This window comes from Oreochromis aureus, linkage group 13 (genome assembly GCF_013358895.1).
Source record: "Oreochromis aureus strain Israel breed Guangdong linkage group 13, ZZ_aureus, whole genome shotgun sequence".
NCBI lineage: Eukaryota > Metazoa > Chordata > Actinopteri > Cichliformes > Cichlidae > Oreochromis > Oreochromis aureus.
The window spans coordinates 4986210-5058298 of record NC_052954.1 but is presented as its reverse complement, the minus strand read 5'-3'; the positions used below and the strand labels follow the sequence as shown (position 1 = coordinate 5058298).

Genomic DNA, 72089 nt, shown 5'->3' with positions numbered 1-72089 from the left:
TTACATCTCTGAGCTTTGAAAGACACAGTGTTGGAAAGAGAACAATGATGGCAACGTTTTGAGGGTAAAATGATGGCTATAGAGCAAACACTGTGGACACAGCAGCAGTTGAAAGAGAAGTGTTTAAGATGAATCTTGGCACAGTGAGAGAGAGAGAGCTCATTAGGCAGGCAGGTGTGAGCCTGGTTGCTATAGTGACTGCACCCAATGGCTCCATACACACGCACAGACATGCACCTCACTTTTGCTGCTTAAAATGAACAGAAAAGTCAGGCCCAAACAAATCCTTCCCAAATGAAAAGTACAGGTCCTATTGACGAAATTCTTTCACCGTGAGTGGCAGCAATGTCCAGTCTACCTAATTCTCAGTTTTCATGCCTGTGGAGTTTATTATATGGACGTGGTGACAGTGTAAAGACACCATGCTCTTCTGATTTTCAAACGAACCTTCTGAGACATTTTAACATTAGAGTCTATGGAGGAGTTGGAGGGGGGAGGCCTTGCATTGGTGACATTTATGAAAGAACCATAACACCTAGTACAATAGTAAACACATTGGATGAAAGAGGACAGCGATGGCTACGTTTTGAGGGTAAAATTATACCTGTAGATCAAACACCGTGGACACAGCAGCAGTTTTAAAAAAAATTTTAAGATTAATTTTTTCTCTCCTCTCACTCTAGCAGTTGAGCTGTCTCACTCTAGCCCCAACATTCCGTCCCATACACACCCATTATAAACTCTGAAATGGCTGAAAAAACATCATGAAACTTAAACTGGAACTGAAGAAAAAGTATAACAGATATTGAAAAGATAAATACAAGTTGAATAATTGAATGTCTTGTCTTCGTTTTAAAGTTTGAATGGTGGTTCTATGTTAACGTATGTGGAAGTAGATACAGTTTAAAAATGAGTAAGTTGAATGAGGATTTGAAGGGTCTCCCCATTGAAATACATGGGAAATTTTTGTTGAAAAAAGTTGAATAAAATTAAAAATATAAATGTTATAAATGAGAAAAATAGAAGCAGTCATGTCCTAAAGAAGAGGAATCTAACGGTGTTTGAATGGTTTTTCTAAGTTGAACGGTTTTGAAGGAGTTAGATGCCAAAAAACGTACGGAATATGGAATAATAGATAATAAGAAAGATTACAAGAACAATACTGTGAATGCTTTTACAAGCATTCACACTAATAATAAAGATTCGAAGAACAATACTGTGAATGCTTTTACAAGCATTCACACTAATTAGAAGAACAATACTGTGAATGCTTTTACAAGCATTCACACTAACTAGAAAATGCATTTTCTGAAGAAACTGCAGTGTGAATGCTTGAATCTGAATATATGCACTGAAAAGAATTAATTGCTGAATTTTAAGTTAAAAATGTTGAATGAGCTGGAAAATACAGAGTTTTTAACCTGAAAACAAAAGTGCAGAACTTTTGAAAGCTGATGTTCACACAGAAGAAGTTGGAAAATAGCTGAAAAGTTTTTAAATTAAAATTAGAAAAACCTAAGAAATGAGAAAAGAAAATTTAGAGTCAGAAAACATCTGAATGAATATTAAAAGTTCATATTCTTTGAATCACTGAATGACTAGAATGTGATCCCTCCACTTGGATCCACACACTTTAAAAAGTTTAAATCTCTGAGCTTTGAAAGACACTGTGTTGTAAAGAGAACAACGATGGCTTCGTTTTGAGGGTAAAATGATTGCTGTAGACCAAACACTGTGGACACAGCAGCAGTTGAAATAGAAGTGTTTAAGATGAATCTTGGCAGAGTGAGAGACAGAGCTCATTAGGCAGGCAGGTGTGAGCCTGGTTGCTATAGTGACTGCACCCAATGGCTCCATACACACGCACACAGACATGCACCTCACTTTTGCTGCTTAAAATGAACAGAAAAGTCAGGTCGAAACAAATCGCTCCCAAATGAAAAGTACAGCTCCTATTGACAAAATTCTTTCACCGTGAGCGACAGCAATGTCCAGTCTACCTAATTCTCAGTTTTCATGCTTGTGGAGTTTATTATATGGACGTGGTGACAGTGTAAAGACAGCCTGTACTTCTGGTTTTCAAACGAACCTTCTGAGCCATTTTAACATTAGAGTCTATGGAGGAGTTGGAGGGAGGAGGCTGCGCATTGGTGACATTTATGAAAGAACCATAACACCTAGTACAATAGTAAACACATTGGATGAAAGAGGACAGCGATGGCTACGTTTTGAGGGTAAAATCATACCTGTAGACCAAACACCGTGGACACAGCAGCAGTTTTAAAAATATTTTAAGATTAATTTTTGGCTCCTCTCACTCTAGCAGTTGAGCTGTCTCACTCTAGCCCCAACATTCCGTCCCATACACACCCATTATAAACTCTGAAACGGGTGAAAAAACATCATGAAACTTAAACTGGAACTGAAGAAAAAGTATAATAGATATTGAAAAGATAAATACAAGTTGATTAGTTGAATGTCTTGTCTTCGTTTTAAAGTTTGAATGGTGGCTCTATGTCAATGTATATGGAAGTAGATACAGTTTGAAAATGAGTAAGTTGAAGGAGAATTTGAAGGGTCTCCCCATTGAAATACATGGGAAATTTTTGTTGGAAAAAGTTGAATAATTTTAAAAATATAAATGTTATAAATGAGAAAAATACAAGCAGTCAATTCCAAAAGACGAGGAATCTAATGGTGTTTGAATGGTTTTTCTAAGTTGAACCGTTTTGAAGGAGATAGACGGCGAAAAACGTACGGAATAAACCGGAATAATAACTAGAAAATGCATTTTCTGAAGAAACTGCAGTGTGAATGCTTGAATCTGAATGTATGCACTGAAATGAATTAATTGCTGAATTTTAAGTTAAAAATGTTGAATGAGATGAAAAATACAGAAATTTGTACCTGAAAACAAAAAAGCTGAACTGCTAAAAGCTGACAACCACAGAGAAGAAGTTGGAAAAGAGCTGAAAATGTTTTAAATGTAAATTAGAAAAACATAAGAAATGACAAAAGACTATTTAGAGTCAGAAAACATCTGAATGAATATTAAAAGTTCATATTCTTTGAATCACTGAATGACTAAAATGTGATCCCTCCACTTGGATCCACACAGTTTAAAAACTTTACATATCTGAGCTTTGAAAGACACGCTGTTGGAAAGAGAAGAACGATGGCTTCGTTTTGAGGGTAAAATGATGGCTGTAGAGCAAACACTGTGGACACAGCAGCTGTTGAAAGAGAAGTGTTCAAGATGAATCTTGGCAGAGTGAGAGAGAGCTCGTTAGGCAGGCAGGTGTGAGCCTGGTTGCTATAGTGACTGAGCCAGGGGCTCCATACACACGCACACAGACATGCACCTCACTTTTGCTGCTTAAAATGAACAGAAAAGTCAGGCGAAACAAATCCTTCCCAAATGAAAAGTACATGTCGTATTGACAAAATTCTTTCACCGTGAGCGGCAGCAATGTCTAGTCTACCTAATTCTCAGTTTTCATGCCTGTGGAGTTTATTATATGGATGTGGTGACAGTGTAAAGACAGCCTGCTCTTCTGATTTTCAAAGGAACTTTCTGAGCCACTTTAACATTGGAGTCTATGGAGGAGTTGGAGGGAGGAGGCTGTGCTTTGGTGACATTTATGAAAGAACCATAACACCTAGTACAATAGTAAACACATTGGATGAAAGAGGACAGCGATGGCTACGTTTTGAGGGTAAAATCATACCTGTAGATCAAACGCTGTGGACACAGCAGCAGTTTTAAAAAGATTTTAAGATTAATTTTTTTCGCTCCTCTCACTCTAGCAGTTCAGCTTTCTCACTCTAGCCCCAACATTCCGTCCCATACACACCCATTATAAACTCTGAAACGGCTGAAAAACATCATGAAACTTAAACTGGAACTGAAGAAAAGTATAACAGATATTGAAAAGATAAATACAAGTTGAATAGTTGAATGTCTTGTCTTCGTTTTAAAGTTTGAATGGTGGCTCTATGTCAACGTATGTTGAAGTAGATACAGTTTAAAGAGGAGTGAGTTGAATGAGGATTTGAAGGGTCTCCCCATTGAAATACATGGGAAATTTTGTTGAAAAAAGTTGAATAAAATTAAAAATATAAATGTTATAAATGAGAAAAATAGAAGCAGTCATGTCCTAAAGAAGTGGAATCTAACGGTGTTTGAATGGTTTTTCTAAGTTGAACGGTTTTGAAGGAGATAGACTACAAAACGCGTCTGGAATATATAATAAAATATAATAATAATAATAACTAGAAAATGCATTTTCTGAAGAAACTGCAGTGTGAATGCTTGAATCTGAATGTATGCACTGAAATGAATTAATTGCTGAATTTTAAGTTAAAAATGTTGAATGAGATGAAAAATACAGAAATTTGTACCTGAAAACAAAAAGCTAAACTGCTAAAAGCTGACAACCACAGAGAAGAAGTTGGAAAAGAGCTGAAAATGTTTTAAATGTAAATTAGAAAAACATAAGAAATGACAAAAGACTATTTAGAGTCAGAAAACATCTGAATGAATATTAAAAGTTCATATTCTTTGAATCACTGAATGACTAAAATGTGATCCCTCCACTTGGATCCACACAGTTTAAAAACTTTACATATCTGAGCTTTGAAAGACACGCTGTTGGAAAGAGAAGAACGATGGCTTCGTTTTGAGGGTAAAATGATGGCTGTAGAGCAAACACTGTGGACACAGCAGCTGTTGAAAGAGAAGTGTTCAAGATGAATCTTGGCAGAGTGAGAAAGAGCTCGTTAGGCAGGCAGGTGTGAGCCTGGTTGCTATAGTGACTGAGCCAGGGCTCCATACACACGCACACAGACATGCACCTCACTTTTGCTGCTTAAAATGAACAGAAAAGTCAGGCCGAAACAAATCCTTCCCAAATGAAAAGTACATGTCGTATTGACAAAATTCTTTCACCGTGAGCGGCAGCAATGTCTAGTCTACCTAATTCTCAGTTTTCATGCCTGTGGAGTTTATTATATGGATGTGGTGACAGTGTAAAGACAGCCTGCTCTTCTGATTTTCAAAGGAACTTTCTGAGCCACTTTAACATTGGAGTCTATGGAGGAGTTGGAGGAGGAGGCTGTGCTTTGGTGACATTTATGAAAGAACCATAACACCTAGTACAATAGTAAACACATTGGATGAAAGAGGACAGCGATGGCTACGTTTTGAGGGTAAAATCATACCTGTAGATCAAACGCTGTGGACACAGCAGCAGTTTTAAAAAGATTTTAAGATTAATTTTTTCGCTCCTCTCACTCTAGCAGTTCAGCTTTCTCACTCTAGCCCCAACATTCCGTCCCATACACACCCATTATAAACTCTGAAACGGCTGAAAAAACATCATGAAACTTAAACTGGAACTGAAGAAAAAGTATAACAGATATTGAAAAGATAAATACAAGTTGAATAGTTGAATGTCTTGTCTTCGTTTTAAAGTTTGAATGGTGGCTCTATGTCAACGTATGTTGAAGTAGATACAGTTTAAAGAGGAGTGAGTTGAATGAGGATTTGAAGGGTCTCCCCATTGAAATACATGGGAAATTTTTGTTGAAAAAAGTTGAATAAAATTAAAAATATAAATGTTATAAATGAGAAAAATAGAAGCAGTCATGTCCTAAAGAAGTGGAATCTAACGGTGTTTGAATGGTTTTTCTAAGTTGAACGGTTTTGAAGGAGATAGACTACAAAAAACGTACGGAATATATAATAAAATATAATAATAATAATAACTAGAAAGTGCATTTTCTGAAGAAACTGCAGTGTGAATGCATGAATCTGAATGTATGCACTGAAATGAATTAATTGCTGAATTTTAAGTTAAAAATAAAAATGTTGAATGAGCCTGAAAATACAGAGTTTTTAACCTGAAAACAAAAGTGCAGAACTTTTGAAAGCTGATGTTCACACAGAAGAAGTTGGAAAATAGCTGAAAAGTTTTTAAATTAAAATTTGGAAAACCTAAGAAATGAGAACAGAAAATTTAGAGTCAGAAAACATCTGAATGAATATTAAAAGTTCATATTCTTTGAATCACTGAATGACTAAAGTGTGATCCTCCACGTGGATCCACACAGTTTTAAAGCTTTACATCTCTGAGCTTTGAAAGACACGGTGTTGGAAAGAGAACAACGATGGCGACATTTTGAGGGTAAAATGATGGCTGTAGAGCAAACACTGTGGACACAGCAGCAGTTGAAAGAGAAGTGTTCAAGATGAATCTTGGCAGAGTGAGAGAGAGCTCGTTAGGCAGGCAGGTGTGAGCCTGGTTGCTATAGTGACTGAGCCAGGGGCTCCATACACACGCACACAGACATGCACCTCACTTTTGCTGCTTAAAATGAACAGAAAAGTCAGCCCCAAACAAATCCTTCCCAAATGAAAAGTACATGTCGTATTGACAAAATTCTTTCACCGTGAGCGACAGCAATGTCTAGTCTACCTAATTCTCAGTTTTCATGCCTGTGGAGTTTATTATATGGACGTGGTGACAGTGTAAAGACAGCCTGCTCTTCTGATTTTCAAACGAACTTTCTGAGCCATTTTAACATTGGAGTCTATGGAGGAGTTGGAGGGAGGAGTCTGTGCTTTGGTGACATTTATGAAAGAACCATAACACCTAGCACAATAGTAAACACACTGGATGAAAGAGGACAGCGATGGCTACGTTTTGAGGGTAAAATCATACCTGTAGAGCAAAACGCTGCGGACACAGTAGCAGTTTTAAAAAGATTTTAAGATTAATTTTTTCGCTCCTCTCACTCTAGCAGTTGAGCTGTCTCACTCTAGCCCCAACATTCCGTCCCATACACACCCATTATAAACTCTGAAACGGCTGAAAAATCATCATGAAACTTAAACTGGAACTGAAGAAAAAGTATAACAGATATTGAAAAGATAAATACAAGTTGAATAGTTGAATGTCTTGTCTTCGTTTTAAAGTTTGAATGGTGGCTCTATGTCAACGTATGTTGAAGTAGATACAGTTTGAAAATGAGTACGTTGAATGAGGATTTGAAGGGTCTCCCCATTGAAATACATGGGAAATTTTTGTTGAAAAAAGTTGAATAAAATTAAAAATATAAATGTTAAAAATGAGAAAAATAGAAGCAGTCGTGTCCAAAAGAAGAGGAATCTAATGGTGTTTGAATGGTTTTTCTAAGTTGAACGGTTTTGAAGGAGATACAGTACAAAAAACGTACGGAATATATAATAAAATATAATAATAATAATAATAATAAAGATTAGAAGAACAATACTGTGAATGCTTTTACAAGCATTCACACTAATAATAAAGATTAGAAGAACAATACTGTGAATGCTTTTACAAGCATTCACACTAATAATAAAGATTAGAAGAACAATACTGTGAATGCTTTTACAAGCATTCACACTAATAAAGATGTAGAAGAACAATACTGTGAATGCTTTTACAAGCATTCACACTAATAATAATAAAGATTACAACAACAATACTGTGAATGCTTTTACAAGCATTCACACTAACTAGAAAGTGCATTTTCTGAAGAAACTGCAGTGTGAATGCTTGAATCTGAATGTATGCACTGAAATGAATTAATTGCTGAATTTTAAGTTAAAAATGTTGAATGAGATGAAAAATACAGAAATTTTCACCTGAAAACAAAAATGCAGAACTGCTAAAAGCTGACATCCACACAGAATTTGGAAAATAGCTGAAAATGTTTTAATTGTAAATGAGAAAAACCTAAGTAATGAGAAAAGAAAATTCAGAGTCAGAAAACATCTGAATGAATGTTAAAAGTTCATATTCTTTGAATCACTGAATGACTAAAATGTGATCCCTCCACTTGGATCCACACAGTTGTAAAGATTTCAATCTCTGAGCTTTTAAAGACACGCTGTTGGATAGAGAACAACAATAGCTATGATCTGAGGGTAAAATGATGGCTGTAGAGCAAACACTGTGGACACAGCAGCAGTTGAAAGAGAAGTGTTTAAGATGAATCTTGGCACAGTGAGAGACAGAGCTCGTTAGGCAGGCAGGTGTGAGCCTGGTTGCTATAGTGACTGCACCCAATGGCTCCATACACACGCACACAGACATGCACCTCACTTTTGCTGCTTAAAATGAACAGAAAAGTCAGCCCGAAACAAATCATTCCCAAATGAAAAGTACAAGTCATATCGACATAATTCTTTCACCGTGAGCGGCAGCAATGTCCAGTCTACCAAAGTCTCAGTTTTCATGCCTGTGGAGTTTATTATATGGACGTGGTGACAGTGTAAAGACAGCCTGCTCTTCTGATTTTCAAAGGAACTTTCTGAGCCATTTTAACATTAGAGTCTATGGAGGAGTTGGAGGGAGGAGGCTGCGCATTGGTGACATTTATGACAGAACCATAACACCTAGTACAATAATAAACACGTTGGATGAAAGAGGACAGCGATGGCTACGTTTTGAGGGTAAAATCATACCTGTAGACCAAACGCTGCGGACAGTTTTCAGAAAAGATTGTAAGATTAATTCCCCGTCTCCTCTCACTCTAGCAGTTGAGCTGTCTCACTCTAGCCCCAACATTCCGTCCCATACACACCCATTATAAACTCTGAAACGGGTGAAAAAACATCATGAAACTTAAACTGGAACTGAAGAAAAAGTATAATAGATATTGAAAAGATAAATACAAGTTGAATAGTTGAATGTCTTGTCTTCATTTTAAAGTTTGAATGGTGGTTCTATGTCAACGTATGTGGAAGTAGTAGGAGTTTAAAAATGAGTAAGTTGAATGAGGATTTGAAGGGTCTCCCCATTGAAATACATGGGAAATTTTTGTTGAAAAAAGTTGAATAAAATTAAAAATATAAATGTTAAAAATGAGAAAAATAGAAGCAGTCATGTCCTAAAGAAGAGGAATCTAACGGTCTTTGAATGGTTTTTCTAAGTTGAACGGTCTTGAAGGAGTAGGACTTCAAAAAACGTACGGAAGATGATATAAAAAAAATAATAATAAAGATTACAACAACAATACTGTGAATGCTTTTACAAGCATTCACACTAATAATAATAAAGATTACAACAACAATACTGTGAATGCTTCAAGCATTCACACTAATAAAATAGAAAAATAAAGATTAGAAGAACAATACTGTGAATGCTTTTACAAGCATTCACACTAATTATTTATTATAAGGAAAAGCCTTCATCTTATGCAAAACATGAACTTAAGCTTTCCCGTTCTGTTAAATCTAGAATTGAATATAATATATCCTTCTTTTTGCATACAAAGTCCTGAATGGTCAAGCCCCATAGTATAATTTCACCCCACTAGAGCTCTTCGCACTTAGACTACAGGCTCTCTTGTAGTTTCTAGACATTTTAGAACTGGATGTATTGGGCTCCCGTGGAACAAGCTCCCAGTTTGGGTTTGGGTGACAGTCACTATCTCTACTGCTTGGACTCAGCTTCAAACTTTACTTTTTGATTAAGTTTAGAGGTGGATCAGGTGACCTGGAACTATACTGTTACAGGCTCAGATCACTGCCAGAATCTTCTTCTCTGTGAAACTCTTAAACAAGCCTCTAACTTTCATCTCACCAAGGCTTATGATCCTACCTCCGTATATTCTTTGAAGCCAAGTAGGGTTCTAATCCTTTATTTATTCAGGTAAAAATCTCATTGAGATTTAAAATCTCATTTCCAAGAGAGACCTGGCATCATGGCAACAAAAGTCACATACCACATAGGTATATAACATTTAAAACAAATACAATATCCCATAGAACATGTATAAAATATACAATAACAGATCAAATTAAGAGTACATTAAAAACAATCACACTGAGTAAAAGAGCTGTTCTCTCGTTCCTTTAAGACAGACTTAAACTCTCCCAAGGTAACCAATTCTGATAATTTCAGTTCCTTCTGCAGATTATTCCAGGAAGCAGGGGCAGCGTATTTAAAAGCCTTTTTCCCCAATTCTGTTCTGATTTTAGGGACAATCAATTGTATGGTATTGTGAGAACGAAGGCTGTATTGGTTGTGGTTTCTACACATATAAACACATAAATAAGATGGAACCAGCCCAAGGAGAGATTTATAGATAAAGATCAACCAATGGGAGAGTCTGCGAATATGCAAAGATGGACATTTAGCAGCAGCATACAAAGAACAATGATGTACACGATTTCCATAGCCAGTAATAAAACGTAAAGCACAATGGTACACAGTATCCAACCTCTTTAGGTAGTGGGCAGGTGCATTCATAAAAAGCAGGTCACCATAATCCAATAAAGGTAAAAAAGTTGCATGAATCAAGTGTTTTCTCACTTGGAGGGGGAAACAGGATTGATTTCTAAAAAAGTAACCTAGTTTTAGTTTTAACTTTGACACAAGCCTTTGAATGTGAGTTTTAAATGACAAATTCTGATCTATAATGATCCCTAGATACTTGTAAGATGTGACCATTTCAATTTCAGTTCCTTGAATTGTTTTAATCTTAGGAGAGACGTAGCTAACAACTCTTTGCCATTTGAGAATAACATGAACTTGGATTTCTCTGGATTTAACACCAACTTAAGTTGAGTTAAATGGGACTGAACGACATCAAAGGCAGACTGCAGAAATTGCAGGGATTGTGCTACTGAAGGGGATGAACAATAAATAATTGTATCATCTGCATAAAGATGAAATGCTGCATTTGACAAATTATCGCAAAGGTTGTTTATGTAAAGAGAAAATAGCAATGGCCTAATATGGAGCCCTCGCGGAACTCCTTTGGATACTGGGAGAAAAGAGGAAGAAGACCCAGCAGCATGGACACACTGTTTTCTTGCTGACAAGTAATTTGAAAACCAACTTACAGCATTTACAGATAGACCAATATTGTTTAGTCTATTTAATAAAATAGCGTGGTCAACTGTATCAAAAGCCTTTGACAAGTCAAGAAAAAGAGCAGCACAGTATTTTTGCAGTCCATTGAATCAACGATGTCATTAACCACTTTAATAGCAGCAGTTATTGTGCTGTGTTGTTTTCTGAATCCTGACTGATGTTGGGAAAGAACTGAATTTTTGTCCAAAAAGTCTTTCAGTTGTTCACTAATGAACTTTTCTAGAACTTTTGCTAGAACACACAATTTAGATATGGGCCTGTAGTTATTAACATCTGAAGGATCACCTCCTTTCAGCAAAGGGAGAACATAGGCAGATTTCCATATTACAGGGATCTCACTGTTCGAGAGGCTAAGATTAAAATGTAAGTTATTGGTTCTGCTATAAAATCTGCAGCCAACTTAAGAAAATAGGGATCAAGTTGATCTGGTCCTGCAGATTTATTTAGATCCAACAGATTTAAAGCCCTATGGACCTCAAAAACATTTAGTGGAGAAAAACTGAAGGGTTGGACCACAGATTCAGTTTGAGCGGTTGCAGAGAGAGCCTCTTGTTGATTAAGTTCTTTTAAATCTGGATATAAAGATTCAAATAGAGATCCTGAAGAAACAAAATGCTCATTAAAGCTGTTTAGAATGTCACATTTCTCTGTTAGAGTGCAGGAGTCTTTTACAACAAAAGTTGGCATCTCATTTGTAGTTATGTCCCCATAAGAAGATTTTATTATTTTCCAGAATTTTTTAGGATCGTTCAAATGTTTAGTAGTTTTTGAAAGATAGAATTCTGATTTGGCCTTTTTAATTAAGGAAGTTGAACGGTTTCTGAGCTGTCTAAAAATCAGCCAATCCGCTTCGGATTTAGTTTTTCTGGCCTTAGCCCAGGCAGCATCCCTTTTTTTCAGTAGACTGGAGAGCTGAGGAGAAAACCAAGGGTTGTTTCTGCATTTTACTCTAAATTTGCGCATGGGGGCATGTTTATTTATAATTTTGATAAAAGTGTCATAAAAATAATTCCATGCCAGCTCAAGATCAGTTATCAGGTAGATTCTATTCCAGTTATAGTCCCATAAATCATGAAAGAAAGCTTGCTCACAGAAATGCTTAAAATCTCGTTTAAAAACTATTTGTGGCCTTGATTTTGGGAGCTTCGATTGCCTCACTACAGCTACCACACAGTGATCACTGATATCATTTGCAAAAACCCCAGTATGAGAATATTTATACGGCATATTAGTTAAAAATAAATCAATAAGTGATGATTTTTCTGGGCATTTAAGATTTGGACGAGTTGTACTGTAAATTAGTTGTGTGAGATTATATGAATCACACATGGATTTAAAACTGTCTGAGGCAGAGGACAACCAGTCCCAGTTGAAATCTCCGGCCAGCACAATTTCGTTAAAATCTAAAGTAGATAGTTTTTCACTAAGTGAAACTAAAGCCTTGCTACTAGCCGAGGGGGGTCTATAACAGCCCACAATGGTAATAAAATAGCCCTTGAAAAGTTGGAGCTTGAGTGCAAGAAGTTCAAACTGTTTACAAACAGATACAGATGAATCGACAGTTACATGGAATTTACTTTTTACATAATTGCAACACCGCCACCCTTTCTGGGGCGGTCATAACGAAAGATTATAGCCCGTTATTGCAATGTCTTTGTCAGTAATTGATTTTGTAAGCCAGGTTTCTGATAATATAAGAATATCGGTATCTAACTCTTTCATCCAAATTTTCACAAAATCAAGTTTGGGAAGAAGACTTCTGACATTTAAATGAGTGATACCAAGACCTGTTCGAGTTTTAAAATCACAAGGAGTACTTAAGCATTTGCAATCTGGACCGGGATTAGGTTGCACATTTCCAGATAAAAGAAGTAGAAGAACAATAAAACATTTTCTTTTCACAGATCTTTTTTGTAGGATTACAGACTGATTTCTCTTAGTGCCCAATCTCTTTGGGCTAGGGTTAGGCCTAGTTAGTATTTAGATGGAAGACTGGCTAGTAATACCAGGAGTGGTTAGACATTCTAGGATCTTTACCTTACAACATGAGGGGGACTGTTTTGCTGGGTGCTATATAAATTGAATCTCCTGTAATTTGTGTTCCTTGTTGTTGGTGCTTTTGTTTTTTTCTTTTTTCTGTCTACTTTTCCCCTTTAACTCCCAAAAGGATATAGCAGATTGCAAAGAATTTAAAAGCCCCAAATTACCATCACATTCATGCTCAAATTTCATACAAGGCTGTGAATGGCTTCAACCGATTTGTGATGTCATAAATTTCGATTATGATACACATGAAACTTGAGTAGGTTGCCTCAACAGGAATGCGACTTTTGTAAAGTCCCATTATTTCTACTGGAGTCAGATTACTAGCCCTCCTCCCTCCCCCTTTCACTGTCTAATCATCTGGCCTCATTAGGCCCGGGTTCTCCATTAGGGGCCTGTGGCTTGGCACAAAATGGCCGCCCTCAGGCCCTCCTGCTGCCTGGCAAGGAGCTGCAAAATAGTGAAACTGCTTTGTGATGTCTCCACCGCCCCAGCAGATCTATCCATCACCTCACCGTTTATCACACTCGTCCACTGGCAGGACTATCCATCAGAACCTAAAGTGTCAGGGCCCACTGGAAAACTCAGCAGCTCCGGTGGTAAATAAAGGAGAGACACAGCAGGAGAGCAGAGGAGGAGATGGTAGGAGGGAGGGAGCAAGAGGAAAGACAGAAAAAAAAGGGAAAGGATCGAGAAAGGTGTCAGGGGAAAGAGTGAGGGGGAAACAAGGAAAAAGAGGAGCAGATATGAAGGAAGAGAGAGAGAGCTTGAAATAAGCGAGGGTGGGATCAAGGAAGGTTAAAAATGAAAGGGAAACCTGGAAGAATAGAAAAAGAACTGAGAGAGCAGGAGAGAGGAGAAAGGGGAAAATAAAGGCAAAAATAGAAAAGCAAAGACAGACAAATACTGTCCTGAGTACAAACAATCAAGTATGTCTTTGTTAAAAACGTAGAAAAAGATATAGTGTACAGATAAAAATGCACTTACAGGCTGCAAACTTTTTTTATTTCTGAATATGACTGAACAAAGATGACACGCTGGATTTAAAGCTTCTACACACAAATGCGTGTAAATCACGCATATTTTATTATTATTACCTTTTTTCATTATATAAAGCTTATCACAACACTGTGGTAAGGCTGAATTCTGCATGTAAAGAAAACAATAGTAAAATAGTAAATAGTAAAATGAAAACAATAATAAATCAGAATGTGTAATGTGTGTAAACTTTTAATTTAAATATATTCCAATATTCCTTATCCTGTCTTAAATGATAATATATTTCTGTGACAGGGACTTCTGTCATTGCTGGACGTCAGCACTTACGTTCTAGTTTCTTGTTACTAGAGGAGACCGGAGAACCTGAAATCTGGATTGTTTGTTCCAGTGCAGTGAGTTTGATCGACCATATGCACCTTGAACTGCGCCCATCTTCTTTTTTTTCTTGTAGTCTGTTGTTTATTTCATTTAAACTGTGACAAAGTGGGTGAAAACACCATTTGCGCAGAGTTTAGGCCTGTCATTCTTAGTTAACATTCTTGTTTCTATTTATCTGTTCCTTATCTTTATTCTGTAGTTTGCAAACATTTACGATCCTGAGTGTGTTTATGTTTTTCACTTTTACAGATTACTTAATATAACACCATTTCACCATCATCATTCATTTAAATCAACTTTGACAAGTTTGTTAAGTTAACATTTTATTTATTTTAGCTGTTAGTTGTCCAGTTTACTTTGTTTGAACTCACCCTACTTACCTGTGTTCCACAAGCAAAATTAGGAAGTGCTGCTTCACTGCTTCCTGTTTAGTGCTGACATCACAGGAAGGGAGCAGGTGAAGAGGGGGAAGAAAACTGTTGTAATTTAATAAAGTCAATTTTAGGGTTTTGTTTGCTTGGGAGTTATATGTATTGTTGTAAAATGTAATGGCTGCACCTTAGAAGTGTGTTTTATTGCTGATTTTAAAAAAAACAAACTGTTGTCATTTCAGTATAATTTTAGTGCTCACAGATCCAACAGCGAGTGGTTCCCGTTACTCATCCAGTCTGAGGAAGCACCGATTGAAGTGTTTGTGTATTTATTAATTTCTTTTAAGTAATTGTGCATTTTATGTATATTATGGTTTTATATTGTTACAAATATTTTATATTTGAATTTTATATTTTTTTATTAAAGTTTGTACGTTGTTCTTTGGTTGTTGTTTTTTTAACTATGGACGTAAAGTCTGTCAATAAAGATTGATTGATTGTTCAGTGGAAACAGGTTGGAAAGCCTTTCATGCTTCTTCAGCTGGACTTTCTCCTGCCTTCTTGCCTTAGAGGTGCAGGCTTCTCTCAACTCTGAAAATGTTTGTCTTTACAGTGATGGCAGTATTAAGGTGGTATTCAGACTGTATTCAGATTGCACAGTCATTTGTTTAGAATGATTCTGACTGAATATAAAACACTTGTAAGAACAAAGCAGGCCAATGTGCCCGTTTCTTAAATCCAATGGTAAATTTGCATATGCACTTGATTTTTGTGGAATGTAAGAACATTTCCACATACATCTTATTATAATGATTGTAGTACATATATGCATATACAGTATCTCTCAGCAGAGAACATTGCAAAAACATTGTACAGCAACACATACATATTAAATATTACTTTTTAACATTATTAACATCTATATATTTTTAGAAACATTTATTATAAATTCCAGTCTGTTGATTTTTGTGTTCATCATCTCCCTACAAATGTTAAGTTCTCCATTTGTGTTGGTTTCATCTGTCACATTCCACATATACAACCCATTAAACAAAATAAGTTTTATGAGTGTTTCATGAATGGCTGTGAGACCATATATTGCCTATACGTAACTTAATGGTCACCAAAAACGTATTGGTTGAGTCACATATATCCTTTGTTGCTTCACTTTGTTGAGTCAGATCCAGCACGTTGAAGCTTTTGTTGTCTGTCTGTTCTTCAGCTATGTTGATGTTGTGATCTGCCTGCAACTATTCACTGGGAGCTGAGTGCAGCGCTGAACTTGAGGTTTAGAAAGAGCGGGGATGGTTGAGCGGGGCTAATTTATGGGGCATACACAAAGTTAGAAGGTCTGCACTGGTGACAAAGGAGTGTATGGGCATTAGCTCACTCATTGAGCAGGCAACTGTGCCTTAAGGCTAAATACAAAACCCTGGGTTTGACTATGACCTGGGTTTTTTTTTCCTGTGTGTCTTTCAGTCTCTGTTTCCTCTGACTGCATTGTATAATAAAGATAAATAAGGCCTACAACAGCAGATACTGCTGAAATAACTCAACACATGCACGATGAATTAGCACATTTTGTTCACTGTCCCCAGAAGATAGATACCAATCATTAGCTAATTATAATTTTAGCACTGCCTTAGTGTCTTCCTAATAAAAGTATTAAAAATCATGTGAAAAACCTTTTAGCACTTTTGCTTATGAACAAGTAGGCTTATCTGCAAATAACTTGACTAATTAACGAATCTCAGTCAACTACCAGACTAATCCAGTGTAAATGAATTAATATAAATTAAATTAAAGTTTGAATATTAAATTGTTATCATTTCCTCTAGAGTAACTGGACGTGGACACCTGGTCTGTACTCACTAATGCTAAGGTCACCAGAGCTGTTTCTCCTACAGTGGTCATCATAGCTAGGATTATGCACTTGAATTGGGAGAGGTAAGAAGACTGAATTCGGTTGACTGCAATCTGCCATATCCTGCCATCTAACGACAGTATTTTACCCACTGGAAATGAAAGTGCTTCTAAACAGTGTTTACCAAGTTTTCTTTGAACTATCTTTGGAGTTCACAGAGGAAATGTCTGTTTTTTTTTCTTAAACTTGACACAGTTGCAGTAAAGACACAATTAGAGGCTTCTTCCTTATAATACTTCTCAAGCCAAACAATTTCAGACGTATGATGTAGAATAAAATTGTGACATAACAGTACTTCAAAATGATACTTCATACAGCACTTAAGGACATGTTCTTGATTACATTCAACCACTGTAATTACTTTCCAGTCTCTTTCATCCATTCTGAACCCAACAGTGTCTTTTATCTCTCTCTCTTTTTAAAATTACTGCTGGTTTATGCTGCCACACCAGTAAAGGTGGCCTCTCTCCCAGTGGACTCACTTGGAACTGTTTCCGGAATGGCACAGATGGGCTGTGAGACACTTACTGATCCTGACCCAAATCTAACACCCCTCAAGGTCACTGGGACCACACGTGTGTGTATAAGTGTAAGTGTGTAAGTAAGGCTTGCTCAATACAGATGTTTGGAAAAGGCATTCATTATGCTTTTAATCACCATTTCGACGTACGTAAAGATACAGAGATTCTTCCTTGGGGTCAGAGTTTATGACCTTCTGCTGACAGGACAGCAGCGCTGACCTTTACTAGCGATGGAAGCTGACATCCTTCTGAAATGTCAAGCTTAATGTCAGAGCGTGAACCTGGGCCAGGGGTCAGCATGTCACTCTCCAAGCACTGGACTGTGGCTAAAAAAAGCTGCATTTGACATTCGTCAGCCTGGAAGACACAATCCACCTTTACACAGTCAGTTAGGTACTTATCAGTGACCGCTGCGTTTTTTTACTTGATTGTGTAAGCTGCAGTGTTAGCTCGTCTCAGCCTTCATTGCTTATGATGACATGGTAATAAAACCACAGTAGGTATATGCTAGTATCTTCTTCACCTTGTTGCTGAGTGATAGATTATGTTGGCCAGAAGCAATCAGTTTGCCTTAGTATGAAGACTGGACGCAGGGAGCTGTATCTGCAGGCCAACATTTTCCAAGGGCAAATTAAAAACAGACTACACAGAGAAATTCTATTTTATTTATTGAAAAAAGAAAAAACATTGTCATCAGTGCCTTGATATTGTGCTGTGATATTTATGGTCAACAGAGGGGATGGGCTGCTTGCCAAAGCTTCTTTAAATTCCTTGTTTTCTTCTAACTTTGTGTTGTGTATGATATGGTACAAAATACATTAAGCTACTTTGGAAATTCTTTTAATACAGTAGCTGAAATAATAATGATAATAATAATAATAATAATAATAATAATAATAATAATAATAATAATAATAATAGGATTGAAACTGATAATTAACAATATATATCATTACTACCTGACCCTACTGATTCTCTTCCAGATGCAAGAGAGCTTTTGTATCTATCCACCTGGCAGTGGAGCTGAATCACTCTGTTAGGCTGTTTAAAGGAAAACTCTACCAGAAGCCAACAAATTTCAATTTATTTCACTCTGCAACTTCACCACTAAAATATTTTGAAGCCACCTTGGCCATGTTCAACTTTCTTCCTGTTTGAATGCCAGTTTTCTCTCACCACTGTTTCCAAACGGTTACACAGGGTATTAATGAGGAAGATTTATAAACTAGAGTGTGAATCGCATGTAACCTTGCCTGAAAGTTATTCATCATATCATAAAGTGTCAATTTATACCACGTAACTGTCCGATCAATATTTAATATTTGATGAGACAGTCACTCTAGGCTCGTTGTTTACAAGGGAGGTGATGGAAAAATTTGCTAATACAACATCATCACAATGTTATACATTTTTCTTGAAATGTTTGCCAGATAAATAAATAATCTGTTAAATGTTCTTAAAGTCTGATAGGTAAAAGTAAGAACTTAAAAATAAAATCAAGTATTGATTCAAAAACATTTCATGTGCTTCTGTTTTTCTTTCTTTTTGTCTTCATCTGCTCCCTGTTATTCCTCCCAAGACACAGAACAGCTGCTCAAGGTCATCCTCACAGTCTCCTCCCTTCTTTCTCCTGCCAAAGCGCTCCTCTGAAAAAAGGAGAAGACAGAGAGAAGTAAAGAGAGACGGGAGTAAAAGTCCTGAGTAAGCGTCGCCTGCTGAGAGAAGTTTTTCCCCTCTATCAATCCTCTGTTGGCGCCTGGCTCCCTCACCTTGTTAGCTAATTGAATAAATGAAAGATTGCTCTGTGCTCCTTGGGCACTGCGTGTCCCTTTGATTTTGTGTTTTTTTTTAAACTTCTCAATGTTCCTTTCTGTCTTTTCTGTTCTCCCCCGCCAATTTCTATGTTGAATTCGCATAAAAATAACATTACAGTAATGTCACTAGAAGTAATGTGTGTCCATGCTGATCTGCGTGTGTGTGTGTGTGTGTGTGTTTGTGTGTGTGTTTGTGTTTGTGTGTGTGTGTGTGTGTGTGTGTGTGTGTGTGTGTACTCCTGAAGGAACAGGTTTTTTTAATGACACCTCCAGATGTTCTCATGACGAGTGGGGTCGAGTGGGAATGAGGGAAAGAGGGGCGGAAGAAGAGCGAAAAAAGTATATTTTAGAGAACATTATGAGGAAGAAGGAACCAAGACTGGGCAGGAGAGGTGAGGAGGAGAAAAGAAAAGCAGAAGAACATGAGCACAGAGAAAAGATGGAACGAGACTAAAAATAAATTCCTGTTTTATCCTTATTCAAACTTCTCCGGGGAGCATTGAGACAATCAACAGAACTTCTTTAACTCTTGCTGCAAATGATACACCCCATATGTGTGTTTGTGGTGTGTGTAATGCTTTAACAATAATGAAACAGTATTAAACACTGATGCCGAGAGTCTATTAAAGTGCTCTCACCTCAGTCCTGGACTCCACACTGATTACAACCAGCCACAGTAGTGCAACATAAAGCACTGCCATCCATTAATTTGAATCTTAATGGCGCGTTCACACCAAATGCAAAGGGAATTTTCACATGTTGTTATTTGGGTAAATTCAGTCCACTTGGAAATCCATGACTATTTACTGCTAACAGCCACTGGGACATGAAGAAGTGCTGATAACTGGAAAAGAGTTATAGTGACAGATTTCCACAACTTACCAGCTTTCCAGAACTTTTCTCCAAGCTCCCTCCTTTTTCTTGTCTTTCTCTAAAAGCAAATTTGAACCAAACACCTCCAAATGCCCTCAAATGGCATCAACAAGCTTGTCGTCTGTTTCTGATTATCAGTGGCGCCCAAAGGGAATCCACAGTCTGTGGGAGAATTTCAGCTAGTAGGTTTTTATTTTTATTGTACGATGGACAATACGTGTTAATGATCATCAATATAAAGCAGTAATCAAATATGTAAAGTGTGAAAATGCAATGTTTTACCAAAGCTGCTAATTTTCATCTGCAGTGCCAATCCATGTCACATAAAACTTTATAATAAGCAAATAAACAAATATAAATGACAAATCAGACAGCAATGAGCTAAAGTCCCTCCAGCCATGGTCTTTTCATACTGTGTTTTTAAAATAATCTTTGATTATTATTTTATTTCACATTTCTCCCGTTCCCAGGGAACTGTTGCTCCCATCCCTAGTCTGGTCCACCAATCACATTTCCCCTGACACATACAGCATCTGCATCCTGCGATGTTCAGTTGTGATTTTGGAGGAATGCAGTGGAGTACATTTGCAGTGGGTGAAAACCTCTTTCTGTTCTCTCTCCTAACAGAAGAGTGTATGTAAATATTTGTGGGGCCATAAATTGACAATGTTGCCACCTTCCATGGCAAATAGGAAAGAGGACTATTTATACATATGAAACTCCATTCCTAAACTGAAACACTACAACATCTTACTGTATGTATGAACCACATTTGGATTTTTCTTTTTAATTTGTGGTTCTTAGAAACATGACATGAAAACTCCACAGCTGACATATTAAATGTGCAAGGTTGCAATATGTTCTGATGGTCAGGGCAGGCTGTGCTTTTCTATGTTAAGAATAGTATAAGCTGTAAATAGATTAATCAGTCGTGTGTCAATGACTCAAATTAACACTCTCAGCTCTAATGTCCTTCACTATAATTGGAACATATAGACTACCATCTGCAGTGTTTTATGACAAACTGAATACTCTTATTAAAGACTGTGGTACAAATAATGAGGCCATTTTATTAGGGGACTTCAATTTACATTTGAAAAATAAAGTAAAATGAAAAGCATTAAAAAGGGTAACAAGCAGCCTTTATTTCCAACAGGTTATTGAAGGATCAACTAGAATCTCAGAAACTCTCGTTGGCTTGGCTTTTACAGTCTGGAAAATGCAATCAATGAAATAAACTGTAGTGATTTTTTTTTTGCATAAAAGCCTGGATAATAGCTATAATGCTTTCATGACTGTACTTCAGAGAACTATGCATAGATTTATTTATTTTTTTAGAAAAATGAAAAGTAAAACAGGTTAAATAGACTTTTTACCTTGCTTTAATGGAAATATACTTTCACTTATGAAACCAAAGGACCATGCTCTAAAGGTACCTCTTTAGATAAAGCACAAAATGGCAGGCTTTTATTTATTATACTGAGAAATAAGGTTGTGAAAGAGCTCAGAAAGGCCATGGCAGCATTTTTATTCATGTCAATAGCAAAGCAAAGGGAAATGCTAAAGAAGACTGGCAGAATTAACAGGGGAAACCAATGCAATTTATAAATCCATAGAACTAAATACAGGTTGGAGATATGGGCTAGACTGGTAATCTGGCATACTGGGCACTTTCCCGGTGGGCCGACACATTTTTGGGTCAATGGGCCAGCCTGAAGGGTTGCTGCGCACTGGCCGTGCAAGCGCTGAAAGCAGCACATTCGTTTATTTTCAGAACTGACGCTGCATTGCCCAGTCAGATCTATTAACCCAGTGGTTCCCAAACTTTTTTTGCCAGGCCCCCCTTTTTTACAAGAAAAATGTTCGCTTCATCTCCTGCTTTGCATTTGTGTGGGAGCCACGTCAAAAACCTGTCCACAGTGTCCAAGCGCTCTTTTTTTTTCTTTTTTCTTTTCATACCACGCCCCCCCTGCAATGGCTCTGTGCCCCCCCTAGGGGGCGGGCCCCACACTTTGGGAACCTCTGCATTAACCTGACTGGCCCCTCCATTACCTCATGAAGCTTGTAGAAAAAGTTTGTGCAGAACTAAAATTGTGCAGAAAAGTACTGGAATCAGTACTCATCACCAGGCAGAATACTTGGTTTAATGTGTTTTGCATGTTTATTTTGTTGCTTTTAGTGTCTTAGGTTTTCTGCACAATTATTGTTTTATTTAATTTTTTTTTTTTTTTTTGTTTAAAAATTTGATTGGTGTGTTTACCCTGCTAGATTTAATGATTGAATAATTCGGCTTTCTGAGTATCATGACAAAAGGCTGCAAGAACTAACTTGCAGCTGGGGCAGGTTAGGCCATTTTGGTGGCTGTAATTTGGAGCTTCAGGCCTGAACTACAAGTAACATAAGAAAGACGAGCACAATGGACACCAGAAAGACATCAGAGTGGGATGCCAGAGGAGAAGCTGTGCTGCTATGGCTGCCTTGCTGCCATGCTGCCAACTAGAAAAAGAGGTCCAAAGCTTCAGTCAGATCTTGATTAACCTGTTCTGTCTCCTTGCACTGCAACTAGTGTCAGGACAACAAGAGTTGCAAAGGGCCATTCAAGATAATTGGAATACTTTTAAAATAATTTTTCCTGAGTTAAGTTGGCGTTTAAAAGCATTTAACTGTTTTTGTTGGTTTTTGTCACTTCTTTTTTATTTGAAGGTACTTCTGTTTTAATTGGTTATTCTTTTATTTACTGTGGGGTAAATTGAAATACATTTTTTCCTAAAACATACAGAGAATCAGACTGGACTTACACTAGTCACAGATAGTTAATCTGTGACAATGATTTTGATATGTTTTTATTGGACCTGCAATGCCCCTGTGTTTCATAACCGTGTTGTTTTGTACAGACTGTAGAAACATGGACAACCTAGTAAGAAATATTACTTCACTGCTGAGGTTGAAAAAGATAAAAGCTTACCAGCCTGAAAGTGACATTAATATGATTGGTGTCCACTCATTTTCTCCCTCTGCTGAAGAGATGATCCACATGTCTTTATTAAGGATTTCAGCAATTCTGAAGTCAAATTAATTAGCAATAATCCTGAAGACTGGCTATAGCAATGTCCAATTAGGTGACATAGCCAATGCAAACCGAATTACACAGTCTTCACTTGTATTTTAATCACATGAATATGGATAATTATCTTCCTTTGGGCAGCACTTTTCTAAAGTAAAGTAAAAAAGAAAAAAACTCACTTCACTCAAGAACCCCCCCCCCAACTAACTATAGCAAGCACATTTGAATAAAACTGTGTTTAATAGATGTTTCCATTACCTTTGTGTGTGTTCAAAACATATTTACGTATTAGCAAGATTATGGTATATTATGGGAAACAGAAATAATTTACATGATTTGTACCACTTCAAGTCATCCCGTTAAGTGACATGGCTGCAAAGGAAGCATTAAGGAATTTAAGCAGATGTTATTATGGCGGCCATGCTGGTGTGTCTGGGTCACTTCGTCCAGTTAGGGAGTTAGTAGAGTAGTAGACTACTCAACCATGAGCCTGGTTTTACACTTGTTTAATCCAGCAAAAAGGAGATAACTAATAAAAAATACACAGAAACTAGTTTGACTGCAGTACATACTGTAATGTACTCACATGTTTTCTTACTGACCACTCAAAGTACTAGTTACATTTACCCATACATTCATTCATACTGTGCACTTTAAATCAAATCCACCAGTCTGTACATGTAAATGTGTTGATTTGAGCTGCCCTCAAAAACAGAGTCTTCCTCTCTGGTGCCATTTTCAACCAACTGTTTGAAAAACATGAATGCATTTCCCTTCCATGATAAAGCAATGCCCTCTACAGGAAAAGCAAGAGTACCTCATCCTCTCTTTCTGTGCTTCTACTTACAGTCCACTTAGATTTTACACTCGCACCTCTGATGCAGATGAATAGAGCCATCATTGCAGGAGAAAACTATTTTTTTTATTGCTAATTAGTAGTTTGCTGCCTCAAAAACACTGAGTTACAACAGTGTCCAATACAGTCAATGTTAATCCTGTTCACATCTTTTAAAGATGGCTTCATTTGCCAATTACCAAGTTACTTCAAGTGTTACAAGAGATGCTAGTCCTAGCAAATGAGCCTGCATACATTTAAATCACCATGCGTCGGCTGTTATTTTCATTAGAGTCTACAATAAAACAGCATCCCCATGATGAGTAATCAGAGTCCGTCCATTCCTGCTGTAATACTCCTGCAGTAATTCCAGGCTGACTGCAGCCACAGAGATGACACCTTAACCTGGGAAGTGACTTGGTAATACAGACGAGACATCATTTGCTTCGAGGCTTTTACCTTGAAGGAACAAAAACATATTTTGAAAATAACCCTTCACTCTAGTTTCTGCCTCTAAGTGGTAAATGTAAGACCTTTATACGAGTCTCGAGATGGAAATGATTTGCAAAACACATGCTGTTTCTGCTTTCAAATGATGTACTTGAAGTTACAGAGCACCTTAATGGTTTTCGGAAAATGCCACTTTTGTGTTGGAGTGCTGTGAAATGTGTACGCGCTTCTTGTTTTATGGATAACTTTCTCTCCTCGCCTCCTCTCTCCTGCGCATTAGAGGAAAAATGTGTGTTGCCTATAGCTGTGTCGGCGCATCGGGGGAATGTCGCATGCTTGTGTATGTGAGAGTCTGCTCTGATAGCGTGTCAGACTGAATTAGCCTCCGTTTGGCGTGAGCCTGGCACACACTGCTGCCTGCCCTCTGCCCACCACCCCACATATGTGCCCCAGATTAGAATTAATAACCAGCACTGTCAATCATGCTTTAATCACAATAGCTTTGCATTTAGGGGGCACTGGGAGGTCACAGACATCTGGGCTTTAGGATGGCCAATCTGGAGCAGCTAATAAGGCAAGTTTGCACAAGTGTGTGTGTCTGTGCACCCCTGATGGACTCATTTTGAGTGTTGGTGGTGGCAGCTGCTCAGGTGAGCCCCAGAGACTGACAGGAGGACTACAGGATGTTTTAAAGTGCAGGACAAAACAAAACAAAAAACAAAAACAAAAAAACCACCACACTAGCTGGAAAATACAAAACAGATTAGTGCATAAACTTTATGTTTTTGTCTATCTGAATGGATCAGTATTATGAGTAATATGTGGACCAATGACAGGACATCAGTTACCGCAAAAGACCAGCAATGTTATTAGCAGCCAGCAATATTATGTACATACTGCATTCTCAAGTCCAAATGTCATGGGAGGTATTTCACTTCTGATATTATTTATTTGACCTTTCCTAGATGACGGTCCTTCCAAGGAGGAGGAGAGCATCTGGGAGCAGACAGGTAATCTGTACAGATGGAAGGATTTAGAACACTTAAGGCCCATCAGTGGCCAAGAAGTTTCTTCAAAACAGCTTCTTGAAAAAGCACTACATACCATAGACTGTATGTAAAGATTGTTTTAGCCACTATGACACAACCCTCTATTGGCAGACTGTGCTTCAAAGCCTTAGTGATAGAGTTTTGGCCAGTATTATGGAGTCGTGAAGCCAGTAGATGAGATTTAGATTAGTGGGTGCAGTGCAGGTTATCAGCTAATGCTGATATCAGCAAGCTGAATTCATAAACTGTATGGATAGAGTGTAAGGAAGTAAAAATGAGGCAATTTTATATTACAGCAAAAAATGCTGTAAGTGACGCCACTCAGTGGACAATGGTCGAATTAGACTTGAAAACAAAGTGAATACTGGGGCCAATTTCATGCATTCATGAGCCAAGCTTCTTGTGACAGAACCTTTTGGCCAAGTCTGTGAATATTTTAATTTGGATGTACAGTTGACATTTTCATTTTACTGTATTAAAGTTCTGTTTGATGCTTGAAAAGTTCTGTGGTGGATGGATAACAAAAGATCACTGTTCATCACCCATTTCCACTAAACAGATGGCACAGGTTTGCTCACTTCACTGTTATTTTGTATTAATGACACAGAACATCTCCCAACCTGGTAACACAAATTAACTCTTTACCCGGTAGGTTTAAATGTTTTTTTTTTTTTTTTAATTTGTGAACAGTGCAATAAAAGTGATTGCATGGTTTTGTTAGTCATGAATATACCACCAATGTTTCACCTCAATATACAGATACAGAGCAGTATATGAAGCAATATTTGTGCATCTAAAGCCATTTACAGATTCTTTGTAAGAAAACTGAAAAAAATGTCATGAAGAACTTCAAAAAATCTCCAATGACTGGTTTTCTGAATACTGTAGACCTGCCATCAGCTGTACACTTTTGACAACACTAAGGGACTTCAAGACGTTTCTGTATGAAGGGACGGTGTGTGTGCATAATAAGAGGGCCTCATATAGATTGCTCAGTTTTAGGCTAAACTAATATGGGTCATAACTAATAACTGGTTGTGCCACCATTGCCACCAACTGCAATCAAGTGTTTGTAATAGCTAAGAGCTACAAATGAGGGAGAGGGAATATGAAGAAAATTATGTCATGAATGAATGGAAAATAGTTTGGTCTTCATAGTATTCAAGGTGGTCCCAAAGTTTTCCACTAGAAATTTGATTAGTCTAGCACTGTGAGTGCACAGAACACATGGTCATTTTAATTCGGCTCAAAGAAAAACCTTGCAGAACGGCTTGAGAGCATTTTTGATATTTTCCACACCTCAATACAATTACTGCCAGTGTAAATAAAAGGTAAGGTGTACTTTATTTTAATCAGCCATTATGGTACCAAGTGCTGAGGAAATAAAGTGTTTCAGGCTCTTCTGCACTCCCACAGTGAGAAAATAAAAATGCAGATTAATAGTAGTTAAATATAAGCTAACAGGAAACCATAATTTCTTCACCTGAACCAAGTTTATTTAGGTACATTTACTTTTTTTTTTTTTTTTTTTTTTTTTTTTTTTAAACAAATTTACCCCCCCCCCCCAACTTCAGAAACATACATCAATATTTAAAAAGTGAAATATTAACTCCGAAATACTAACATTAAACAACAATAGCCAAGATTGCATAACACAGATCGACGGATCAAGTCAAAACAGATAAAATGGCAACATTTGTTGCCATGGTAATATTTAGTTCAGGCAGTTGTTAGCACAACAATATGCATCAAAGGACACATCATACTAGCTTTGTGTCAGTCAGGGTAAAATTCCAAAAAATGTTTTTAAGGTGATTTCTTGATCATCTTAAATATTCCGTGGAACACAGCATCAAGCAGCACAATCCACAACATTACTGCTTACATTATTGCTACTGAGCTGTTCGTGTGCCTCTTGGAGTCTTTGTTTCTGGACACTATGATGAACTCCATAACCAAAGTATATGATCAGACCTGAGAAAAGGGGATAGCATGCCATCAATTTACTGTCTTTATTCCTTAATACATCTAAATGCTGTCTACAATGATGCAAACCTGGAAGAATAAAAGCATTTGATAGCAATCCTGGTTACCTGAAATGGCTGAAAATGCATACTCTTACCAATTGCCATCCAAACAGCATAGCTGACCCAGGTTTCTCCTTCCAGTTGAACCATCAAGTAGGTATTAATGAAGACACTTAAAACTGGAATTACAGGTACACAGGGAACCTGTAGAAGGATATGAACCCATGGCTGATTTATACATGTTATTTTGACTTTAGAAGTTACACTTTTTCATTTTATTTCCTAAGAGATAGAAAATTGATATCCATATACATGCTAATAGGCAGCAGCTCAATAGCCATGTCCATTAGTAGCAGTTCAACTGGTTCTGTCCAGAGGGGAAACAATTACTTATACTATAAAGATCACTGACTCAACAAATCTGGTTTATTCAATGTCTGTAAAATGCCAAGTGTTTTTTTTTTTTTTTTTAAAGCAGGGTCAGATGGTACTAGCACTCTCCTTACTATTCCTTTTATTTTGGAGTTTAACAAGAAGAAGAAAAAAAATGTCAGCCAGCATTTGCCCACTGGTTGCCCTCCCTTTAGCAAACATGCCTTATTTATTTGCTATAAACTTTCTGTGCCCTGCAACATACCCTTAGTGAGGCCCAGCAACTGACCCCCCCAAATAAGCTGTATTCAATGAAAATGAATAGAAGCAAATTTTCAAGAAGCATGAAATCCTACATTTGGAACCAAGCGCCCAACACCATCTGCTTTACCATGAAAGAAGCTTTAGTCCTGCTCTGTGGCTGCCGCCAGATGATAACGACGGCAAGGACCAATGTCAGCACGAGGACAGAGACGAGGAGCACGCTCCATAGTTCCCGTCTGCTGAGTGAGTACAAGGCCTCAGACAGGAGCACGGTTAAAACGATCACCAGGAACACTGGGGAGAGGTCGGAGCTGTCAGAAAACATTAATACTAGAATTTTGTTTCATTTCTGTATTCTTAATAGCAAAAATAATTTACTATAAAGAATTTTTAAGGTACAGTGTTAGCAGTGACTATCTGCTCAAGATACAAAGTATCAAAGTGAAGCAGCTGTCAGGAGCCTCAGCAAATCAGGTGGGGTGTGAGGTGTGGGTGGGTGTGGGTGTGGGTGGCAGGGGTGGGGGTAAAGGGTGACTCACAAATAATGATGGTGAGAATGGTGACGTTTTTAGAGGTGCGGTGGGTAGCTTGAAATGGAGGACTGAGCAGGTCCCTTATTGAGAATGGCTCTAGTCTGAGGACAAATCCGGCATCATCTTTGTACCTGAAACAAAACAAACAAAAAAAACCACTCGGGCTTACATCTAATCCGGCACCCTTGTTTGACCAAGTCATTTGCAGTAGAACATACTCATGTCAAATGTTTAAAACAGACATTTTACCTTTTCATGAAAAAAAAAAAAAAAAAAGGCTTATTTTGAATTTGATAGCAGCAACACCTCAAGATTCGGGACAATGCCCTGTTTACAACGGTACACAGTTGTAAACAGAGCATCTGGGAAAACACTTTTAATGTCAAAGTTGACTGTAGGCCGGGCATTTCAGCACACTAATACTATGAATCTGTGTTGTTGCAATAGCTGCAGTTTAGCATCATCTTAATTAAAAATACAACATCTTGCTGAAAAGCATGTGTCCTGCTCAAAAAAAGCTGTACATACACTCATTATGAGTGTATCTTGTTAATCTGGTGATATTAATCATTTACTTTCAAGTGATTAATATCGGATGGAATGATTGTACAACATGCATATATAATCAAATGATTGGGATGAATAAAATACCATAAACCATTAAATATCAGTGTATACATTTTATAGGTTATCTGTGTTGTAATGTGAGTAAAATATAGGTGTATTTACATGGCATCCCAACTTTTTTTGGAATTGAGGTTCTATTCTTCAGTACCATGAAGTTCTGCCTAAAGTTTGTGAGCTCACTTAAATTCAGTTGTATATATGCCATATACTTAGCATTTTGTCCCAATGCCATCTTGCACTAAGTTTAAAGTTTGCATTGTATAAATGCTGTAAATGTTCTTCCAGTGGAGGATACATCATCTATTCACTACTTAAACTCAAGAATATAAGTCAAAACAGTAGTTGCTCCATTCAAAAGATATTCGACAGGATGGGCTTTGGGTGCTCAGAGCATAAAAGCACTATGCATGTACTATTTGATTTGCAATCTTTATTCTACTTGCTAGATTTTTTTTGTTTTTTTTACAAGAATAGATTGCTTTTCAGTGAACAGTAGCATATTTTAATTTGTTAGACTGAGTACTTACCTTAATATAAGAAGGCATACTGCAACAAGTGTGTATGCAAAAATGGTCCCAATAGAGCTCATGTCCACCAGTGCCTTGAGGTCAAATAAAAGGACCATGAAAGCTGCAAAAAGATCAACATACACCCAACTACAGATGACACAAGTGTCTACAATCTAACACTTATTAAAAACATTTAGACACTAATTCTAATAATAATAATAATAATAATAATAATAATAATAATAATAATAATAATAATAATAACTATTACTTTGACATTTAGTCAAGGAGCAAAAGAAAGAGCCTGTGCGGAGAACTAGAGGCATCAGTGACAACTACAACATTAAATAAGATAAAGCCTCAAATGAATAAAGCAGAAGAGGGTGTAAAGCAGCTTTACAAATTCAGAAAAAGTGAGAAGGCTACAGAAACTCTATGTTAGTCCCAAAAGGTTGATTCTGTTCATCTGGACGTAACGTTTTCAGTGGGAGATTTATTTACCTGGACAATTGAGCATGCATCAAGACACTATGTTAGATTTAGTGGTTCTTACTGATTTAGTGGATCTATTGAATGCTCTCATGCTATACATTTTTTTTTTTTTCCTTGGAACAAACAAGCCGATACTCGTCCTGCTGATGAACTAAGGGCCTTCTACAGCCTTGTCCAGCTCTCCTATAGTAACTGCCCATCTCCTGGAATCTCCTCCATGCTGCTGAGACTGTGCTGGGAGACACAGCAAACCATCTGGCATAGGCAAGTATTGATATGCCGTCCTGGATGAGTTAGACTACCTGTGAAACATCTGTAGGGTCTGGTAATCACCCTGGTGTTACTAGTATAGACACTGACCCTAGCCAAATACAAAACTAGTGAAGAAGCAGGGAAAAAAATCAGAAGGGAAAATATGTCAGTAGCCTCCACGTACAAAATAATTCCAGTTTTGGGTGTTGACATATTGTTGCCCCTCTACTGCACCCGTTTTTGATTTTGTGAACACCAAGAAATTTGAAAAAAAAAGAAAAAAAAAAAGAGCTGCCTTACCAGCCACAGCTCCTGAGGACAACGTAGCCAAGACAGGACTTTGTCTGGAACTCATGAAGCTGAGTGGCTTGAAGAGCAGGCCGTCTCTGGCCATGGCATACAGCACCCGTGGCATTGGCAACATCACTCCCAGCAAACTGTGAATGACATATCAATTGTATTTTAAAAGTCAAATTACAGATACAGCAAGTTGCATATCACATACTTCACAGATGAGGCATAACTACAACAAAGAATAAGATGTAGTTTTATATGCTGTCTATTTGGCTTTGGTAGCACAAACACATACAGGATGGACAAGCAAAGCTACTTTTTTTTTTTGGTAAATGAATCTAGCAATTGGAACTGACTCAGTGTTTTACAAGTGTACAGATCATTACCTTGTCGAAAGTGCACAAAGGGATCCTACAGCAACAGCATACTTTGCAGGCTCCCAGCCAATGTACTCAAAGGCCACAGGTAATGGACTGTGAGTGTCAAGCAGATAGTAGGGCATCATAAGTGTCAGGGAAGCCGACACACCAAAAAAAGCCACGAAGCAAATAAGCAGGGATACCACAATCCCAAGAGGTATGGCTTTCTGTGGGTTCCGTACCTCCTCTCCTAGAAAAGCAGATTAGACGTATACTTCCTGATTCAGGTCCAACAAAATCTAATAATGAAATGATCTACACACAGATGAACCAAAACAATTAAATAAACAGACCAACAGATTATTTTGCAACAAAAGCACAAACACTATACTGACAAAAGTACTGAGTCACTTGCACATTACACCTACAGGAAATTTACGGCATCCTATTCTAGATCTACAGGCATTAATATAGAGTTGGTCTCCAAAAACTGTGCCGCAACAGTGAAGGGCCTTTTCCAAACTGTTCCCAAACAGACTTCCCTTCCCTGGAACTAAGAGGCCTGGGTCAACCACAAACAGACAGTCCTATAGCGTTATCAAACCTCCAAAACTTAAGAGTTAGTACAATGGAGCTAACATTCTCCTGGCAGTCACCAAAACCAGATTTGTCCATGAGATTTCCAGATAGAAAAGTGTGTGGAGTGATTTTTATTATAATTTTATTTTATTATTTATTATTCGTGTTGCATGTTGAAGCTCTACTTGGAAGCTTGTTAAGATCCAACCATGTAAAATACGATTTTTTGCTATCTTTCAAGTGGTCTTAAACTTTTGCTAGGTATTTGTATTTATTTATTTTTTTTAATATACATGTGTATACACACGTACACACAGCTGTATATACGATAGCTACGTTTTGATATCTCTATCGTAGTCCTATTTCATCCAGTGCCATTCTAATTGAGACAGGATTTACGATCCTCACACAAATGCCATCAAAGCACAGCCTGCTCCCTGTCTGTCTCCCATAGGAAACCATTTTAAAACAGCTCAAAGGGTAAAAAGGTGTCTTTACACTGTAACCACATTACTATTATAAACTCTACAAACATGCAAATTGAGTATTCTGTAGACTGGAAGTTGCTTCTGCTCACAGTGAAAGAATTTTCCCAACACGACTTAGTTTTCTCTTGGAAAGCATTTATTTCAGAACTTAAAGGCTGTTTGCTTTCCTCTGCTTCAACCACATAGATCCTGATTTTTCTGAAAAGCAGAAGCATAGGCATACTCAAAATTTACTCAGAAATTTTCTGCCACTTTGTAGCTAAGTTAGTGTGGTTGTACTTTGCAATACCACTTACATTTGAATGTGGAATATCTTGGATGGAAGAAATTTCACAAGCTAACCTGAAAAATTAAGAGATGTGACCCAGTACTTTTGTCCACATAATGCGTTACAGACTGGAATATAATAAACGACCTCATAGGGCAAAATGTTTGTGGCCAGATAAAAGGTCAGAAAGTTAAAAAAAAAAAAAAAAAAATCCTACTCAAGAGTACCAGTAGTAGCAATGCAGTCAAATCCAAAGAAAGCATAGAAACAGGTTGCTGCCCCGGCAAAAGTTCCATCAAAACCAAAGGGGAAAAAGCCGCCGACACCAAAGTCGACAGTTTCATTTGGCTCAAGTTTCCTGCACAAAGCAACAGTAGTTTTATGCCATGATATCACAACGGAAATATCCACATTAATGATTTACATACCATCAGACAAACTGGTTTTCTGCTTGTATAAAAGTTATACATATGACTGAGCAATTTGAGAAATCTGAGGTATACCATAAAGAGCACAACGAGGGGAAAAAAAAACAAAGTTGTGAATGAAATAAATCAGATCGTCTATTTAGATCAAGTCTCCTCACCATTTGGGATAAGCATTCTAACATGGCGGCGGGCAACTATGAATATACAGTACTGGGTAAAAGTCTCCATTACCCCATTCAAGCAACTTCTTCTTTCCAAGCTCTTTAGATCTCCACTACCCCTCATTTCTTTATACTTTGCTCCCAAAGTAAGACCGGGCATCTTGTTTTTGTTTAAAGGGTTCTCAAGAAATAGTTTTGTCTTCTTGAAGGTCTTTAAAGTTTTTCTTTGGATACTGGTTGCTTTTTCAATCATTTTTGTCTACTCCTCGTAACTGACTATCTTCAGAGTTTTGTTTTGGTTTGTTGATCACTTAACACCAACCTATGAATCATCCAAGTGTACAAAGGGCATGCAAGTAATGAACCAGAGCCAATGTTAAACTCCAGTATGCAAAAAATAAATAAATCTCCAAAAGTTGATTCTGTTCATCTGGACGTAGCGTTTTGTGGGAGAAACGTTTCATCACTCATCCAAGTGACTTCTTCAGTCTCAGCTGACTGCAGGTTTCCCCAATCTTATAAACTGTACATTTGCATAATGACTGAAACCAGCCCACTGAAGGAACAAGATTGTGGAAACCTGCAGTCAGCTGAGACTGAAGAAGTCACTTGGATGAGTGACGAAACGTTTCTCCCACAAAACGCTACGTCCAGATGAACAGATTCAACTTTTGGAGATTTACTTTCCTGGATGATTGAGAATGCATCAAGACATAAATAAATAAATAAATAGAGGAAACTGGAGAACTAGAGGAACAAGAATTGGCAAGCCTAAACTATCAAACAAATGTAATATTGAACAAAGACAACTAGAATGAATATTTCATTTTAAGGGAAAAATGCTAACCATCTAACTAGCCCTATGAGAAAAGTGTATAGTAATTAGTACAGTCTTGCAAGAGTTCCAAGAGTTTTGGAAAAATATTCTGTGGACTGACAAGATAGAAGTTACAAAATGCGTGGGCTCTTTCAAAACCTAGGCATGACATTAAATCAGGCAGTTCATGCTTGAAAACCTTGTGTGAAGGCTGAATTAAAACAGTTCTGCAAAGGAGAGTTGGCTGAAATTCTTCCACAGATCAAGACAGATCACCAGTTATTGTAAGAACTTGATTGTAGTACTGTTATATTTGTCTAATATCAAAATTTGTTTGATGATCTGAAACACGCTGGTGTGACAAACATGAAACCACGGAGGGGGTAAATACTTTTTCACAGTACTGTGTCCAGCATAGTAAAAATTTCCAAATATAAATTGTAACCTCAAACTGACTTTTGCAGTACACAAAAAATAACTATTAGAATGTGAATAAAAAGAACAATTACTATAAATAAAACTTACATAATTTCCCAAGTTGCATTTAAAACTATCTTTTTACTGATGTGCCAGTTTTTGAGATCTCCTTTTATAAAGCCAGAAGTGATGATAAAAATCAACACAGACACATTTACTGCTGTAAAAACAGTATTCACGATTGCAGACTCCTTCAGACCATATGCAAGCACCCCTGAAAACAGAGGGAAAGATAAAAACAGGTGTACTTTACTTTTAAGAATGTTTTTCCATTTATGATACAAATAATACTTCATGTCAAAATTTCACCAGCAAGCAACATAATCAGCGCAGCAGCAAAGAAGTCTGGGTATTCAGCCAAGCCAGGTGAGTCCATTGGTGTATGTTCCCCTAGATGCTTAGCCATAACATTGTGTATCAGGTCATCGAATGCTCCAGTCCAGGCTTTGGCTATACTAGATGTTTCTAAGGAGAAGTTAAAAAAAAAAAACAAGGCATGAAAGATAACTCCATTAATTGTTATTGTAGGGTCTTTACCTTTACCAATATAAAGGGCCCTGATGTGACTTTTGTTGTGATTTGACACTATACAAATAAAACTGAATAAAATCAGCTTTTACAAAACATCTAAGACTAAGGGTCTTCTTGTGTAAAGAAGTAAATATCAAATATTATAATATTATATATTAAATATGATCAAATTTCCTACAAATAGAATAAAATAAAAATAAATAATCAGTTCGGGCAGTGTCAGCTTTAACATTTGTGTTTTTTCACACTTTCTACCATAAACTGCTGCAAAAACTGGATTTGATGCACAACTACATCACTTGACATGCTGCATTTATGTATTTTGTCAAATACATGGTAAAGCTGTATAGTACCCCCCCGAATTCCACTTACCAATGACATAGGACAGCAGCAGATTCCAGCCAGTCACAAATGCCCACACTTCTCCTAGAGTCACATAGCTGTAAAGGTAGGCCGAGCCCATCTTTGGGACACGAGCACCAAGCTCAGCGTAGCACAACCCTGCAAAGACTGAAGCCACTGCAGCAACCAGGAAAGACATGACGATGCTAGGACCGGCCACTTCCCTCGCCACCTCCCCTGAGAGTACGTAAACCCCTGCTCCAAGCGTGCTGCCAACACCCAGGCCTATCAGGTCCAGGGTGGTCAAGCATCGGCAGAAGTTGGACTGCTCACCTGCTGGCTCCAAAGGCTTCTTACGCGGTCAGGGAACGGATAAACGGCAACATGGGACATATTCTGAAATCAGTAGTACTGTGATTTAACAAAACAACCAACAACAGTGAAGGATTCAAGTATTATGTGGCCTCTCTGTGCCTGACTTTTTCTGGTTTGAAGTTATAACCAAAAGGCCAAAACAAACATTACCTGCTACTCATTTCACAGGTGCTTAGATCTGTTTCTGCTGTGTGGACTAGAAGAGGAGAGGAGGAAAACAAGTCCCTTCTCTTTCCAGCTAACAGCCCTGCAGCAACGGCACACCTGACATCAATTCAGCTAATCAGCATGATGATGTTCAGGCCTCCTGTCTCACTACTTCTACCAATGAATTGTCAAAAGTATCAGGTATATATGCTGCATGTGATGGAAATGCTTTAAGATGCCTTCCTCAGATAGAAATAAGCATTTAATACTGTTTCTATTTCACAGTAGAGTGTAGATACTGCTGTTTCAAGAAACTGGGAATTGTTTGTAGGCGTGAACAGACACTTTAGACAAAGCCCCAAATGTGGCAGCTCCCCAAATACCTCTTGGCCTTCACTTCAATATGTCTCACAGGGTTATATGACATACTGGATGGTTTTTAATTTCCAGCATTGAACTATTCCATCAGAATTTATATCTAAGCTGCTGGCAAAATCACAGTGTCCAAGCTTGAGCGCAGTTGGAGCCATGTTTTCCTGAGCCCATGAAAACAGGTTAGCTACATAAATCCCCAAAAGTTTTTTGCGTCTGGTAATCAATCAGCTCTTTGAAATCATGTTGACATTTCCACTTCTCCAGCTGTGGCCCAGCAGCTTATGGCCAACTTTTTCCAGGATCCAGAAAATTATAAATTTAGACTAAAAACTAAGACTGGATAACTGTACAAGATTCTTTCAGCAGTCCTGCAACGAATTGTGCTGGATCCCTTTCAAGAAGCAAATACTGTTTCATTGTTGTCATTAGGGTTTTGGGGTTTTTTTTGTCTTTTAAATCAGATGATTCATGAATGGTATCATCAACAGCCTTAAATCCACCTTCAGTATATGGCCTAAATCTATAACTAGCTACAGTGTCACAATGTCACTGTGATATGAATCTAGTAAAAACATTTGTTTTCAGACTTAGAGCACTGCTACCACGAGGCCAGTAATTTAAGGTCCACTAAGGGTCAGCATCAAATTGGGGAAAGAAAAACACAAAAACGGTGATTTCTATCATTAATCATATGTTAAGTTCTTCTCACTAATTAATAAGTGGATGCTGTGACATGGTTCAAGCAGAATACATCTTTGTGACCCATCTTTGTTGTCAGTCAGCCGTTTAGCTTAGCTGGTGTCCACATGACAATTTATCAATTTGTTGAACACATGAATTGTGTATTTAGAAGTACAACAATAATTTAGAGCGCTTTGAATGTTCAGGTAGAGTAGAAAAGCACTGTAAAAAAAAATTCTCTGTGTTGATTTCTTTAAGACCACAAACATTACTCACCTTGGAGCACGTTACTTTATTAATGCTGAAAACCCAGAATGGAAACTGACCTTACTGCTTCCTGTAAGCATCTAGAAGCTGCTTGACATCTTTACAGATCTGTCTATATCTTTGAAAACAGCCTATAATATTTCTTTACAAGTTTACATATTGTAATTTTGCTGTTGTTAATTCATCTTTCCATCTGATAGAAGAATCCCTCCCTATTATGATTTCAATTTCATTACTGGATGAAGATACAAACATTTTAATTTAGGCCACCAGCATTCTCTATATCCAAACTATTGACTAACATATATATTAAGCTTGTCAAACGTCTTTCTCATCAGTTCTTTGGCAACAACACAATGACTTCAAGGGTCTTCTAGTCCGTAATACCTGGTAATGTCACAAGATGGCAGCAAAAGTATTCAGAAAAGATCCTAAACTCTAGTTGATGACATAATCCCTTTGTCAATAAAAAGGAGGGAATTCTGTTTGAAAGCCCGGAAGATTGGGAAGATTGGCAGCCTAACACCTTCAGTCTATCAGGTACAGAGTGATGGAATTTGATGGAATATCCTTTACTTGTTCAAATAATGAAGTGTTTAATTTAGAGAATTCAGTTTCTGTATCATAATGATCGCCTTTTAAAACAACTCTTTTCCTTCATGTCTTGCTGTAGGCTGTGTGAGGGATGTCTTTGCTCTGCAGCTTTAATAATGCAGCCTGCAAAGTTAGTATGCACACTGTAACAGTAGAAATACCTCTAAATAAATTCACTCACTCTGCACAGCCCCACCTCCAACATTTGTGTGTGTTAGTAGCTGTAGTGATGGCAGGCAGCCAGCAGTGTTTTTGTGTGTGCGCTTGTATGTGTCAGGACTGCTCTAAAGTTGTTAGTTAGCTCTATTGTAATGGAGCGGTAATTGTTACGAGTGCACTTTCTCAGAGTAGAAATCAATGCTTTTTCTCATTGCTCTCACCACACTGTTCATAATGACACCTTTGTGGTGTGATTGTATATATCTGTGTGCCTAGTGGAAGATCAGAACTACCAGAGGTATTTTCCATCTGACAAATGGGTTGTTGGGAGGCTGGGTCAGGCAGTCAGTGAATATGTCACACTCTGAATAATGAGTGATTTAGGATCTCATTGATGGAAGGTTTGTGAATTCCTTTAACATTTATTAGCAAATCACATGCCAATAAAACAGTGACCAATAAGAGCAGAAAATAACAAAATTAAAGAAAAATTATAAACTTTATAGTAACACAAACAAAATTATTTAGACACCACTATCATACTAACAAGGAAAAACTCCCAAAATGCTTTTCTGGGGAAAGATACATTTCTAAGGAAGATTTCAACAAGAGAGCGCTTCTCCAAAGTTTTTGAGTGTCTTACAAATAAATCAAACAATATGCATTAATACAATGAAAATTATAGAAAAAAATACACAATGATTGGAAGAGAAAACATGGCTATTTAGATACCACTATCAAAATAGCATGTACACACGCCACAACAAATGAGCAGGGCTATAGAACTTTCCCCCTGCATATCAAATCTTAAGATGGGTCACTTCTGGAGCATTTTTAAAGAATGAACTTCAGTAGACAAAGCCCTGAGAATCCTGCCCCAACAGAGAAGCAATGTCATGTCTTTCTTCTATACCAAATAAATATAAACATCACTATTAAATAGAAATATTACCAAAGTGTGTCCAGAAGCCATGAGTTTAAAACAGAATTAATCACAGTAATGATCTAAATTCTTAATCCAACCCACTTCACTCTGCTGCTCTTGAGTAATATGTCTATATAAATCATTCAAAAATCAAAATGTTATGGCAGCAGTGTGCGGTTTGTTGCCTCTCTGGCTTTGTAGATTTCCTCAGTGTACTCTGGCTTCCTCCCTTAGACCAGCGGTCCCCAACCTTTTTTGCATCACGGTCCGGTTTATGTCTGAAAATATTTTCACGGACCAGCCTTTAAGGTGTCGCGGATAAATACAACAAAATAAAACCAGTACCAGTACCAAAAAAAAAAAAGATTTATTCATAACACATAGGAAAAATCCCAGGGAAACCGAGTTAACCATAAAAACAATTTAAAAAATAACGCTAAAAACTGATAAAAACCCTGAAAATGATAAATTTCACACTCGAGCCTCAACTCTCACGGACCGGTACCGATCTGTTGCCCGGGGATTGGGGACCGCTGCCTTAGGCCAAAGACATGCATGTTAGGTTAACTGGTGATTCTAAACTGGCCATGGATGTGAGGCAAATAAAGTGCTCGAAGCACACAGAATGTAGTGCTACTGGTCTTGGGTCAGTAGGAGTACAAAAGTGTTATATAAATATAAGGATGTGGCGGGGCGTGGTCTGCGGTGCCACTGCAGGGGAGGTGGACGCACCTGAGCGGCATCTGCAATCATGCCTTGCCAGGTTTAACGTTTAAACTGGGTCCAGTCATGGCGTTGCTGTTGTGGAAGAGTGAGATGCAAGCTGGAAATCTGCAGCTGTAGCCGTGTATTCCAGCAATTGTTAATAAAAGTGTCTTGAAAATTCTGAAAAGCATGAATCCGTCATCGGGTCTGTCGTGGTTCTGTTACAGTGGTGCTGAAACCCAGGAGCGGGGCAAAGCAGACCCAGGACTGGGCCAGCCAGGGAAGGAGCTGAACCAAATGGTGGCCGAGCTGGTGGGCACGCAGCGGGAGAAGGCGGCAGTGTCTTGCCGCCGGTGGGAAGAACTGCAGGACCGATCCGATCCTGCCTAGACTTACGATTAGCTGCACCTGACGCTCGAATCGGAACGGATTCTCCAGTAACTGTTGTATGATTCTTGTAGTCGGACCTGGTCTTGGAAAAAATCAGAATGTCATCAAGGTAAATGAAAACAAAGCGATTTTTGAAGTCCCTTAGGGTATCGTTCACCAGTGCTTGGAAAACTGCTGGGGTATTTGTCAAACTGAAAGACATAACGAGGTACTCAAAATGGCCAAGGTGAGTATTGGAGGCTGTTTTCCATTCATCACCCTTCCAGATTCTGACCAGAAGATAAGCGTTGTTTAGGCTCCCTGCAGCAACTCAGAGGCTGAGGAAAACGGGCAGAGGGTACTTATTTTTAACTGTGATCTTTTATAGTCCACAGGGGCGGAGAGATTTGTCTTTCTTCTCTACAAAGCAAAAACCTGCGCCAAGCAGGGATGTGGAGAGACAGATTATTCCCGCAGCCAGGGAATCAGTGATGTAGCGCTCCATTGCCTCCCTCTCTGGTTTGGAAAGGCTATACAACCGGCTGGTGGGCAATAGAGTGCCAGGGAGCAAATTTATGCAATTGTAGGGACGGTGAGGAAGAGAGAGAGCCAAATCTTTGCTGAAAACCTTAGCAATGTCGGGGTAGACTTTAGGAATGGCAAAGAGATCAGGTTTGTCACTTAGGTCAGGGGGTCTGTAGCTGAGACACTAGGTGTAGCAGAACACAGACAATTCTCATGCCACCAAGTACTCCATTCTGAAATGCTGCCCTTAGCCCAATACATCTGTGGGTTGTGCTTGCTTAACCAGGGGTAGTCGAGAACTAATGGAGTACTGGGGGATGGAAAACAAACACACTAAACTCCTCCACGTGGTTGCCAGACAGAGACAGCTGAGTGTTCTGCGTGAGTGATGTCAGGGAGTAGGATCCCATTAAGAGCCAAGACTTGTAGAGGTTCTGTGAGAGGGATTAATGGGAGAACGAGACTATGAGCAAACACCCGGTCAATGAAGTTTTGCTCCACTCAATTAATGCTTCCCATGAGTGAGTTTGCGTCGAATGAATTAGCTTAGCTAAACAGGTAGGTCGTGGTAGGGAAGTATCTTGAACCGTGCCCATCAGTATCCCCACAGTTATTTATACCCACAGACACCTGGGTGAAAATTAAATCTCAGGACGTACCACAATTTACGGATCACATTCACATTACGGATCACGGGGCAATCGTGGCAATCGTGGCTCAATCGTGGCTCAAGAGTTGGGAGCTCGCCTTGTAATCGGAAGATTGCCGGTTCGAGCCCCGGCTTGGACCGTCTCGGTCGTTGTGTCCTTGGGCAAGACACTTCACCCGTTGCCTACTGGTGGTGGTCAGAGGGCCTGGTGGCGCCAGTGTCCGGCAGCCTCGCCTCTGTCAGTGCGCCCCTGGGTGGCTGTGGCTACACAGTGTGTGAATGTGTGCGTGAATGGGTGGGTGACTGGATGTGTAAAGCGCTTTGGGGTCCTTAGGGACTAGTAAAGCGCTATACAAATACAGGCCATTTACCATTTACCATTTACATTAAGTCGGTGGACCGACACATCAAATTCACCAAAGAGGATATGAAAAGTGGCAGCTTAGCCTTCTTAAACTGTGAGATTTCCATCAGTAATGGGGGACATCTAAAAGCTGATGTGTACCGTAAACCTACGGATCAGTATCTAAGGTTTGACTCTCATCATCCACTGGAGCACAAACTGGGTGTCATTAGGACGCTACAGCACAGAGCGAACACCATCCCCACTGATACAGCGGCCAGGGAGGCAGAAGAACAGCACATCAAGAAGGCCCTGAGTAAATGTGGTTATCCCAGTTGGACTTATGTCAAAGCTGGAAAGGCACCTAAAGAAAGCTCCAGCTGATCCAGGAGAGAAGGACAACCGCTGCCCAAGCGAAAACCTGTAGTGATCCCATATGTGTCAGGAGTATCAGAGCAGTTGAGACGCATTTTTTCTAAACACTGGGTCTCTGTGGCTGCGCCAAAAATTGGTCCACCCCAAGGATCGGGTCCCCCGACACAAACAGAGTAACATAGTGTATGCTGTTAAGTGCCAGGAGGATTGCCAGGATTTATACATCGGGGAAACCAAACAACCTCTGGCGAAGCGGATGGCACAACACAGAAGAGCTACCTTGTCAGGCCAGGACTTTGCAGTCTATTTACACCTATTTATTTACACCTATTTATTTACACAGGCCAGTATACACTCTTTCAAGGATGAGGATGTACACATCTTGGACAGGGAGGAACGCTGGTTTGAGCGTGGAGTCAAGGAGGCCATTTACGTGAAAAGGGAAAGGCCATCTCTGAATCGAGGAGGGGGCCTAAGGGTACATCTTTCGCCATCTTACAATGCTGTGATTGCAGCCATTCCCCAACTCTCTGTCAATGGTACTCATGGCCATTGATCAGTGGTCTTTGATCAGTGGGTTTTGGTCAGTGGTTGTTGATCAATGGTCATGAAAATTTGCATAGTTAAGATTAAGGAACTGACCTCCCAGCCCATTGTTCCTCAGTGGGCTGGTTTCAGTCATTATGCAAATGTACTGTTTATAAGGTTTTTGGAAACCTGCAGTCAGCAGAAGAAGTCACTTGGATGAGTGACGAAACGTTTCTCCCACAAAACACTACGTCCAGATGAACAGAATCAACATTTGGAGATCCCCACAGATAATTATCAGAATGGTAAAATATATGTATATTTATTTACTGAGATTGTGTATTGTACAATGTTGATGGAATGTTAGAATTTGGTAAACTCACCTGAGAGTAAATAATGGTTTAGTCCTTAACAGCTGAGAGTATTTAAGGCTGCCATTTGTCATTAGACAGAGGAGTGATTGCTGTTAGAAGGCTTGACCTGCTATTGATTGTCATAGCTTTAGATAAATGTAAGCAAATAAAACGCCTCTTGCTTCCACCATACTTTGTCTCAGTCTCCATCTTCACTATAAATCAAGCCACAAAAGGTTGCCTTGTTACACCCACATAGATGGAAGCAGGAATCCAGAACAGAACATAACAAAACATAGCAAAAAGGGTAGGCTGAATGGTGAGGACTGACAGACTATGACCCTTATGACTAGGGATGGGTACCGGTGTCCGTTCTGACATAAACGGTAGTAACCAGACCGAAAAGCAGCGCACATTTCGGTGCTTTATTTCGGTGCTTTTTTTTTCCTGAGTCAATTCTAGCCAATCATTTTACGTTTCTGAGGATAGTAGGCGGGGCCAGGTACGTACGTTCTTTTAGAGCAGAGCTACAGATTAAAAACGCCCAAGGCGAAGCGGTCAAAAGTCTGGCTGTACTTCACAGGAAAAGATGCAAACTCAGCAGCCTGCAACAAGTACTTTAAGCTGATACTGTGATACTGTCAAAGGAGGTAACACCTCAAATCTGATGAAACACCTGGCGACGCATAGCGTTTTCTTTTAAAGCCGAGAAATGCGCCGTGTTTGATAGCTTGCTGCGAGACCTCACACCGTGCACATCTACTGCGGGTGTGGTCCCTGTTATCGGACCTGGAGTTAGCAATATCCCCCAAAAACCCGAAGAGGAGAGTCCTGGCCCCTAGCCCTGTCAGCGTAGCAGAAATGATGACGGATGATGATGGCAGCAGCAGCCGTTCTCCTCTGTGTGAGTAGCTTCATGTTGTTCGTGTGTAATTAACGTTGAGTACACTAACCACATTATTACATTAATGCATGTAAGGTGAACTAGCAAACACCGTCGTAGTTACATGCGGCTGTCTTCTTGTTTGATGGCAGATACTCCCTTCACCCTGGCCAAAAGGCTAAAATGACCAAAGAAAAGTGGAAAACAGTTAAACATGAGAGGTTTTTGGACAAAGTTTGTGTTTTTCCATTGTTTAAGCACTGCTTCCAGCCAAGAGTGAGACCATATATGCCCTATAGCTGCAGAAAAGGCTAACATTGTTATCTTTTTACAAAAAAACAGCTAAACATGAGAGGTTTTTGGACAAAGTTTGTGTTTTTTCCATTGTTTAAGCACTGCTTCCAGCCAAGAGTGATACCATATATGCCCTATAGCTGCAGAAAAGGCTAACATTGTTATCTTTTTACAAAAAAAACAGCTGAACATGAGAGGTTTTTGGACCAATTTTGTGTTCTCCATTCTTTAAGCACCGGTTTGAGCACCGTTTAAGCACCGGCACCATTTCAAAAGTACCGGTGTGGCACCGGTATCGGATAAAACCTAAACGATACCCATCCCTACTTATGACCTATGATGTTATTCACTAAACTGAGTAGCCATTTAAGAACAAGACTGGTTCTTCAGCCATGGGGAGAATAAAAAGATCGAGGGTGAGATAAAGAAGTTGTGCAAAAAAGTACAAAAGAGAGGAAAAAACCCCAACTTGATTGGTTTGAATAAGCTGAAAATGTGTGCACCAAAGCTATATGTTTGTTTGGGAGAGGGGGAGGCAAGTTATGAAAACACATTTTAAACCCATAAATACAAGAGATTTAGAGAGGAAAATTGAGTCCACCAGTGAGAGTCATCAGTTTCAAATGTGCCATCAGCAGTTGAAATTACTGTGGTAATGGGCATTCTGTGTGACTGGCTAAAATCAATCAAAACTGTATCTGCATTTTCCATCCTCTGCCGGTGCCTGGATCCTTGTCCGGCGACTTCAGCGGTGTCCTCAGACCATGGAGAAGGAGAGGGAGAAGAGCAGGTGTCCATGTGAGCCTCAGGCTGTTCTGGCAGCGGGGCCTGTCTGGCATGCGACATCAACATCTTGTTACCTGTACTCAGAAAATTTTAATGGAGGGGAATTTGTCTTTCACGTCCCTGCTTGGATACACAGGGCTCAGGTCTCTGGGATCATGCTGCCTCAAGAGGGTCCATACAGGCTCTCCTCCTGGCTGGCCTTTTATCCCCTGGGTGAGTGGAATCTACGAGCATAGTGGCCCAAATCCTGAGTATTTACACCCCCTAACTCGAGATTCTGCTAATAATGAGGCTTCTACCTCGCAGAGCATGACGCTTTTTTAATGCTCTGTCTATGGCTAATAAATCTTTCTTGCTGAATGATTTTTTATTTTCCAAAAAAATTCGTTATTTATTTCTGACTGGGCCCTGGCAGGCTGGCTTAGACTATTTGTCCCTCATTGAACTTTGCCCAGATAGCTATTTCTTCATCAGCAAGCCTCGGGTGTCTGGTCATGGAGGAGGTCTTGCTGTGTTTTTTTTCACGGCCGTTTCTCCTGCTATTCAGCGAAAGTTGGACATTTTCTTTTGTTTGAACTAGAGTTGATTAAAGTCGAAAATAAGGATCCTTTTTATTATGCTGTGGTGTATTGTCCACTCGGCCCAAGTAGCTTTTATTGGAGTTCAGTGACTTCTTATCCTCCACTATTAAGCTGTCCAGATTGCTTACAGTTGTTTATATTGAATGTATCACTTATATTTTAATCATACACATTGATGATGACGCCAACCCCTTTGCCAGAGGTTTTATCAGCATTATGGATTCTTTTCATTTTAGCCAGCATGTGTCCAGCCCCACACAAAGCAAAGGACACACACAGGACCGTGTTTTTACTTTGGGTTTAAATATTGTTTCTATTTATTCTGAGAACATTTTTATCTCTGTTCAACACCCTATTCTTTTTGATTTGTCTTAGCCTCTGTATACTGTTTGCCGGATGGTCTCAACTAAAAAATCATCTTTTTGGATGGTCTCCTTGAAGAAAATATAATAAAACCACATGACCACAAACACAATAATAAATAAATAAATAAAAACAATGGTAAAATAGGGAATAAAAATGCAAGAAGAAACAGAAAAAACATTTTTATTAGGGAAGTTAAATGTGTAAGATAGAGGGATGATCATCTGAGGTTTGGGGCTTTGGGGGTCTCCACCACAGTCCTATGTAAGACCAGCAAGCCTCCTACCAAGCACTGAGCTGGCTTTGTTCACCAGCTTGTCCAGCTGCTTGGTGTTTTTGTCTGTTAGGCTGCACCACCAACACACCACAGTATAATACAGAGCATGTTACGCTTTGGGAGTGAGAACGTGTTGGCCCACCACAGTGTGATAAAATATATGCAGCATCACATTTGTCTTAATAACCACAGATTATTAAGAGAATATGCTAAGCTACACTGAAGTCCATTTGGGACATAAATTCTCCATTATCACTTTTGCAAAAACAAGAGTTTTTATCAGACTGGTCTCATATGTGCCAAGTTGTGTCTATGTACATTTTCCAATTTAAGAAGGCAATAAAAACACACTTGTAATCATCAGTAGTGGATTATTTCATCTTGCCACTCAAACCAGAATCCCAGGTTGTGCACATCAACATTACAGATTTTTACAAATAAAGTTTGTAACAAAGATTTGTTAAATGTTAAGAAACACTGAAAACACCTTATTTGTTGCTTGAAACATTTAATGCTTGTTGTTTTGTTGCCATGGTGACATCTCCAGGGGAAAATTGGGGAGCAGCAGTGGCGGTCCTAGCCTGTTTGGTGCCCTGGGCGAACACTCCCTCTGGCGCCCCCCTCCCCGACAACGCACACACACACACACAAAACATATTAAGGATTGTACATTAACATATAACTGTTGTCGGAACCATACTGAATTTCACCAAAGAAATATACACACACACACACACACACACACACACACACACATATGAAGAGAGAGTATGCATAGTATGCAAACAGCTACCAAACAGCCATCATAATTCATCATACAATGAGAACAGGACAAATCAACAACTGACACTGACTAATTAATATTAAAATCTGTAACATAATGTATTGTTTGGAGTTTAGTCTGTTACTGTTACTATTTTTACCATTTCTTCTTGGAGCAACTGTAACCCACATAATTTCCTTAGGGGTTAATAAAGTATTCTGCTTCTGATTGTTTCAGGATACATGACCTGTCATTATCCAATGACACATCTGCTTACCTGTATCTTTTGCTCGTTTCTCCTCCTCTTTTCTCTTTTTTCTAAACTGAGGACCTGATGGCTTTGAACTTTTCTTGTCCATCTTGGTTTTAATTTTGCACTCCAGTATGAACACCCATCCCCCAACCCAAGAATCATAACCTAATAGACCTACACCTTATTTCACAGATTCGCTTTGTCTAGGGTTTATTTCTGGGATTTCGCACAACCCAGGATTCAAGTCATGAATACATAATGGGCTTGGATTTACAACATTATCAATGAAATGTGCTCTATTTGGAAGCAGCATGTCTCCCGGGTTGTGTGTGAGACTTTAAATCATCAAACTGTAAATTATAAATTTTAAATTGTTATTGATCACTTTACCCCTAATCCTAAAGTGTATATTTATTTTCTTACTCTTCTTATATTTATTGTTTGTTTACTTGCACTGTTGTAACTGGAGCCTCGTCATCTCGTCTCTCTATATACTGGACTGTATGTAGCGGAGATGACAATAAAGTTTACTTTGACTTCAGCAGCGAGCAGGTGCACCGAGGGCTCTCGCGCTCACTTTTTGTGTATAGAATTTCGAAAAAACATCGGTGCAAATTATAAGTCTGTATCATAATGTCTGGTGTTTTCGTGTTTGTTGGTTTGTTTTTATTTTGTTTTATTTTGTGAGTTGGTTATTAGATGCTGCCCCAGCCAGCCAAAGAATGCCCCGCCTTCTCCTCCCTGTGCCGCAAGCAGCAGGCACACCTCGCAAACGGAGGGCGCCCTACTCCCAGCAAATGGGCGATAGAAAACCGATCGGTGCCTACGACATTCCCAAAATGCGCATGATGTTGGGGCAGCATGAGAACGAGCAAATTTATTTATTTATTTTTGCCGATGCCCGTGATGCCACCCCCCACCACTATGCCACCCCGGGCAACCGCCCGTATCAAAAACTGCTACTGGGGAGCAGAGCAAGAATAAGACCATATTAGTGGATATATGTTTTGATAACTTTGGGTTCTCTTCATTTTTGCCTAACAATCATAAAGAAATGTATTATATTTTGTGTGTGTACTCATTTTTGAGCTTTAATCCTGCAAGAAGGCCAAGATGAATCTCTTGGAGTAGAATTTTACAGTAACTATTAGAATAAATTAAAAAATTAAATAACAAATTGACTGCTTTAGTCTTTTAGATTATTTCACTTCTGTCTTGAGTATTTTTTTTGTCTCCATATAAAAGATATCAAAATCTGAGCATACAACTTAAAAGTAAAAAGAATCTATGTACATTCTGCAGTCTTTGATGCTAAAATGACATCACAGCATTTAAATCTTTTGAATGAAAACATCAGCATATGAACACAAAACTGAAGAGACACTGCAACCGTATGTACGGAAGAGGATTAGGGCCACTGGAAAGAAAAAAAAAAAGAATTCTGACTTTTTTCTCAGAATTCTGACTTTAATCTCAGAATTCTGAGAAAAAAGTCAGAATTCTGAGATTAGAGTCAGAATTCTTTTTTTTTTCTTTCCAGTGGCTCTAATCCTCTTCCGTACATATGAAAGAAGACAACTATTTAGTGAAATTTCTACGTTTCCCTGAGGATTAACTGCTCTGTAATTAACATTATTACTATCCAAGAATTAAAGTAAGATCAAATTTCAGTTTATAAACTTAAGATAATTTACTTAAATATAAAGCCCAATTTTCCTGCACTCAAAAAAAATGAATGAGGTGGATTGTTCAGTGTATATTAATTATTTATTTTCATTTTACTTAAAATATATATTTTTGTTAAGTTAACATATGTTTTTCTAATCAAGTCTACGTAATTGTGTCTATTATTCACTGTACATAATACTAATGTGTTACTTGATGGCATAACATTTAAGTTAAGTCAATTAGGATCGATATACTTTGTATATCCACTAGGTGGCAGTAATGCAAAAACAGTTGTAATGAAACCGCGAAGAACAACAAGGTTTCACGGCTTGGGCCTGCTCATGCGCAAGACTTCAAATTTAACTTAAAAGCAGTGTTGCCAACTTAGCGACTTTGTCGCTATATTTAGCGAGTTTTCAGACCCCTTCGCGACTTTTTTTTCTAAAAAGCGACTAGCGACAAATCTGGCGACTTTTTCTGGTGTTATTGGAGACTTATTTATGATGACTTTTTGACGTGAAAACGCGTATCGCTCTTACTCTCAACAAGCAGCAGTGCTGCCGCGGGCACCTCGCCTGTGCCAAAGCGCTCACAGGCGGAGGATAGTCCTCCCCCAGCTGCTATCAGGGCAGGAGATGTTCACACCTATGCCTCCAAACGGCAAATAAATCGTGCATGAGCGAAGCCGCTGCTCCCGCACTGACTGTAACGCAGTCAGTTCTTCTTTTACTGTTATGCTGTTTTGTGGATCACAAGGTTTAAAACTACTTATAAACACACACTCACACACACAAAGTAACTCCACCAGAGTGCCAATTTGGTCACTTTTGCCGGTCCAAACCGGATAAAGGAGCAGGGTTGGAATTGTGACATTAAAAACAATAATTACTAAAAGAAATTTAATTTGTAGTTCTAAATAAATTCTAACTGCATTTAGGACGTTTTTTACTCACTTTATGTCTCTTCCATGATGTTATTTCTCTCTCCAACAACATAGATTACAATTACATTAGTGTGACCAATTATGCAAATTAGGCGATGACGTCATTTAGCCACTTCTAGAGACTTTTAGGACAGCCAATAGCGATTTTCCTTACTGAGGAGTTGGCAACACTGCTTAAAAACGTTGTTTTGGCGCCAAGCTGCTGTGTCTTTGAGAGGTAAGACCACTTTTTTCTTTGACTATGTTGTGTAGTATCTACATGTCGAGCATGGTTATATTTTGCGTTTGTCTTATAAGACATGTTATATCGTTTGCGTGCGCTTGTTCTGCATTAGTTTTACTGGGTCCTGGACATGCTTATTTTGTGGACTGTGTAAGAAACATTTTTATTGTTTTTGGTTTTATTAAGGGATTAGCTACAGGGGTTCATGGGGTTATTTTTTCATTTGCTTTCTTGGGATTCCTTTACTGTAATCCGAGAGTCATAAATATCGAATAGGATAGCAAGGATAGCATAAAGTGACATTTAAAATCCAAAAAGTCGAGGGCAAAAGCCACTGTGACACCATTGTTATGCTCTATCAGTATTCTGTATTATGTAAAAATGGTCTGTAAATACAGCACGTTTCCTAGCGGAGTTATACAGATCAGCATAGTTATAAATTAGAGTTTGTTAAATCACACACTTACTTTTTTTAAATAAAATTATTCACGACATATGAGTGGGCAGACAATGGAGGCCGACAGACCTGGTGATAATTGCTTCTATAGAAAGTTAGCACAGCAGTGTCAATCTCTTGCTTTTCTTCTGAGTAGTATTTTATTTAGTTGTAATACAATCAATAATTTGCTTCTTGAAATTAAGTAATGAATTTCTTGTTTTACTGTATAAATTTCAGATCCTGCCTTTACCTGCTCCCTCCTATACTGATGTGGTGTATGTGGTACTGCTGAGCTTGTATGTGGTATGTGAACTGTTATAAAACAGTTTTGTTTTTAAAAGTATAAGTTAATTTTTCTTTAGTGACCCATCCCATGCCCCTGTTATTTCTTCTTCAGATCTGAACCAGTGTAAAGGTTGCAGTTCAAGGGCCTGAGGTATGAAATTCTTTTCAGATCAGCTGTGATCAATATTTTTTGGAACTTGATAAATAACAATAAAAGCTGTAATGGCTCCATTAGCATTTTGTGTAAATGTTTGTGTTAAAATTATAGCTTTAATGAGGTCTTTCTACATTAGTTTCAGTTATAAAGTATGTATATGTGTACATATAGTATGTATATTTACAGTACAGTATGTTGTGTTTCTTGACATGTTTTCAGGTGGAAGCAGAATTTGTGAGGATTACTACTGCTCCACTTGTTCCAAGGCTTTTTGCACAACTTGACCAATACACTGACCAGCTCATAAAAGTCTTCAAGAAAAAAGAAGGCACTGCAGTGAAGAAAATTAGACAAATTTTGGCCCCAGCCACAAAGGTGCGTTATTCTGTTGGTAGCAAAATATTATGGCTAATAAGATCACTTTCAAATTTAAACAGCTAGTGTATGGTAGCTGCACAGTGTACTTACATTTATATTAAGCAAGACAAAGTTTGGTACTCAAAACTTTGGAAAATTAAAATTACCTAAACCTAAGTAAAATCTGATCCCTCAATTTCGGGTTAAACCATAAGTGAATATTCCCGTACACCATAAGTGAATGTTTTTATGTTAAAGATCAGTTTTTGAATGCAAAAAAGATGATGTATTAGTTTGTCTATACCTCCATTATGGACATATATAATGTGGTGGAAACCCTATCCAACAGATTAACTATTCATGTCCATGTGATGATTAGTTGGTCTTGTGTACATGTCTATCTGTGCAGTGAATATGTCACTCATTTTGCATATAATGTGAGTGTGTGTCATCCTAAAGTATTTCTGTTTTCTCTTCCTGTATCTCTGCCACTCTCTACAGAAGCAAACTATTGAAAAGGGAGGAGTGTGTCCTCAGGGCACTACCTTTTACCTGAATGAAGACCCAAGCATCCTCTTCAAAGAATAATTGGTTGGTAATTTTAGTTTAGTTTTTATCTGTATTAAACCAAATTTTGAATAACTAATGTTGTTGCATGTTGTAGTGTTGTTGTTGTTGTAATTTGCATGGAACCTGTTTAAATGTTTTGGGGAATCTTCTTGTATACCCAAACTATTTATATTTATTGTTGAATTTGTAGTCTAAAATAGTAGCGCACTGGGCTACATGTTCCTAATATTGTGTTTACTTCATTAAAGGGTAGCTTTGGCTCTTTTGTTTTGTTTTTTTTTTAATTTAACTGGACGCCATTTTTCTTTGTTTTTGTGTTCAAGCTACAGCTACAGCTGTTCAGAGGAGCTGGAACAAATTACCCTTGCTATCTTCACCATCGAAAAAGCTGATGTCAGCACTCCTCCAGCCGATGTGGGTATAACCATCTAGGGTGTTCTGCATGACCTGGAAAACATGGCCTCTGCATGTGCACTCTTAATGGGTGGGATATATGCACTGAATCGCAGTTAACCTCGAGACTGAAAGCTTTCTTTGAAGTACTTCAGAAGCTCTTCCTTCATCTGTATGTCAGCAGACTCTTGACCAAGGTACAGATACTCAAGAATAAACTGAATGAATAAGCCAACCCTTAATTTGATGATGAATGTTCTGTCAGATGGACAGAAGTTTTTCGGAGGCTGAATGGGAATAAAACGGTAATTTGTTGAAAATGACAGATAAAGGAAAATTACATTTAAGAGAAATTTTGAAAAGTTTGTAAACTACTACAATTTGAGAGATTTTACTCTTGTGGGGGAGGGGGGCTAGTAAGAGACAATCAAAAGTATTGAGATTTAAAGGATTTAATTGAGAGATGATACTGCACCAGAAATGTTGAAGGGTGGTGTGTATATTAGCGTTCAAGGTATATTGTTATGAGGTGGAAATATGTTCATATTCTGTTTGTGTTACATTGTGTGCATTGTAAAGGTAATTGCAATACATACAGTACTAAGTATAAGGGTAAGTTAGGAATGCAGGATGAATGTATATTTTGCGGACTTTTAAAGACGAACAATTGTTTCCATGTTAAAATGTTTACAACCCACGTTTTTTGCCCAAACACTGGTAAAATAAATGTTGAGGGTGGCAAGTGTTAAATGGTTACTGTTGTGCTGTTGCAAAAAAAGTGAACGCTGACAAGCTGTTTTATTGTTAGACCATAATGCTGGCATGCTTTATTTAAGTTTTATTTGGGATGGTGATATAATTTTCTTTGATTGCTAATATCAGTGGACTATTTATTATTGTTATCATTATTATTATTATTATTATTACAACATTAATTTTTTTTTAATTGTGGCTGTTGAGATGGACACTTCACTTTGCATTGTTAAAGGAAAGCACTTCATTGGCGTTGTGTTACTGGACTGACCCTAAGCAATCATTGCAAATAGCAACTTTGCTATCCATTTTAGACACTAAAAGAAAAAACACTCCACAGACCTTACTAGCATCACATGTGCATAACTCAAGTGTCATCTTATCAACATGTTATGTGGTCTTCAATGTTTTTTTCTTCTATTTCTGGCAGATACAGACATTTAATTTAAAGTCTTGATGTTGCATCTGTCTACATACTGTTAGTTACTAACCCTAATGACCTGTTGTGTTTTATTTTGGACTGGGTTTACACAAATGCTCACTGAATGTGTTGGCAATAAAAGAAATTTAAAAAAATAAGTTGGATGTACTTAATTCATTTGTGTGGAACCTGTTGACAAAATAGATTTATGTAAAACTAATTAGTAAAGCACAAGGTGGCTGAAAATATAATATTTGAATTAATCTAACTTAAATTTAACATTTTACTGCCACAAATAAGAAATGTGTTGAAGTAACTAATGTAAACTATCTAACCTGTAAATATATCATTTATGTTCATACCATCTCTCCCTGTTCCTCACACCTAGGTATTCACCACTCATCCAACGTGTGAAACCTGCTGTGAGGACAATTAAAGTGTGGCCAGAGGGGACAGACGCAGTGCTCCAGGACAGATTTAAAAACACAGACTGGAATATGTTCACCAACACAGACCTGGACCAGTACGCCTCATCTGTACTGGATTACATCTCCGAAACCACAGACAGTGTCACCACCCAGAAACGGATCACCATATACCCCAACCAGAAGCCTTGGATGAACCGGGATGTTCGTCTCCCCCTGAAGGCCCGCAACACTGCTTTTAGGTCAGGAGATGCACATGCCTACAGTACAGCCAGGGCTAATCTAAAGAAGGGCATCAAAAAAGCCAAACACCATTACAAAAAGAAGGTAGAAGAACACTTCTCCAACTCCAACCTCCGACGCAGGCCCGGCCCTAACCAATCTGGCGCCCTAGGCAAGATTTTAGGTGGCGCCCCCCTACATCGGCAGTGTAGTGTATCTACTCACAAGAAACCGAATAGCTTTGTCTTTGACCTTTTTTTTTTACTTAAAGAAAGCAAATTCACAATCAGAATAATTAACAAGATAAAAAAAATATATGAATAAATAAATGAATACAAAAAATAAAAAATGAATATATGAAATACAATAAATTTTACATACATAAACACAATAAAACGTGTCAACAAGTTGGATAAAATAAATTAAAAATACAATATAAATAAGGCACTGCACAAAACAAGATATTAAATAAACCAGTATGACTTTAACTATATTACAAAAAAGGGGATCCTACAGAGTTCTCTAGTTGTGCTTTTTAATACTGCATTAACTAGAATGACTTACAAATTACTGTACACCACCCCCTCATCAACCTCACATCACCTGCTACAGCCTTACTCTCCTAGAGTCTGTTAAAATAATCATGCTGACACCTTCGTCCGTCTTTCTGTTTCGGGAATGTGAAGTCACTATCAATTACAAATGGACCTCTGTGAACTAACTCTGTTCGTACCTTTTCAGTTAAAGCAGAAGGCCAGTCAGCAAGGTCTATTGGTGCAGCAGGAAGACCGCTTGATGCTGCTGCATCACTGCTGGGTTGTGCTGCTGAGGTGGAGGCAACAGGAACACCACTTGATGCTGCTGCAAAACTGGTGGGTTGTGCTGCTGAGGTGGAGGCAACAGGAAGACCGCTTGATGCTGCTGCATCATGGCTGGGTTGTGCTGCTGATGCTGCATCACTGGTGGGTTGTGCTGCTGAAGTGGAGGCAGCAGCGGTAGATGTGGTAGATGGCCCAGGGGTGGGATTTAGAAACTTCAACAGTGCATCTGAAGAGAGGAGTATGTGACACCACTGAGTATTAAAGTCTAATAATAAAAACATATGATTCCAGGAATAAAATGAAATGATATAATATAAATGAAAAACCAAAGAGATATATGTATGATGTTAACTGATATGCAAATTAGATTAGATTCAATTTATTGTCATCATTACAGTGAAATGCTGAATAGCAGAATGCAAAGTAACAGTATAATATCATATGAGAATGTTATGTTATGATTATCTTTGACCGAATCACAGCAGTGCTCATATTAAAAACAGCATTCCCTCTCATGTGATATTGCTTAATTAACATTAATGATGTGCACTTTAACAACTAGGCTTACAACTATAATATATACAGGGGTGGAAAAGTGACTATTACCTGCAGGGTAAACGTTAGCTAACCAGAAGGCAATAACAATGTAAACAAAAACACCTGCTTAAAAGATGAATACAAATGAGGAATGGTGGGTAAGGTGGGAGTACTGTAATTACCTAACGTTACATTATTATTTTCCATAACAATTTAGCCCCTCCACAATATTAACTGACGTTAAAACAGTTAACTAGCTATTTATTGATTAGCAATTAGCGAATCATGTAACATTAGCTTAATGCTAAAAATTTAGGTTACTATCACATTCAGACAAATAATTTCATGTAGGCTAACGTTACCTACCTCTGTCTTTTTCTCGTTTCTCCTCCTCTTCTTTTCTCTTTTTTCTTCCCTGGGCACCTGACAGTTTTGGCCGTTTTGACATCTTGTGTTGATTTTTGATGTGGTGACGTCCAAAAGGAACCATGATACTGGGAAGGGAGGGGCGCACCGTCTTGAGGGGGGGGCGTAATGTTGTAACAAATAATATTTCTATTAAATAAGCTTTACTTTGCATTTTAATTAACGTGGGATTATTTTTTGTATTTAGAAATAATAGTACCAACTTTTTTTTTTTTTTTTTTTTTTTCAACATTTGTGGCACTGGCGTGGCGCCCCCTGATGGACGGCGCCCTTAGCATTTGCCTATACGGCCTATGCCACGGGCCGGCCCTGCCCCGACGCATGTGGCAAGGACTCCAGACCATTACAGACTACAGGACCACCAAACCCTCCCCCGCATCCTCTGATGTCTCCTTCCTCAACGAGCTCAACAACTTTTATGCTCGTTTTGAGCGAGGGAACCCCACAACCACAACAGACATGACGCCAGACCACCAACCTCTGACTCTCTCCCCCACCGATGTAGGAGCGGTGCTGAGCAGGATCAATGTCCACAAGGCTGCAGGTCCTGATGGCATCCCCGGGCGTGTTCTCAGAGCGTGTTCTGGGGAGCTTGCAGGAGTGCTCACAGACATATTCAACCTGTCCTTGGCCCACACTGTGGTACCGGCCTGCTTCAAATCCACCTCCATCGTCCCAATACCCCAAAACTCCAACCCATCTAGCCTCAATGACTACTGCCCAGTAGCACTCACCCCCATCATCGCTAAGTGCTTAGAGCAGCTGGTCTTAGCACACTTCAAATCCTGTCTCCCCCACCCTGGACCCCCACCATACCGCCAGAACAGGAGCACAGAGGATGCAGTCTCCATCGCACTGCACTCTGTCCTCTCACACCTGGACAACAACAACAACACCTACGCCAGAATGCTGTTTATAGACTTCAGTTCAGCATTCAATACAATCCACCCCTCACAACTCATCAGGAAACTGACAGACCTGGGCATCAGTTCCCTCATCTGCAAATGGTTACTGGACTTCCTGACCAACCGCCCCCAACATGTCCGGCTGGGTAACCGCTGCTCATCTACAATCACAATGAACACCGGTGTACCACAAGGCTATGCGATGAGCCCTTTCCTCTACTCCCTCTTCACCCATGACTGCAGACCTGCTGATGGTTCCAACACCATCATTAAGTTTGCAGATGACACCACGGTGATTGGCCTCATCAGCGACAACGATGAGATCGCCTACAGGGAGGAGGTGGATCGTCTGGCTGAGTGGTGCGACACAAACAACCTGCTGCTTAACACTGAGAAGACTAAGGAGCTCATCGTGGACTACAGGAGGAATGCTGACCCACATCCACCCATCCACATTAAGGGGACGGCTGTGGAGCGTGTGAGCAGCTTCAAGTTCCTGGGAGTCCACATCTCCGAGGATCTCACCTGGACAACCAACTGCTCCAAGCTGGTCAAGAAGGCTCACCAGCGCCTCTTCTTCTTGAGGACTCTGAGGAAGAACCACCTGTCCTCAGACATCCTGGTGAACTTCTACCGCTGCACCATCAAGAGCATCCTGACCAACTGTATAACAGTCTGGTACGGGAACTGCTCTGCCTCGGACCGAAGGCGTTGCAGAGGGTCGTGAAAACTGCCCAGCGCATCGCGGAGCACCACTTCCTGCCATAAAGGACATCTACAGGAAGCGGTGTCTGAAAAGGGCTGGGAAAATCATCAGAAACCCCAGTCACCCATCACATGGACTCTTCACCCTCCTGCCCTCTGGGAGGCGCTACAGGAGCCTCCGGACTAAGACCACCAGGTACCGGAACAGCTTCTTCCCCACAGCTGTCAGACTCCTGAACTCTGCCTCCTGACATCTGACTCACGTTAAACTCATGGACTGAACATACACACACCCACAACCACTAGCACTTTATCACTATCACAATTATCCACATACCTCACTTATCCTAACTGCACTACTGTATAGTTCTGTGTAAATATCATTCTGTACATACGATAATTTTCAATCCTACAACTTGTCACGCCGCGCGTAGCAGACGTGTGGAATGTAGATAAGGACCCAAGATGCGGACTGCTAAGTAGTGAGCGAGCTTTATTAACAAAAGGTGAAATACAACACAACAGGAAGGAGGGGGGGCGAGGAACAGAACAGAAAATACTCTAAACTGGGAAAACTAAAACTAAACACAAAACCAGAACACGAGCGAGGGTACCTTGCAGGGAGATCAACGCGAGAGACTGCACAGGAGGACTGAGGGGAAAAGACACAGACGAACCAGCAATCACTAAGACAAAAGACACGACTAAAATACACTCAGAGAACACAGGGAGATTACACACAGGTGGGGGACACAGCTGGGAGAGATTAACATGACGAGACAAGGGAGGCAAACTGAAAACACTCACATCAGACGCAGACCTTCACAATAAAACAGGAAACACATACACACAAAGACACAGACTAGGAAACGCAGACTTAACACAGGAGTAGACGGCAGAACGGAATAACACTAAACAGGAGGAAGAACAGAACCAAAATGACACTAATAGAAAACACAAAACGCTGGGTCAAAAGGACCCAGGATCATGACACAACTGTTTATAACTTGCATAGTTCACATTTCTGTATAACTGTATATCTCAGATTTCTGTATAGTTTTTATTTCATATTTATATCCTGTTCATAGCCTGTACATAGCTTGTACTCACTACAGCCTGTACATACTTATAGTTATAGAATATTCATAACATACTTCACACCGTGTACATTATAACATACCATAATAGACCCATTTCTGTAATATACTTACACATCTATATTATTGCTATTGCTAATATATATTGTAATATATCTATATCACGGCTAGAGCACTTTCTGGATGGATGCAAACTGCATTTCGTTGCCCTGTACCTGTGCATGTGCAATGACAATAAAGTTGAATTCTATTCTATTCTACAACATAATTTGATTTAGGTAGTCTTAAATATCTCTTGTTAATCTTAAGTTGTTTTTTAAAATTAGATGAACTAAAGATTTTTGCTTTAAACTAACACAATGCAATTTCGTGGAACCTGTTGACAAAATAATTTTAATTAAAGTCAACGTTTCATTTTTTTGAGTGTGCCTGCCAGAACAGTATTTATGTACTTTACATTGTGCAAGTCTAGACTATATTTTACATCATAGAAAGGATGATGTGGATCTATTATTCAGGAAAACAAATGAAGACTTAACTATTTGTCAGCTGTTGTAATATTTGACAAATTATACATAAATTAGAAAATGTACTTAATCCTATCTTAGAGTGACAGAAAGTCACTCCAAGAAGTTCTTTTTAACTAGATTATTTCTGAGATTATCTTCCTAATTTAGGAAAATAGAGAACACTAAAGTTTGTTCTCAAACAAACTATTAGAATTTCTGAGAGCATTTTTTGAGAAACTGAGGCTACGGTCCACATGTATATGGGCTCAAAATGTGGTCATAAATATTTTGTACTTGTAAATCAGGATTTGTATGTGTAAAAAAGATTTGTATGTGTAAAAAGAATTTGTGCACGCGTAAAAAAGATTTGTGTGTGTGTGTAAAAAAGATTTGTGTGTGTGTAAAAAAGATTTGTGTGTGTGTAAAAAAGATTTGTATGTGTAAAAAGAATTTGTGCGTGCGTAAAAAAGATTTGTATGTGGACTTAGTCAAAAACCCCCCCTGCAAGTTACAAGTACGAATTTTGACCCTATTTTTCTTCCTGTCATCTGATTGGTCAATGTCATGTCAATCACAAATGTAACAACCCAATCAGAGAAAAGATGGGTTTGGCTGTCGGAGGGGCACTTTTTTGAACTGCAGGTCCTTGAAGGGTAATACAGTTTGAAGCTGGAGGATCTCTATATGAATATTCGATAGCAGCTAGGTCCCCTTACTTTCAGCAGCTGTTGAAAGGATAAAGTTGTGGTATATCAGTGGTTAGAAATACCATTATTACTTTAGGATTAGTTTAACACAAAGTCAGGGCTGACCCGGGACCATTGCTGTGAGTCACAGTGCGCAACATAAAGGTCCTTTCACATCAGACGCAGGATGTGCTGCTAATGCTAACTGCTAACTAAAAGCAAAGGATCCAGAATTTGTTGCGCTGGCTGCTGAGCTCTGTGGGTTTTTGCAGCAGCTCTACCTGTACTAGATGCACCTGCTCCTTGTCGTTTCTATCTCTGACTTTATGTCCTCTACAAGAGTTTCTGGGTTTTTTGCTAGTTCTTCAAATGTTCAATAAAAACATGTATGCTAATTCATAACGAAGAAAGCTTTGTAATGAAGACTGTCATTTCCAAAACACTGCCCCCCCCCCCGCGGTCCGCAGCGCTGTATTAAACAGTAGACCTGTGACACAAAAATCACCAAACTCGGACGACCACAGACTGTTTTCCTTCGTGGTGATGAAGGAAAACGCTGGGTTGGCATGTAAAAGGGCATTTATTCCCTTTAAAGACCTGCAGTTCAAAAAAAGTGCCCCTCCGACAGCCAAACCCATCTGTTCTCTGATTGGATTGTTACATTTGTGATTGACATGACATTGACCAATCAGATGAAAGGAAGAAAAATAGGGTCAAAATTCGTACTTGTAACTTGCAGGGGTTTTGGCTAAGTCCACACACAAATCTTTTTTACACATACAAATCTTTTTTACACACACACAAATCTTTTTTACACACACACACAAATCTTTTTTACACATACAAATCTTTTTTTACGCATGCACAAATGCTTTTTACGCATACAAATCTTTTTTACGCACGCACAAATTCTTTTTACACATACAAATCTTTTTTACACACACACACACACAAATCTTTTTTACACATACAAATCTTTTTTACACACACACACACAAATTCTTTTTACACATACAAATCCTGATTTACAAGTACAAAACTGATTTACAAGTACAAATATTTATGACCACATTTTGAGCCCATACATGTACACCGGTATTTTTTGAAAACGCAGCTTTTTCTATGCATTTGGGCCTTTCGTCCACACGTAAATGGCATTTTGGGTCACTGAAAGGTGAGATTTTTTAAAACTCCTGCCAGGGTGGAGATTTTTGAAAACTATGTTTTTGTGTTTAGGTGTGGATGAGGAAAACTGAGATTTACTCAGGCAACGTCAAAAGTGTGTGCCATTTTTGTACAATGGCGGATATAGACAAAATACTGTTGCTGTTAATCTTAGTATCTGCAGTTTTTACACGCTTACATATACACACACAGTTACTGTCCCTCCATTTAGAAAGACAGAGGCATCAGAGTGAACATCAGACGTGGCTTCTACATTCAACACAGACGTTCTCACAACCCAAATCCCTACATTGGTTTTGAATGAATTGTATTTTTTTTAATTAAATTTATGTATGCTGTATGCATTTTGTCCATTCCAAAGTTTTGAGTCTATACCAGCCAAGATGCTGTCTTAGTTATTAAAAATTGAAATGATGAAGGCACTTGAAAAGTAACACAAAATTAGCTGCCTTTCCAGAAAAACACAAAAACTTTACTTAAGGTTTTGTGAGGGCACAAAACCCTGTTTACTCTTTTCCTCCCAGGCTTCTAGACTTCTGATTAGCCAACATTTCTACATGGTCAGGATTTCTTGACAGCGTTTGACTTCATTTCTGGCGTTTACATGTGGAAGGAGATTTTTTTTATAACTGCACGGGTGGACGGCATTAAAAAAAAAAAACCAAAACCTAAAATGCCTATTTTCAAAATGACCTGTGTACATAGCCTTACTTAAAGGTAATTTACTTATGCACAAAATTAAAACGCTCAACCCCCCCAAAAAAGTAATTAGTTACTAATTACTGATTACTTCTCCAAGAAAGTAATACAGTTACTGTATTTTTCGGACCATAAGGCGCACCGGATTATGAGGCATACTGTCCACGAATGGGTTTGCTTTCATACATAAGGCGCATCGAATTATAAGGCGCATCAAATAAAACAAAACAGTCAGATAAGTCAAACTTTACTCAACTCATTCCTCTTGCTTCCTCCACTTCCGTACCATTGATTCATTAATGTTGAATTCTCTCGCAGCTGCTCTATTCCCATGCTGTTGCAGTATATGTTGTTCCAGTGTTTTTCTAATTTTTGCTATGTAACTTTGCACTTTCCACTTTCTGCTGTAACAAAACAAATTTCCCATGTGTGAGACTAATAAAGGTTATCTTATCCTACATTAATGACTAACCTCATATTGTGGATGAATTATCTCAGTTGTTCTCCTGACTGAAGTTTGGTCCATTTACAGCGTCTTTCCATGCGATTGCATTTGTCAAAAACCATCTGGAACTTTTATCGAGTGGAAAAAAGTTAGCATTCATCCTCCAGCTTCACTGTGTTATGCTTTATGTTATGCTAACATAGCTGCGTAGCAATCACGTAGCACAGCATTATATACCAGCTAGTCTAACTTCAGTAACCCTACCTACAAGCGTCACTGCTGTATAGTTTTCTGTCTTCATTTATGTTGGAAGTGATACCAGAGCTGTCCTTTTTATTTTTTTCCAGAAATCTCTCAGTCAGAACATTGTATATTATGTTTAGGTAACTAGCGAAACCAGCGACTAACTTCCTGCTAACTTCTAACTCAGTTAAATTTAATAAATTCTGTTTTCATGGATGCCTGGATGTTAAACTTAATTGTTACACCTCCTAAAGCAGCAACGCTGATCATTTTATTAAAGATGAAAGAATTTATACAGTTTTTAACTCTCAGTGTTTGTTTGACTTTGGGACCTGAAGCAGATGGAGATGGTGAAACACTTTGATATTTTCATTTAAATGCCTGTCATATTCAATATATAAATCACTAAATGACAGAATCTCTAAATAGATATAAAAGTCCTAAATGAATAACAGAATAATAAATCAATTACATAAATAAATTACAAGGGAAATGATCTCATTTTTTTAACTCATCGCATTCATTGTTATGTTAGTGTCTAATTTTTAAGACATCATTTCTATTGGCTAACTTTATGTTGGTTGCATCTCTCCTGCTTTCTTTTCAGTTTAAATAGAAACATAAGCAACAAAACAAGAATCATCCTGCTAAAACATGGACCATGCAATATGGAAATATGTCTCTCACTTGCATGTCATGTGCCCATGAGGCATATGGTGTCACAGCTTTTGACCAAATGCTCTGGTTGCTTTGGGCCTGAATTGAGCAGCAGATCATCCATGTTGACCACATGTATACACACACACACACACACACACACACACACACACACACACACACACACACACGCACACACACACACACACACACACACACACACACACACACGCGCGCGAAGTGTTCCAGTAAGTTGGCACTGGTGTTCATCCATATAGCAGAACAGACAGAATTGGTGTGACTGGAGCAGATGGAGCAGTAAAACAAGCAATCAGACAGAATGTTAACTTGCGTAAACCAGAATTATCAGAGGTCTTTTTAGAAAACTGACAGAGATCTGCTGGCTTTACTGCAGGCATTCTTATGGTGTAGCAGTTCTGCATAATTTGGGCTTCAGTGACAGTTTGTCCTGGTTTTTGCTGCAGTACTGATGAGATGAGAATACATTTAGAAATGCCTTTAAACTCCTTAAAAGTTAAGAAATAACATTATGGTTTTTAGAAGAAGTTATGTGCAGTAGGCCAAGTCTTTAAAGGCCATTCAACCTTAATACATACACCTCAACAATGTTACAATGCTCAGAGAATAAATCAGTAAAGCTTTTTAAGAAAATTATGTATGTATATTTGTGCTTACATATAAATACACATACTGAATACTGACATTTTCTTTCATGCCCGCTAAAGTTTAAGGTTGACTAGAATTAGAAGTCAAAAGCAACACAAAAACCATACTGCTATTGTTAATAAATAATTGAAGTAATAAATACAAATACAGTGATGACAGTATAATTGTATTAGTATGGGTGTGGGACTAAGGTCTGATATATAATGTAATTTTTTTAATTTATGTTTTTATATACATTGGAGCATCAAATCTGTAGTCAGTAGGAGGAAAAAATTTTAGGAGACCTCAATGAAATAGCCTAGGGACTGGAGATCATTTGGACAGGAGATTTTGGGTAGCACAATGTGAAAAGAAACTGTTCAAAAACATGCCAGAATACAATACTAAAAGCCCGCCAGTAAACATCAAATCACTATCTGTCTGGAGCTGCCTGTGTGACAGAAACAATATGTAATGTGAGCTTTAAAATAATTGATTTGTTAGTATATAATGATGGCCTGCTCTCTCCATCGTCCCACTTTACAACTAGGCTTTAATATGTCAAGAAAAACATCTGATTCAATCTGGGTCATGACTCATTTTGAGAGAGAGATCCTATACTGCTTATGTTCCTCATAAGAGTGCCCTTTCACCATAGACACTTACTTGTGCTAGCTAGCTTAACGTTATCTCCTTGCCTGACTGTGATGGACATAAATAGAAGAAGTTGGAAAAACAAAGAAGAGAGGAACTGTGACTAGTTAGGGACAAACCCCAACTGTATGTAAATAGTGTAAATTAAACGTTCAGTTCATTGCTTACCAGTGTACATCGACATAGCAACTCATAATCCTTCAGTGCAGGTTATGTTTTACATTAGTTTACTATTAGTCTAATTGTCAGGGTGAGATTTAGGATTGTCATTTGTACTTAGAAACATATAATCATTTATGCTTAAAGGTATATAATCGTTTGTAGATTGATAGAATGTCTGATCCTTAGTAATCTGCATAGACTCTCTGTACCATAAAAAGGGAAGTGCGTTCACTCCTTTTCCAGAGTGTTCTGGCATGCCACACACACATCCTAAGGTCACGAGAGAGGTCGTACCTTCTCTTTCTGATATATGGTATGGTAAAGACATCTGTATCTGTTTAGGTATAAGAGCCTTTTGTTTAGATGAACTGGTGGACTCCCTGACCCAGGTATCTGGGGAGTCACTCATAGGGTCACATTTTGACCCCCCCACACACACACACCCACACACCCATGTACACACACACACACACACACACACGCATACCTACACGTACGCACAGTCTGGTACTATTTGTTCACACACATGCCTGTCATATGTTAATGAAACTATGCATATCCATGTAACCACAATAAAGAGCAGTGCTACGGAGGGGCTGACCGAGAGTGACTGGGGTTCAAGCGGAAGGAACAGCGCTTGGTCTGGTCATCTCCCTCGTACACTAGATCACACAAAGAGTTCTGCCTGGTGTCTTATGTTTTGCTAGTTGCAGTTGGTTGTCTCGGTTGTTCCAGCAATAGGTCTGTGCCTAGATAAACCTAACACTCATGCTGATCGCTAAAGACAGAAACCAAAAACACACAACTAAAAATGACCGTATGAAAAATGTCTGAAAGTAATCCTGCAGTCTTGGAAAAGCTACAAAGAAGACAAATGGGTTCCAGAGCTGGAGCACTTAAAGCAATCATGGGGAATGTGACGTCTATGGGCAATAAAATGGTCTGAGCTGATTGAGCACCAGAAACTCTGAGTTTCGTTTTATGTTTCATGGAGAGATCAATTGAATCACACTCTTCAGCCCACAGTGTGAACAAACAGTAAACAGCAGGATTAAGAGCAGAAAAAAACCCACACAAATATTTCTGCTTAGTGTTAAACACATCTGATCATCCAAACCAGAATTCCCTACAAAGGGTAAGTTTCCAGCTGTTTATTTCACTTGTTGAATTGCATTTATGCACATCCTGCAGTTGAAAGCTTTGCAGTGCATGGTGTCTCAAAATTGTTACACACATGGCTTGTTGGCTTTGCAACGGATGGTACAGCTGCTGTGACGGGCCGATAGAGAGGAGCAGGCACACTCCTGAGTAAAAAGATCAATTCTAACATAACCGCTATTTATTGGCTTAATTGTGAGTTGCAGCCTGTGGTCCATCATTGTCTAAAACACACTGAGATGCTATGCTAGACCTTTATGTCTGTTGCCTTCATTTGCTGCTTGTTTGTGAGTGTCTCTCTCTTCAGTAACTTAACATCATGCCCTATTGAATAAATATCAGCTGACTGACTTTGCCACTGAAAAATCTCAATTTTCTTTGCACTGGCAGACATGCTCAAACCATAACAGTGCCCCCACCTGTTAAGGTTGGCTGTGTGTCAGGCTGGCAAGGAGGAGTGGTGGACCCAAAATGCAGGCAGTCAGGCATGAGGTTTAAACACAAAGAACTCAGCTTTATTTGCTGGCAGGGGAAAGTCATACAAAAAGCAAACTAAACTGGAAACTCATAACCTAAACTCAGTGAGACACAGGGAGATCCACACAGCATTAGGGACGACGCGACACTGACTCAAAGAAACACAGGGTTTAAGTACACTGGGAAGTAACGAGGGGAATGAGACACAGGAGGGCACAGCTGGGAGAAATCAGAACTAACGAAACAGGGGAAGCAAAACCAGACACATTAACATAAGACACGCACCTCCAAAGTAAAACAGGAAACATAACACAGACTGAACTTAAAGACACAGACTCACAGGCAGGCACTGCAACAGAGGGAACCGAGACGTGGGACCAGGGCAGACACAGACACTGACTGGACACGGGGATATAGCAGACAGCAACTAAGGATTACACAGAGGCATAAACCATAAGACAGAACTCCAACTAAGAAACCAAAGACTAGAAATGATAAATAATATAATGAACTCAAAGCCTCTGGGTCAACGACCCAGGCATCCTAACACCACCATGTTTGACAGATGTGTTTCAAATCATATGCTGTTTTTCTTCTTATTCCCACTTTTGTAAAATGTATTTTGTCATTTACAATTTTTAAAGGATAAAAAAAATTGAAATTATTTTACTAGAGGACTTTATTAGGATAGTGGAGAGAGTTGACATGAAAGCTAGGTTATCTGCTGCTTGATTCCTGTTCTTTGTTCCTCGCTATTCCTGTGTTTACATTCACATCTGAAGGCATCCTTCATTTGCATTGACATTGCTTTGGATGCTTTATTGAAATTTATGGTAAAAAGCTGCAAAATGCAAGTTCCACACCTGGAATCAGATATTATTTGGGAGAACGCATGGATTGAACATCTCCAATCTAGCCATGAAACTGCTTGTCAAATTATTTTTAATCCTTTGAAAATGATGGACTATGTATAAAATGACTGTAATTCTTAAATGTTAATGCAATGCCTTTGTTAAACTCCTTGAAATAAAGCTGAAAGTCTACACTTCAATCAAATCTTGATTGTTTAATTTTAAAATGCACTGTAATCAAGTACAGAGGCAAAGTCCAAAAGCCTGCTTTTATTTCAGTAAACAGACCATGGGTCAACTCTTTCCTAGTCTTCTTTCCCAATATTGAGCATTTTATTGTCATTTGTCCAGAGGACAGACTTAATACTTTTTTAGTGTGACCAGTAGGAATATACTGGAGCTACTTATTTATTCATGTCTTGTACTGAAATTATGATGTACTATTACATATTCAGATTATTCTATATTAAATATTGAAATTCAATGACATGAAAAGGGGATTTATTCTTGGTGTAGTCAGTGAGCATTTACCATCATGTTTGATTGCAGAACAAGTGTCCATTCATTTCGTACAGATTCACAGTTATCCTATATATGTACCACCCATCAAACAAACAAAATTCTAGTCAACACAGATTGTATATCATCTATTATTTTACCTTTTGAAAAACACTGGCTTTATGTGTATATGTATAGTCTGTATAAGCTGAATAGCTCGAGGTATACTTCATATTCTGTTGCTAAGTTAGAGATGACACTGAGTGACCTGAGAAGGAAGCAGTCAGGACAAACAGCGTTATTCAGATACTGTGGCTGCTCATTGGTCAGTCATGTGGAGTGGAAAAATGTATGATATTAAGAAGAGCAAAGGCAAATTTTATATTCTGTAGGAGAAAATATTCTTATGCAACACACACACACACACACACGTGTGAAATGAGATAAATGCCATTTTTGTTATTTATTAAACCATATAGCCATCCACAAATCTAGGCATCTGTCCAGCTGAATGTTATTTCACATTGATCTGTGGCTAATAGCTTGTGAAACATCAATCCTATCCACTCATCATGAAATGAGAAGACAGCTGCAGGATGAGATGCAGCCCCTAGCATTTGTCAAATTTCATCCTCTCGCCATATGTCCTGTCACGCCTGATTCTATGAAGCAGAAAAAACAGAAGCAATCTTTAAAATGAAAGAGATACATCTTGAGACCTGACAAATCCCTCACCACTAACAGGGGCTCTTATTTTGTGAGCTCTGTGATCTGTTGCCTACTGGCAATGAGCTGACTGATTAGTACATGAGCGTCCTAAATTTAATGGAGTGCCACACCTGCATATCAAGTTCAGGAGTGGTGTAAGTGAGTAGATTGTGTTGATTTTGGCATATTTCAAGGATGTAAAATAGACCACTAAAGAAGTAACAAACATTAGAGAGTTTGGTGGTCTCTCATGACAACATAAAGAACAACATAAATGAATCAGCTAAGCAGGAACTGCAGCTCATCACCACTAATGTGAGAGCCAGGTTCAACTCTGAGGCCTCTCAAAGTCCTGCTTTTGTCTTGCATTTGGCGCTCTTCATAAATACAGGCTTTGTAAAACTTTATACCAAAACTCAGATTGCACTGACACAATGCAGTACTAAATCTAGCTCAAAAATCTTTGCATACAGCTGGCCAATTATATGGCATGATATGACAAACAAGAACTTTTGTAAAGGAAAAGAAACGCTTATACGTGCACAATAACATGGTAAGTTTTTCTTTTGTTCCTCTTGCTTTCTTGGGAGGTATCTCACAAGTCAGCTCTTTAGAAGAATTTATGAGTTGGTAAAATCTTTATGGATTTTGATGGCTGCAGTTACAGCTACACAGTGGTAATATCTACCAAACATCAGTGTAGAAGCTTACTCATAACACTACACTTATATTTTTCTTTCTTTAAATATAGGATTGAATTTACAGGATAATAAAGAATTGGTTTTGGTTTAGAATTAATTTACATACTCACATAATACTGTATTCTAAAATAAGTGTGCACATTTTATTTTACACTGTCATGTATGTATGTATGATTTAATCTTTCTGTGTTTTCTGAGTTACCTCAGGGTAGAACAGGGGCGGAGCAAGCCTATATGGAGACCTGCATATTGGGTCATACCACTGGATCATGGGGGGGTGGGGGTGGGGTGGGGGGTGGGGTGGAATTTGTTATGTTAGATTCAGTTGGGTTTTTGTGTGTTCTACCCCTTTTTGTATGTTTGTGTGCTGATCAGCCATTAATTGTATCATTTAGGTAGGTCAGTTTGTTTGAGTTAGTAGTATTGTTTGTTGTCAGCTTTTGAGTAGAGTTTTGTTACTTTTATGGGCCCAAGATTGAGATTTTTCTGTATAATTTAACCGAATTTGTTTCTGGGTTCAATAAAAAACCCTTTTTTTGGACTTTAACCTGTGCCTGACGTGCCTTCACTTCTCGGCCCATCACATGGATACATAGAAAATGTATGCATTTGTTTACATACAGGGAGTGCAGAATTATTAGGCAAGTTGTATTTTTGAGGAATAATTTTATTATTGAACAACAACCATGTTCTCAATGAACCCAAAAAACTCATTAATATCAAAGCTGAATGTTTTTGGAAGTAGTTTTAGTTTGTTTTAGTTCTAGCTATTTTAGGGCATATCTGTGTGTGCAGGTGACTATTACTGTGCATAATTATTAGGCAACTTAACAAAAACCAAATATATACCCATTTCAATTATTTATTTTTACCAGTGAAACCAATATAACATCTCCACATTCACAAATATACATTTCTGACATTCAAAAACAAAACAAAAACAAATCAGCAACCAATATAGCCACCTTTCTTTGCAAGGACACTCAAAAGCCTGCCATCCATGGATTCTGTCAGTGTTTTGATCTGTTCACCATCAACATTGCGTGCAGCAGCAACCACAGCCTCCCAGACACTGTTCAGAGAGGTGTACCGTTTTCCCTCCTTGTAAATCTCACATTTGATGATGGACCACAGGTTCTCAATGGGGTTCAGATCAGGTGAACAAGGAGGCCATGTCATTAGTTTTTCTTCTTTTATACCCTTTCTTGCCAGCCACGCTGTGGAGTACTTGGACGTGTGTGATGGAGCATTGTCCTGCATGAAAATCATGTTTTTCTTGAAGGATGCAGACTTCTTCCTGTACCACTGCTTGAAGAAGGTGTCTTCCAGAAACTGGCAGTAGGACTGGGAGTTGAGCTTGACTCCATCCTCAACCCGAAAAGGCCCCACAAGCTCATCTTTGATGATACCAGCCCAAACCAGTACTCCACCTCCACCTTGCTGGCGTCTGAGTTGGACTGGAGCTCTCTGCCCTTTACCAATCCAGCCACGGGCCCATCCATCTGGCCCATCAAGACTCACTCTCATTTCATCAGTCCATAAAACCTTAGAAAAATCAGTCTTGAGATATTTCTTGGCCCAGTCTTGACGTTTCAGCTTGTGTGTCTTGTTCAGTGGTGGTCGTCTTTCAGCCTTTCTTACCTTGGCCATGTCTCTGAGTATTGCACACCTGGTGCTTTTGGGTACTCCAGTGATGTTGCAGCTCTGAAATATGGCCAAACTGGTGGCAAGTGGCATCTTGGCAGCTGCACGCTTGACTTTTCTCAGTTCATGGGCAGTTATTTTGCGCCTTGGTTTTTCCACACGCTTCTTGCGACCCTGTTGACTATTTTGAATGAAACGCTTGATTGTTCGATGATCACGCTTCAGAAGCTTTGCGATTTTAAGACTGCTGCATCCCTCTGCAAGATATCTCACTATTTTTGACTTTTCTGAGCCTGTCAAGTCCTTCTTTTGACCCATTTTGCCAAAGGAAAGGAAGTTGCCTAATAATTATGCACACCTGATATCCGGTTGTTCAGTCTGACGTCACTGGCCGTGTCTGGGCCTAAACTCCGCTGCAGGTCCATATATCAAACGATCACTGTGGCATTACTGAGAGTTGAAAAACTGTCTAAAGTCTTTCATCTTTAATAAAATGATCAGTGTTCTGCTCTACCAGGTGTAACAATTGAGTTTAACATCCAGGCATCCATGAAAATGGAATTTATGACATTTAACGGCGTTAGAAGTTAGCAGGAAGTTAGCTCGCTAGCTTCTATCTAAATACAATATAGCATGTCCTAACTGCGGGGTTTTGGAAAAAAATTCAACGTACAGCTCTGCTATAACTTCCAACATAAATGAAGACAGAAAACTAAACAGCAGTGACGTTTGTAGGGTTACTGAAGTTTGGCTAGCTGGTATATAATGATGTGCTACGTGACCGCTAGCGACACAGCTATGTTAGCATAACATAAACAAGCTAACTTTTTTTCCACTCGATAAAAGTTAACGTGAGTGTTCTCGGTGGTCAGGAACAAATGTAATCGCATGGCAGGATGCTGTAAAAGGACTAAACTTCAGCCAGGAGAACAAGTGAGATAATCCATCCACAATACGAGGTTAGTCATTCATATACTGCTGCATGGGCTGTGCTGTAGTTACATCGTAAGGTTTTAAAAACTGAGCTTAAATAAATGATTAGCAGTAATAAAAGCCGAGGGAGGTCAACAGTGATCACTGACTGTTTTAGGAGCTTTTTCAGATTAAATAGAAGAAAATACAAAACATTAAACATGTTAACAACACAAAAGCCATATTAAACGCAGACTACTTTAGGCCCGGAAGTAGGATTCGTCACGTCATCACTGAACAACCGGATAGGGTGTTGATGTCATTAGACCACACCCCTTCTCATTACAGAGATGCACATCACCTAATATGCTTAATTGGTAGTAGGCTTTCGAGCCTATACAGCTTGGAGTAAGACAACATGCATGAAGAGGATGATGTGGACAAAATACTCATTTGCCTAATAATTCTGCACTCCCTGTATAAGTAACACAATTGGAAATTTAATCAGTTCAGTTTCTAGTTGATGACTCAACAGGTCTGATCCGGGTTACATTTTCACATTGTTCAAAACACTATTCCTTTTAAGGTGTCTGTTGGATTTTTTGGAGTATTTTGTGAGATGGTTGATGGTTATCTTTATTCCAAAGCAGTCTTCCATGACTTGTGTTTGTACCCATTTTGTCAAATGATACCAGCATTTGTTCCAGAGAAGCACTGTAGAGAAGTATAGCATTTATCCGCACAGCTGTGTTTTTTGCTCTCGCTCCCTCCCCTTACCTCCATCTACTCTACTTTCATACAGTTTGCTTCCAAGTCCTTGAAATCATCACCAAAAACAGATTTTAGGACAGCACACCATAGGTTCTGATATAGTCCCCCCAGTACCAAAAGAAAATGAGGACTGAGACATTTAGCAATAACAGCTGCCTCTGTTAAACAAGTAAACAATCATAATATTTTAATGCTGGATTCATAGAAATAAATAGACAGTGACTGTAAGTAACAATATATGTTTGTAAGCATACTGGGTTACAGGGCTGTAGCTCATTCAGGTAGAGCAGGTTGTCTGCTGATTGGAAGGTTGGTAGTTTGATCCCTGGCTGCTCCAGTCTCAATCTGAACGAGGCAAGTTGTATAAAATCCTTTGAGTGCTTATCAATGTAACCAATATCACCCCAAATTCATTAGTGTGCAAATAGATCTGACAAATGAATTTGTTCTGTGAATGCATTGTCAGGAAATTTGACTGTTGAGTTTCACACTGTCACA

General features: G+C 38.6%; 1 protein-coding gene across 1 annotated transcript; it reads right to left on the bottom strand.

The window, feature by feature from the left end:
* Positions 1–26788: 26788 nt before the first annotated feature.
* On the bottom strand, positions 26789–35409 carry LOC116322635 (cationic amino acid transporter 2-like; the record flags this gene model as incomplete). The annotated part of the gene is made up of 11 exons (XM_031742752.2): positions 26789–27202; positions 27351–27459; positions 28019–28185; positions 28431–28555; positions 29579–29681; positions 30605–30741; positions 30985–31207; positions 32520–32650; positions 34224–34389; positions 34485–34640; positions 35079–35409. Coding segments are annotated over 11 exons (1770 nt in total), but the record flags the coding sequence as incomplete, so codon positions are not given.
* Between the last annotated feature and the right edge of the window lie 36680 nt (positions 35410–72089).